The following is a 72,089-nucleotide window of genomic DNA, read 5'->3' on the forward strand; positions in this document are numbered from 1 at the left end:
AACTATCTTCTAATATCTATCAAACTTATACCGATTTCTTGACCCCTTATAGCCTAGTGGTCAGTGCAATGACTTTTAAGAGCTGATGATTTTTAGGAGACACAAGTTCAAGTCCCGGCTAGGGCTCTTTTTTTGTTTTTTGATCCCATATTTTCCTATCATAATAAAAGGCAACAACTCCAAAATATATTTCTTTGAACTGGTGCCAGGTAACTACATCCAAACACAAAATAGAATCAGCATTTTTTAAGCCACTACATCAATATCTCTCATAATGGGAGAGGGGGAACGGATTCCGACAGCTGATTTTTTGCCGTCGGATTCCGTTCCCCCTGTTTTTCTTAAACAAAGAGGATCTTCTAATATCTATCTCAATGATCTCGGTTTGTTGACACCTATAGCCTAGTGGTCAGTGCAATGACTTTTAAGAGCTGATGATTTTTAGGAGACACAAGTTCAAGTCCCGGCTAGGGCTCTTTTTTTGTTTTTTGATCCCATATTTTCCTATCATAATAAAAGGCAACAACTCCAAAATATATTTCTTTGAACTGGTGCCAGGTAACTACATCCAAACACAAAATAGAATCAGCATTTTTTAAGCCACTACATCAATATCTCTCATAATGGGAGAGGGGGAACGGATTCCGACAGCTGATTTTTTGCCGTCGGATTCCGTTCCCCCTGTTTTTCTTAAACAAAGAGGATCTTCTAATATCTATCTCAATGATCTCGGTTTGTTGACACCTATAGCCTAGTGGTCAGTGCAATGACTTTTAAGAGCAGATGATTTTTAGGAGACACAAGTTGAAGTCCCGGCTAGGGCTCTTTTTTTGTTTTTTGATCCCATATTTTCCTATCATAATAAAAGGCAACAACTCCAAAATATATTTCTTTGAACTGGTGCCAGGTAACTACATCCAAACACAAAATAGAATCAGCATTTTTTAAGCCACTACATCAATATCTCTCATAATGGGAGAGGGGGAACGGATTCCGACAGCTGATTTTTTGCCGTCGGATTCCGTTCCCCCTGTTTTTCTCAAACAAAGAGGATCTTCTAATATCTATCTCAATAGTTTTGATTTGATTTGATTACCCCTATAGCCTAGTGGTCAGTGCAATGACTTTTAAGAGCTGATGATTTTTAGGAGACACAAGTTCAAGTCCCGGCTAGGGCTCTTTTTTAGTTTTTTGATCCCATATTTTCCTATCATAATAAAAGGCAACAACTCCAAAATATATTTATTTGAACTGGTGCCAGGTAATTACATCCAAACACAAAATAGAATCAGCATTTTTTAAGCCACTACATCAATATCTCTCATAATGGGAGAGGGGGAACGGATTCCGACAGCTGATTTTTTGCCGTCGGATTCCGTTCCCCCTGTTTTTCTCAAACAAAGAGGATCTTCTAATATCTATCTCAATGGTTTTGGTTTGTTGACACCTATAGCCTAGTGGTCAGTGCAATGACTTTTAAGAGCTGATGATTTTTAGGAGACACAAGTTCAAGTCCCGGCTCTTGGACTTTTTTTTATACCAGATTTTCCTAATATAAAAAAGTCAAAAACCAGGAAATCACCATACATTTAATCTCTCTTTAACAAGCCTTCATGTAGCTCAAACAGTAGAGCATTGGCGCTTGCAACGCCAAGGTCAATGGTTCGATTCCCGGGGAAAGCAAGAAGGTGTATTCAAACTAATTTCAAATTCAAACGTCAGCCAAATGGTTCAATGTAATAATTCTCAAATAAAAACTATCTTCTAATATCTATCAAACTTATACCGATTTCTTGACCCCTTATAGCCTAGTGGTCAGTGCAATGACTTTTAAGAGCTGATGATTTTTAGGAGACACAAGTTCAAGTCCCGGCTAGGGCTCTTTTTTTGTTTTTTGATCCCATATTTTCCTATCATAATAAAAGGCAACAACTCCAAAATATATTTCTTTGAACTGGTGCCAGGTAACTACATCCAAACACAAAATAGAATCAGCATTTTTTAAGCCACTACATCAATATCTCTCATAATGGGAGAGGGGGAACGGATTCCGACAGCTGATTTTTTGCCGTCGGATTCCGTTCCCCCTGTTTTTCTTAAACAAAGAGGATCTTCTAATATCTATCTCAATGATCTCGGTTTGTTGACACCAATAGCCTAGTGGTCAGTGCAATGACTTTTAAGAGCTGATGATTTTTAGGAGACACAAGTTCAAGTCCCGGCTAGGGCTCTTTTTTTGTTTTTTGATCCCATATTTTCCTATCATAATAAAAGGCAACAACTCCAAAATATATTTCTTTGAACTGGTGCCAGGTAACTACATCCAAACACAAAATAGAATCAGCATTTTTTAAGCCACTACATCAATATCTCTCATAATGGGAGAGGGGGAACGGATTCCGACAGCTGATTTTTTGCCGTCGGATTCCGTTCCCCCTGTTTTTCTCAAACAAAGAGGATCTTCTAATATCTATCTCAATGGTTTTGGTTTGATGACCCCTATAGCCTAGTGGTCAGTGCAATGACTTTTAAGAGCTGATGATTTTTAGGAGACACAAGTTCAAGTCCCGGCTAGGGCTCTTTTTTTGTTTTTTGATCCCATATTTTCCTATCATAATAAAAGGCAACAACTCCAAAATATATTTATTTGAACTGGTGCCAGGTAACTACATCCAAACACAATATAGAATCAGCATTTTTTAAGCCACTACATCAATATCTCTCATAATGGGAGAGGGGGAACGGATTCCGACAGCTGATTTTTTGCCGTCGGATTCCGTTCCCCCTGTTTTTCTTAAACAAAGAGGATCTTCTAATATCAATCTCAATGATCTCAGTTTGTTGACACCTATAGCCTAGTGGTCAGTGCAATGACTTTTAAGAGCTGATGATTTTTAAGAGACACAAGTTCAAGTCCCGGCTAGGGCTCTTTTTTTGTTTTTTGATCCCATATTTTCCTATCATAATAAAAGGCAACAACTCCAAAATATATTTCTTTGAACTGGTGCCAGGTAACTACATCCAAACACAAAATAGAATCAGCATTTTTTAAGCCACTACATCAATATCTCTCATAATGGGAGAGGGGGAACGGATTCCGACAGCTGATTTTTTGCCGTCGGATTCCGTTCCCCCTGTTTTTCTTAAACAAAGAGGATCTTCTAATATCTATCTCAATGATCTCGGTTTGTTGACACCTATAGCCTAGTGGTCAGTGCAATGACTTTTAAGAGCTGATGATTTTTAGGAGACACAAGTTCAAGTCCCGGCTAGGGCTCTTTTTTTGTTTTTTGATCCCATATTTTCCTATCATAATAAAAGGCAACAACTCCAAAATATATTTCTTTGAACTGGTGCCAGGTAACTACATCCAAACACAAAATAGAATCAGCATTTTTTAAGCCACTACATCAATATCTCTCATAATGGGAGAGGGGGAACGGATTCCGACAGCTGATTTTTTGCCGTCGGATTCCGTTCCCCCTGTTTTTCTTAAACAAAGAGGATCTTCTAATATCTATCTCAATGATCTCGGTTTGTTGACACCTATAGCCTAGTGGTCAGTGCAATGACTTTTAAGAGCTGATGATTTTTAGGAGACACAAGTTCAAGTCCCGGCTAGGGCTCTTTTTTTGTTTTTTGATCCCATATTTTCCTATCATAATAAAAGGCAACAACTCCAAAATATATTTCTTTGAACTGGTGCCAGGTAACTACATCCAAACACAAAATAGAATCAGCATTTTTTAAGCCACTACATCAATATCTCTCATAATGGGAGAGGGGGAACGGATTCCGACAGCTGATTTTTTGCCGTCGGATTCCGTTCCCCCTGTTTTTCTCAAACAAAGAGGATCTTCTAATATCTATCTCAATAGTTTTGTTTTCATTACCCCTATAGCCTAGTGGTCAGTGCAATGACTTTTAAGAGCTGATGATTTTTAGGAGACACAAGTTCAAGTCCCGGCTAGGGCTCTTTTTTAGTTTTTTGATCCCATATTTTCCTATCATAATAAAAGGCAACAACTCCAAAATATATTTATTTGAACTGGTGCCAGGTAATTACATCCAAACACAAAATAGAATCAGCATTTTTTAAGCCACTACATCAATATCTCTCATAATGGGAGAGGGGGAACGGATTCCGACAGCTGATTTTTTGCCGTCGGATTCCGTTCCCCCTGTTTTTCTCAAACAAAGAGGATCTTCTAATATCTATCTCAATGGTTTTGGTTTGTTGACACCTATAGCCTAGTGGTCAGTGCAATGACTTTTAAGAGCTGATGATTTTTAGGAGACACAAGTTCAAGTCCCGGCTCTTGGACTTTTTTTTATACCAGATTTTCCTAATATAAAAAAGTCAAAAACCAGGAAATCACCATACATTTAATCTCTCTTTAACAAGCCTTCATTTAGCTTAAACAGTAGAGCATTGGCACTTGCAACGCCAAGGTCAATGGTTCGATTCCCGGGGAAAGCAAGAAGGTGTATTCAAACTAATTTCAAATTCAAACGTCAGCCAAATGGTTCAATGTAATAATTCTCAAATAAAAACTATCTTCTAATATCTATCAAACTTATACCGATTTCTTGACCCCTTATAGCCTAGTGGTCAGTGCAATGACTTTTAAGAGCTGATGATTTTTAGGAGACACAAGTTCAAGTCCCGGCTAGGGCTCTTTTTTTGTTTTTTGATCCCATATTTTCCTATCATAATAAAAGGCAACAACTCCAAAATATATTTCTTTGAACTGGTGCCAGGTAACTACATCCAAACACAAAATAGAATCAGCATTTTTTAAGCCACTACATCAATATCTCTCATAATGGGAGAGGGGGAACGGATTCCGACAGCTGATTTTTTGCCGTCGGATTCCGTTCCCCCTGTTTTTCTTAAACAAAGAGGATCTTCTAATATCTATCTCAATGATCTCGGTTTGTTGACACCTATAGCCTAGTGGTCAGTGCAATGACTTTTAAGAGCTGATGATTTTTAGGAGACACAAGTTCAAGTCCCGACTAGGGCTCTTTTTTTGTTTTTTGATCCCATATTTTCCTATCATAATAAAAGGCAACAACTCCAAAATATATTTCTTTGAACTGGTGCCAGGTAACTACATCCAAACACAAAATAGAATCAGCATTTTTTAAGCCACTACATCAATATCTCTCATAATGGGAGAGGGGGAACGGATTCCGACAGCTGATTTTTTGCCGTCGGATTCCGTTCCCCCTGTTTTTCTCAAACAAAGAGGATCTTCTAATATCTATCTCAATGGTTTTGGTTTGTTGACACCTATAGCCTAGTGGTCAGTGCAATGACTTTTAAGAGCTGATGATTTTTAGGAGACACAAGTTCAAGTCCCGGCTCTTGGACTTTTTTTTATACCAGATTTTCCTAATATAAAAAAGTCAAAAACCAGGAAATCACCATACATTTAATCTCTCTTTAACAAGCCTTCATGTAGCTCAAACAGTAGAGCATTGGCACTTGCAACGCCAAGGTCAATGGTTCGATTCCCGGGGAAAGCAAGAAGGTGTATTCAAACTAATTTCAAATTCAAACGTCAGCCAAATGGTTCAATGTAATAATTCTCAAATAAAAACTATCTTCTAATATCTATCAAACTTATACCGATTTCTTGACCCCTTATAGCCTAGTGGTCAGTGCAATGACTTTTAAGAGCTGATGATTTTTAGGAGACACAAGTTCAAGTCCCGGCTAGGGCTCTTTTTTTGTTTTTTGATCCCATATTTTCCTATCATAATAAAAGGCAACAACTCCAAAATATATTTCTTTGAACTGGTGCCAGGTAACTACATCCAAACACAAAATAGAATCAGCATTTTTTAAGCCACTACATCAATATCTCTCATAATGGGAGAGGGGGAACGGATTCCGACAGCTGATTTTTTGCCGTCGGATTCCGTTCCCCCTGTTTTTCTTAAACAAAGAGGATCTTCTAATATCTATCTCAATGATCTCGGTTTGTTGACACCTATAGCCTAGTGGTCAGTGCAATGACTTTTAAGAGCTGATGATTTTTAGGAGACACAAGTTCAAGTCCCGGCTAGGGCTCTTTTTTTGTTTTTTGATCCCATATTTTCCTATCATAATAAAAGGCAACAACTCCAAAATATATTTCTTTGAACTGGTGCCAGGTAACTACATCCAAACACAAAATAGAATCAGCATTTTTTAAGCCACTACATCAATATCTCTCATAATGGGAGAGGGGGAACGGATTCCGACAGCTGATTTTTTGCCGTCGGATTCCGTTCCCCCTGTTTTTCTTAAACAAAGAGGATCTTCTAATATCTATCTCAATGATCTCGGTTTGTTGACACCTATAGCCTAGTGGTCAGTGCAATGACTTTTAAGAGCTGATGATTTTTAGGAGACACAAGTTCAAGTCCCGGCTAGGGCTCTTTTTTTGTTTTTTGATCCCATATTTTCCTATCATAATAAAAGGCAACAACTCCAAAATATATTTCTTTGAACTGGTGCCAGGTAACTACATCCAAACACAAAATAGAATCAGCATTTTTTAAGCCACTACATCAATATCTCTCATAATGGGAGAGGGGGAACGGATTCCGACAGCTGATTTTTTGCCGTCGGATTCCGTTCCCCCTGGTTTTCTCAAACAAAGAGGATCTTCTAATATCTATCTCAATAGTTTTGATTTGATTACCCCTATAGCCTAGTGGTCAGTGCAATGACTTTTAAGAGCTGATGATTTTTAGGAGACACAAGTTCAAGTCCCGGCTAGGGCTCTTTTTTAGTTTTTTGATCCCATATTTTCCTATCATAATAAAAGGCAACAACTCCAAAATATATTTATTTGAACTGGTGCCAGGTAATTACATCCAAACACAAAATAGAATCAGCATTTTTTAAGCCACTACATCAATATCTCTCATAATGGGAGAGGGGGAACGGATTCCGACAGCTGATTTTTTGCCGTCGGATTCCGTTCCCCCTGTTTTTCTCAAACAAAGAGGATCTTCTAATATCTATCTCAATGGTTTTGGTTTGTTGACACCTATAGCCTAGTGGTCAGTGCAATGACTTTTAAGAGCTGATGATTTTTAGGAGACACAAGTTCAAGTCCCGGCTCTTGGACTTTTTTTTATACCAGATTTTCCTAATATAAAAAAGTCAAAAACCAGGAAATCACCATACATTTTTATCTCTCTTTAACAAGCCTTCATGTAGCTCAAACAGTAGAGCATTGGCACTTGCAACGCCAAGGTCAATGGTTCGATTCCCGGGGAAAGCAAGAAGGTGTATTCAAACTAATTTCAAATTCAAACGTCAGCCAAATGGTTCAATGTAATAATTCTCAAATAAAAACTATCTTCTAATATCTATCAAACTTATACCGATTTCTTGACCCCTTATAGCCTAGTGGTCAGTGCAATGACTTTTAAGAGCTGATGATTTTTAGGAGACACAAGTTCAAGTCCCGGCTAGGGCTCTTTTTTTGTTTTTTGATCCCATATTTTCCTATCATAATAAAAGGCAACAACTCCAAAATATATTTCTTTGAACTGGTGCCAGGTAACTACATCCAAACACAAAATAGAATCAGCATTTTTTAAGCCACTACATCAATATCTCTCATAATGGGAGAGGGGGAACGGATTCCGACAGCTGATTTTTTGCCGTCGGATTCCGTTCCCCCTGTTTTTCTTAAACAAAGAGGATCTTCTAATATCTATCTCAATGATCTCGGTTTGTTGACACCTATAGCCTAGTGGTCAGTGCAATGACTTTTAAGAGCTGATGATTTTTCGGAGACACAAGTTCAAGTCCCGGCTAGGGCTCTTTTTTTCTTTTTTGATCCCATATTTTCCTATCATAATAAAAGGCAACAACTCCAAAATATATTTATTTGAACTGGTGCCAGGTAACTACATCCAAACACAAAATTGAATCTGCATTTTTTAAGCCACTACATCAATATCTCTCATAATGGGAGAGGGGGAACGGATTCCGACAGCTGATTTTATGCCGTCGGATTCCGTTCCCCCTGTTTTTCTTAAACAAAGAGGATCTTCTAATATCTATCTCAATGATCTCGGTTTGTTGACACCTATAGCCTAGTGGTCAGTGCAATGACTTTTAAGAGCTGATGATTTTTAGGAGACACAAGTTCAAGTCCCGGCTAGGGCTCTTTTTTTGTTTTTTGATCCCATATTTTCCTATCATAATAAAAGGCAACAACTCCAAAATATATTTCTTTGAACTGGTGCCAGGTAACTACATCCAAACACAAAATAGAATCAGCATTTTTTAAGCCACTACATCAATATCTCTCATAATGGGAGAGGGGGAACGGATTCCGACAGCTGATTTTTTGCCGTCGGATTCCGTTCCCCCTGTTTTTCTCAAACAAAGAGGATCTTCTAATATCTATCTCAATAGTTTTGTTTTCATTACCCCTATAGCCTAGTGGTCAGTGCAATGACTTTTAAGAGCTGATGATTTTTAGGAGACACAAGTTCAAGTCCCGGCTAGGGCTCTTTTTTAGTTTTTTGATCCCATATTTTCCTATCATAATAAAAGGCAACAACTCCAAAATATATTTATTTGAACTGGTGCCAGGTAATTACATCCAAACACAAAATAGAATCAGCATTTTTTAAGCCACTACATCAATATCTCTCATAATGGGAGAGGGGGAACGGATTCCGACAGCTGATTTTTTGCCGTCGGATTCCGTTCCCCCTGTTTTTCTCAAACAAAGAGGATCTTCTAATATCTATCTCAATGGTTTTGGTTTGTTGACACCTATAGCCTAGTGGTCAGTGCAATGACTTTTAAGAGCTGATGATTTTTAGGAGACACAAGTTCAAGTCCCGGCTCTTGGACTTTTTTTTATACCAGATTTTCCTAATATAAAAAAGTCAAAAACCAGGAAATCACCATACATTTAATCTCTCTTTAACAAGCCTTCATTTAGCTTAAACAGTAGAGCATTGGCACTTGCAACGCCAAGGTCAATGGTTCGATTCCCGGGGAAAGCAAGAAGGTGTATTCAAACTAATTTCAAATTCAAACGTCAGCCAAATGGTTCAATGTAATAATTCTCAAATAAAAACTATCTTCTAATATCTATCAAACTTATACCGATATCTTGACCCCTTATAGCCTAGTGGTCAGTGCAATGACTTTTAAGAGCTGATGATTTTTAGGAGACACAAGTTCAAGTCCCGGCTAGGGCTCTTTTTTTGTTTTTTGATCCCATATTTTCCTATCATAATAAAAGGCAACAACTCCAAAATATATTTCTTTGAACTGGTGCCAGGTAACTACATCCAAACACAAAATAGAATCAGCATTTTTTAAGCCACTACATCAATATCTCTCATAATGGGAGAGGGGGAACGGATTCCGACAGCTGATTTTTTGCCGTCGGATTCCGTTCCCCCTGTTTTTCTTAAACAAAGAGGATCTTCTAATATCTATCTCAATGATCTCGGTTTGTTGACACCTATAGCCTAGTGGTCAGTGCAATGACTTTTAAGAGCTGATGATTTTTAGGAGACACAAGTTCAAGTCCCGGCTAGGGCTCTTTTTTTGTTTTTTGATCCCATATTTTCCTATCATAATAAAAGGCAACAACTCCAAAATATATTTCTTTGAACTGGTGCCAGGTAACTACATCCAAACACAAAATAGAATCAGCATTTTTTAAGCCACTACATCAATATCTCTCATAATGGGAGAGGGGGAACGGATTCCGACAGCTGATTTTTTGCCGTCGGATTCCGTTCCCCCTGTTTTTCTCAAACAAAGAGGATCTTCTAATATCTATCTCAATGGTTTTGGTTTGTTGACACCTATAGCCTAGTGGTCAGTGCAATGACTTTTAAGAGCTGATGATTTTTAGGAGACACAAGTTCAAGTCCCGGCTCTTGGACTTTTTTTTATACCAGATTTTCCTAATATAAAAAAGTCAAAAACCAGGAAATCACCATACATTTAATCTCTCTTTAACAAGCCTTCATGTAGCTCAAACAGTAGAGCATTGGCACTTGCAACGCCAAGGTCAATGGTTCGATTCCCGGGGAAAGCAAGAAGGTGTATTCAAACTAATTTCAAATTCAAACGTCAGCCAAATGGTTCAATGTAATAATTCTCAAATAAAAACTATCTTCTAATATCTATCAAACTTATACCGATTTCTTGACCCCTTATAGCCTAGTGGTCAGTGCAATGACTTTTAAGAGCTGATGATTTTTAGGAGACACAAGTTCAAGTCCCGGCTAGGGCTCTTTTTTTGTTTTTTGATCCCATATTTTCCTATCATAATAAAAGGCAACAACTCCAAAATATATTTCTTTGAACTGGTGCCAGGTAACTACATCCAAACACAAAATAGAATCAGCATTTTTTAAGCCACTACATCAATATCTCTCATAATGGGAGAGGGGGAACGGATTCCGACAGCTGATTTTTTGCCGTCGGATTCCGTTCCCCCTGTTTTTCTTAAACAAAGAGGATCTTCTAATATCTATCTCAATGATCTCGGTTTGTTGACACCTATAGCCTAGTGGTCAGTGCAATGACTTTTAAGAGCTGATGATTTTTAGGAGACACAAGTTCAAGTCCCGGCTAGGGCTCTTTTTTTGTTTTTTGATCCCATATTTTCCTATCATAATAAAAGGCAACAACTCCAAAATATATTTCTTTGAACTGGTGCCAGGTAACTACATCCAAACACAAAATAGAATCAGCATTTTTTAAGCCACTACATCAATATCTCTCATAATGGGAGAGGGGGAACGGATTCCGACAGCTGATTTTTTGCCGTCGGATTCCGTTCCCCCTGTTTTTCTTAAACAAAGAGGATCTTCTAATATCTATCTCAATGATCTCGGTTTGTTGACACCTATAGCCTAGTGGTCAGTGCAATGACTTTTAAGAGCTGATGATTTTTAGGAGACACAAGTTCAAGTCCCGGCTAGGGCTCTTTTTTTGTTTTTTGATCCCATATTTTCCTATCATAATAAAAGGCAACAACTCCAAAATATATTTCTTTGAACTGGTGCCAGGTAACTACATCCAAACACAAAATAGAATCAGCATTTTTTAAGCCACTACATCAATATCTCTCATAATGGGAGAGGGGGAACGGATTCCGACAGCTGATTTTTTGCCGTCGGATTCCGTTCCCCCTGTTTTTCTCAAACAAAGAGGATCTTCTAATATCTATCTCAATAGTTTTGATTTGATTTGATTACCCCTATAGCCTAGTGGTCAGTGCAATGACTTTTAAGAGCTGATGATTTTTAGGAGACACAAGTTCAAGTCCCGGCTAGGGCTCTTTTTTAGTTTTTTGATCCCATATTTTCCTATCATAATAAAAGGCAACAACTCCAAAATATATTTATTTGAACTGGTGCCAGGTAATTACATCCAAACACAAAATAGAATCAGCATTTTTTAAGCCACTACATCAATATCTCTCATAATGGGAGAGGGGGAACGGATTCCGACAGCTGATTTTTTGCCGTCGGATTCCGTTCCCCCTGTTTTTCTCAAACAAAGAGGATCTTCTAATATCTATCTCAATGGTTTTGGTTTGTTGACACCTATAGCCTAGTGGTCAGTGCAATGACTTTTAAGAGCTGATGATTTTTAGGAGACACAAGTTCAAGTCCCGGCTCTTGGACTTTTTTTTATACCAGATTTTCCTAATATAAAAAAGTCAAAAACCAGGAAATCACCATACATTTAATCTCTCTTTAACAAGCCTTCATGTAGCTCAAACAGTAGAGCATTGGCGCTTGCAACGCCAAGGTCAATGGTTCGATTCCCGGGGAAAGCAAGAAGGTGTATTCAAACTAATTTCAAATTCAAACGTCAGCCAAATGGTTCAATGTAATAATTCTCAAATAAAAACTATCTTCTAATATCTATCAAACTTATACCGATTTCTTGACCCCTTATAGCCTAGTGGTCAGTGCAATGACTTTTAAGAGCTGATGATTTTTAGGAGACACAAGTTCAAGTCCCGGCTAGGGCTCTTTTTTTGTTTTTTGATCCCATATTTTCCTATCATAATAAAAGGCAACAACTCCAAAATATATTTCTTTGAACTGGTGCCAGGTAACTACATCCAAACACAAAATAGAATCAGCATTTTTTAAGCCACTACATCAATATCTCTCATAATGGGAGAGGGGGAACGGATTCCGACAGCTGATTTTTTGCCGTCGGATTCCGTTCCCCCTGTTTTTCTTAAACAAAGAGGATCTTCTAATATCTATCTCAATGATCTCGGTTTGTTGACACCTATAGCCTAGTGGTCAGTGCAATGACTTTTAAGAGCTGATGATTTTTAGGAGACACAAGTTCAAGTCCCGGCTAGGGCTCTTTTTTTGTTTTTTGATCCCATATTTTCCTATCATAATAAAAGGCAACAACTCCAAAATATATTTCTTTGAACTGGTGCCAGGTAACTACATCCAAACACAAAATAGAATCAGCATTTTTTAAGCCACTACATCAATATCTCTCATAATGGGAGAGGGGGAACGGATTCCGACAGCTGATTTTTTGCCGTCGGATTCCGTTCCCCCTGTTTTTCTCAAACAAAGAGGATCTTCTAATATCTATCTCAATGGTTTTGGTTTGATGACCCCTATAGCCTAGTGGTCAGTGCAATGACTTTTAAGAGCTGATGATTTTTAGGAGACACAAGTTCAAGTCCCGGCTAGGGCTCTTTTTTTGTTTTTTGATCCCATATTTTCCTATCATAATAAAAGGCAACAACTCCAAAATATATTTATTTGAACTGGTGCCAGGTAACTACATCCAAACACAATATAGAATCAGCATTTTTTAAGCCACTACATCAATATCTCTCATAATGGGAGAGGGGGAACGGATTCCGACAGCTGATTTTTTGCCGTCGGATTCCGTTCCCCCTGTTTTTCTTAAACAAAGAGGATCTTCTAATATCTATCTCAATGATCTCAGTTTGTTGACACCTATAGCCTAGTGGTCAGTGCAATGACTTTTAAGAGCTGATGATTTTTAGGAGACACAAGTTCAAGTCCCGGCTAGGGCTCTTTTTTTGTTTTTTGATCCCATATTTTCCTATCATAATAAAAGGCAACAACTCCAAAATATATTTCTTTGAACTGGTGCCAGGTAACTACATCCAAACACAAAATAGAATCAGCATTTTTTAAGCCACTACATCAATATCTCTCATAATGGGAGAGGGGGAACGGATTCCGACAGCTGATTTTTTGCCGTCGGATTCCGTTCCCCCTGTTTTTCTTAAACAAAGAGGATCTTCTAATATCAATCTCAATGATCTCAGTTTGTTGACACCTATAGCCTAGTGGTCAGTGCAATGACTTTTAAGAGCTGATGATTTTTAGGAGACACAAGTTCAAGTCCCGGCTAGGGCTCTTTTTTTGTTTTTTGATCCCATATTTTCCTATCATAATAAAAGGCAACAACTCCAAAATATATTTCTTTGAACTGGTGCCAGGTAACTACATCCAAACACAAAATAGAATCAGCATTTTTTAAGCCACTACATCAATATCTCTCATAATGGGAGAGGGGGAACGGATTCCGACAGCTGATTTTTTGCCGTCGGATTCCGTTCCCCCTGTTTTTCTTAAACAAAGAGGATCTTCTAATATCTATCTCAATGATCTCGGTTTGTTGACACCTATAGCCTAGTGGTCAGTGCAATGACTTTTAAGAGCTGATGATTTTTAGGAGACACAAGTTCAAGTCCCGGCTAGGGCTCTTTTTTTGTTTTTTGATCCCATATTTTCCTATCATAATAAAAGGCAACAACTCCAAAATATATTTCTTTGAACTGGTGCCAGGTAACTACATCCAAACACAAAATAGAATCAGCATTTTTTAAGCCACTACATCAATATCTCTCATAATGGGAGAGGGGGAACGGATTCCGACAGCTGATTTTTTGCCGTCGGATTCCGTTCCCCCTGTTTTTCTTAAACAAAGAGGATCTTCTAATATCTATCTCAATGATCTCGGTTTGTTGACACCTATAGCCTAGTGGTCAGTGCAATGACTTTTAAGAGCTGATGATTTTTAGGAGACACAAGTTCAAGTCCCGGCTAGGGCTCTTTTTTTGTTTTTTGATCCCATATTTTCCTATCATAATAAAAGGCAACAACTCCAAAATATATTTCTTTGAACTGGTGCCAGGTAACTACATCCAAACACAAAATAGAATCAGCATTTTTTAAGCCACTACATCAATATCTCTCATAATGGGAGAGGGGGAACGGAATCCGACAGCTGATTTTTTGCCGTCGGATTCCGTTCCCCCTGTTTTTCTCAAACAAAGAGGATCTTCTAATATCTATCTCAATAGTTTTGTTTTCATTACCCCTATAGCCTAGTGGTCAGTGCAATGACTTTTAAGAGCTGATGATTTTTAGGAGACACAAGTTCAAGTCCCGGCTAGGGCTCTTTTTTAGTTTTTTGATCCCATATTTTCCTATCATAATAAAAGGCAACAACTCCAAAATATATTTATTTGAACTGGTGCCAGGTAATTACATCCAAACACAAAATAGAATCAGCATTTTTTAAGCCACTACATCAATATCTCTCATAATGGGAGAGGGGGAACGGATTCCGACAGCTGATTTTTTGCCGTCGGATTCCGTTCCCCCTGTTTTTCTCAAACAAAGAGGATCTTCTAATATCTATCTCAATGGTTTTGGTTTGTTGACACCTATAGCCTAGTGGTCAGTGCAATGACTTTTAAGAGCTGATGATTTTTAGGAGACACAAGTTCAAGTCCCGGCTCTTGGACTTTTTTTTATACCAGATTTTCCTAATATAAAAAAGTCAAAAACCAGGAAATCACCATACATTTAATCTCTCTTTAACAAGCCTTCATTTAGCTTAAACAGTAGAGCATTGGCACTTGCAACGCCAAGGTCAATGGTTCGATTCCCGGGGAAAGCAAGAAGGTGTATTCAAACTAATTTCAAATTCAAACGTCAGCCAAATGGTTCAATGTAATAATTCTCAAATAAAAACTATCTTCTAATATCTATCAAACTTATACCGATTTCTTGACCCCTTATAGCCTAGTGGTCAGTGCAATGACTTTTAAGAGCTGATGATTTTTAGGAGACACAAGTTCAAGTCCCGGCTAGGGCTCTTTTTTTGTTTTTTGATCCCATATTTTCCTATCATAATAAAAGGCAACAACTCCAAAATATATTTCTTTGAACTGGTGCCAGGTAACTACATCCAAACACAAAATAGAATCAGCATTTTTTAAGCCACTACATCAATATCTCTCATAATGGGAGAGGGGGAACGGATTCCGACAGCTGATTTTTTGCCGTCGGATTCCGTTCCCCCTGTTTTTCTTAAACAAAGAGGATCTTCTAATATCTATCTCAATGATCTCGGTTTGTTGACACCTATAGCCTAGTGGTCAGTGCAATGACTTTTAAGAGCTGATGATTTTTAGGAGACACAAGTTCAAGTCCCGACTAGGGCTCTTTTTTTGTTTTTTGATCCCATATTTTCCTATCATAATAAAAGGCAACAACTCCAAAATATATTTCTTTGAACTGGTGCCAGGTAACTACATCCAAACACAAAATAGAATCAGCATTTTTTAAGCCACTACATCAATATCTCTCATAATGGGAGAGGGGGAACGGATTCCGACAGCTGATTTTTTGCCGTCGGATTCCGTTCCCCCTGTTTTTCTCAAACAAAGAGGATCTTCTAATATCTATCTCAATGGTTTTGGTTTGTTGACACCTATAGCCTAGTGGTCAGTGCAATGACTTTTAAGAGCTGATGATTTTTAGGAGACACAAGTTCAAGTCCCGGCTCTTGGACTTTTTTTTATACCAGATTTTCCTAATATAAAAAAGTCAAAAACCAGGAAATCACCATACATTTAATCTCTCTTTAACAAGCCTTCATGTAGCTCAAACAGTAGAGCATTGGCACTTGCAACGCCAAGGTCAATGGTTCGATTCCCGGGGAAAGCAAGAAGGTGTATTCAAACTAATTTCAAATTCAAACGTCAGCCAAATGGTTCAATGTAATAATTCTCAAATAAAAACTATCTTCTAATATCTATCAAACTTATACCGATTTCTTGACCCCTTATAGCCTAGTGGTCAGTGCAATGACTTTTAAGAGCTGATGATTTTTAGGAGACACAAGTTCAAGTCCCGGCTAGGGCTCTTTTTTTGTTTTTTGATCCCATATTTTCCTATCATAATAAAAGGCAACAACTCCAAAATATATTTCTTTGAACTGGTGCCAGGTAACTACATCCAAACACAAAATAGAATCAGCATTTTTTAAGCCACTACATCAATATCTCTCATAATGGGAGAGGGGGAACGGATTCCGACAGCTGATTTTTTGCCGTCGGATTCCGTTCCCCCTGTTTTTCTTAAACAAAGAGGATCTTCTAATATCTATCTCAATGATCTCGGTTTGTTGACACCTATAGCCTAGTGGTCAGTGCAATGACTTTTAAGAGCTGATGATTTTTAGGAGACACAAGTTCAAGTCCCGGCTAGGGCTCTTTTTTTGTTTTTTGATCCCATATTTTCCTATCATAATAAAAGGCAACAACTCCAAAATATATTTCTTTGAACTGGTGCCAGGTAACTACATCCAAACACAAAATAGAATCAGCATTTTTTAAGCCACTACATCAATATCTCTCATAATGGGAGAGGGGGAACGGATTCCGACAGCTGATTTTTTGCCGTCGGATTCCGTTCCCCCTGTTTTTCTTAAACAAAGAGGATCTTCTAATATCTATCTCAATGATCTCGGTTTGTTGACACCTATAGCCTAGTGGTCAGTGCAATGACTTTTAAGAGCTGATGATTTTTAGGAGACACAAGTTCAAGTCCCGGCTAGGGCTCTTTTTTTGTTTTTTGATCCCATATTTTCCTATCATAATAAAAGGCAACAACTCCAAAATATATTTCTTTGAACTGGTGCCAGGTAACTACATCCAAACACAAAATAGAATCAGCATTTTTTAAGCCACTACATCAATATCTCTCATAATGGGAGAGGGGGAACGGATTCCGACAGCTGATTTTTTGCCGTCGGATTCCGTTCCCCCTGTTTTTCTTAAACAAAGAGGATCTTCTAATATCTATCTCAATGATCTCGGTTTGTTGACACCTATAGCCTAGTGGTCAGTGCAATGACTTTTAAGAGCTGATGATTTTTAGGAGACACAAGTTCAAGTCCCGGCTAGGGCTCTTTTTTTGTTTTTTGATCCCATATTTTCCTATCATAATAAAAGGCAACAACTCCAAAATATATTTCTTTGAACTGGTGCCAGGTAACTACATCCAAACACAAAATAGAATCAGCATTTTTTAAGCCACTACATCAATATCTCTCATAATGGGAGAGGGGGAACGGATTCCGACAGCTGATTTTTTGCCGTCGGATTCCGTTCCCCCTGTTTTTCTCAAACAAAGAGGATCTTCTAATATCTATCTCGATGGTTTTGGTTTGTTGACACCTATAGCCTAGTGGTCAGTGCAATGACTTTTAAGAGCTGATGATTTTTAGGAGACACAAGTTCAAGTCCCGGCTCTTGGACTTTTTTTTATACCAGATTTTCCTAATATAAAAAAGTCAAAAACCAGGAAATCACCATACATTTAATCTCTCTTTAACAAGCCTTCATGTAGCTCAAACAGTAGAGCATTGGCACTTGCAACGCCAAGGTCAATGGTTCGATTCCCGGGGAAAGCAAGAAGGTGTATTCAAACTAATTTCAAATTCAAACGTCAGCCAAATGGTTCAATGTAATAATTCTCAAATAAAAACTATCTTCTAATATCTATCAAACTTATACCGATTTCTTGACCCCTTATAGCCTAGTGGTCAGTGCAATGACTTTTAAGAGCTGATGATTTTTAGGAGACACAAGTTCAAGTCCCGGCTAGGGCTCTTTTTTTGTTTTTTGATCCCATATTTTCCTATCATAATAAAAGGCAACAACTCCAAAATATATTTCTTTGAACTGGCGCCAGGTAACTACATCCAAACACAAAATAGAATCAGCATTTTTTAAGCCACTACATCAATATCTCTCATAATGGGAGAGGGGGAACGGATTCCGACAGCTGATTTTTTGCCGTCGGATTCCGTTCCCCCTGTTTTTCTTAAACAAAGAGGATCTTCTAATATCTATCTCAATGATCTCGGTTTGTTGACACCTATAGCCTAGTGGTCAGTGCAATGACTTTTAAGAGCTGATGATTTTTAGGAGACACAAGTTCAAGTCCCGGCTAGGGCTCTTTTTTTGTTTTTTGATCCCATATTTTCCTATCATAATAAAAGGCAACAACTCCAAAATATATTTCTTTGAACTGGTGCCAGGTAACTACATCCAAACACAAAATAGAATCAGCATTTTTTAAGCCACTACATCAATATCTCTCATAATGGGAGAGGGGGAACGGATTCCGACAGCTGATTTTTTGCCGTCGGATTCCGTTCCCCCTGTTTTTCTCAAACAAAGAGGATCTTCTAATATCTATCTCAATGGTTTTGGTTTGTTGACACCTATAGCCTAGTGGTCAGTGCAATGACTTTTAAGAGCTGATGATTTTTAGGAGACACAAGTTCAAGTCCCGGCTCTTGGACTTTTTTTTATACCAGATTTTCCTAATATAAAAAAGTCAAAAACCAGGAAATCACCATACATTTAATCTCTCTTTAACAAGCCTTCATGTAGCTCAAACAGTAGAGCATTGGCACTTGCAACGCCAAGGTCAATGGTTCGATTCCCGGGGAAAGCAAGAAGGTGTATTCAAACTAATTTCAAATTCAAACGTCAGCCAAATGGTTCAATGTAATAATTCTCAAATAAAAACTATCTTCTAATATCTATCAAACTTATACCGATTTCTTGACCCCTTATAGCCTAGTGGTCAGTGCAATGACTTTTAAGAGCTGATGATTTTTAGGAGACACAAGTTCAAGTCCCGGCTAGGGCTCTTTTTTTGTTTTTTGATCCCATATTTTCCTATCATAATAAAAGGCAACAACTCCAAAATATATTTCTTTGAACTGGTGCCAGGTAACTACATCCAAACACAAAATAGAATCAGCATTTTTTAAGCCACTACATCAATATCTCTCATAATGGGAGAGGGGGAACGGATTCCGACAGCTGATTTTTTGCCGTCGGATTCCGTTCCCCCTGTTTTTCTTAAACAAAGAGGATCTTCTAATATCTATCTCAATGATCTCGGTTTGTTGACACCTATAGCCTAGTGGTCAGTGCAATGACTTTTAAGAGCTGATGATTTTTAGGAGACACAAGTTCAAGTCCCGGCTAGGGCTCTTTTTTTGTTTTTTGATCCCATATTTTCCTATCATAATAAAAGGCAACAACTCCAAAATATATTTCTTTGAACTGGTGCCAGGTAACTACATCCAAACACAAAATAGAATCAGCATTTTTTAAGCCACTACATCAATATCTCTCATAATGGGAGAGGGGGAACGGATTCCGACAGCTGATTTTTTGCCGTCGGATTCCGTTCCCCCTGTTTTTCTTAAACAAAGAGGATCTTCTAATATCTATCTCAATGATCTCTGTTTGTTGACACCTATAGCCTAGTGGTCAGTGCAATGACTTTTAAGAGCTGATGATTTTTAGGAGACACAAGTTCAAGTCCCGGCTAGGGCTCTTTTTTTGTTTTTTGATCCCATATTTTCCTATCATAATAAAAGGCAACAACTCCAAAATATATTTCTTTGAACTGGTGCCAGGTAACTACATCCAAACACAAAATAGAATCAGCATTTTTTAAGCCACTACATCAATATCTCTCATAATGGGAGAGGGGGAACGGATTCCGACAGCTGATTTTTTGCCGTCGGATTCCGTTCCCCCTGTTTTTCTCAAACAAAGAGGATCTTCTAATATCTATCTCAATAGTTTTGATTTGATTTGATTACCCCTATAGCCTAGTGGTCAGTGCAATGACTTTTAAGAGCTGATGATTTTTAGGAGACACAAGTTCAAGTCCCGGCTAGGGCTCTTTTTTAGTTTTTTGATCCCATATTTTCCTATCATAATAAAAGGCAACAACTCCAAAATATATTTATTTGAACTGGTGCCAGGTAATTACATCCAAACACAAAATAGAATCAGCATTTTTTAAGCCACTACATCAATATCTCTCATAATGGGAGAGGGGGAACGGATTCCGACAGCTGATTTTTTGCCGTCGGATTCCGTTCCCCCTGTTTTTCTCAAACAAAGAGGATCTTCTAATATCTATCTCAATGGTTTTGGTTTGTTGACACCTATAGCCTAGTGGTCAGTGCAATGACTTTTAAGAGCTGATGATTTTTAGGAGACACAAGTTCAAGTCCCGGCTCTTGGACTTTTTTTTATACCAGATTTTCCTAATATAAAAAAGTCAAAAACCAGGAAATCACCATACATTTAATCTCTCTTTAACAAGCCTTCATGTAGCTCAAACAGTAGAGCATTGGCACTTGCAACGCCAAGGTCAATGGTTCGATTCCCGGGGAAAGCAAGAAGGTGTATTCAAACTAATTTCAAATTCAAACGTCAGCCAAATGGTTCAATGTAATAATTCTCAAATAAAAACTATCTTCTAATATCTATCAAACTTATACCGATTTCTTGACCCCTTATAGCCTAGTGGTCAGTGCAATGACTTTTAAGAGCTGATGATTTTTAGGAGACACAAGTTCAAGTCCCGGCTAGGGCTCTTTTTTTGTTTTTTGATCCCATATTTTCCTATCATAATAAAAGGCAACAACTCCAAAATATATTTCTTTGAACTGGTGCCAGGTAACTACATCCAAACACAAAATAGAATCAGCATTTTTTAAGCCACTACATCAATATCTCTCATAATAGGAGAGGGGGAACGGATTCCGACAGCTGATTTTTTGCCGTCGGATTCCGTTCCCCCTGTTTTTCTTAAACAAAGAGGATCTTCTAATATCTATCTCAATGATCTCGGTTTGTTGACACCTATAGCCTAGTGGTCAGTGCAATGACTTTTAAGAGCTGATGATTTTTAGGAGACACAAGTTCAAGTCCCGGCTAGGGCTCTTTTTTTGTTTTTTGATCCCATATTTTCCTATCATAATAAAAGGCAACAACTCCAAAATATATTTCTTTGAACTGGTGCCAGGTAACTACATCCAAACACAAAATAGAATCAGCATTTTTTAAGCCACTACATCAATATCTCTCATAATGGGAGAGGGGGAACGGATTCCGACAGCTGATTTTTTGCCGTCGGATTCCGTTCCCCCTGTTTTTCTTAAACAAAGAGGATCTTCTAATATCTATCTCAATGATCTCGGTTTGTTGACACCTATAGCCTAGTGGTCAGTGCAATGACTTTTAAGAGCTGATGATTTTTAGGAGACACAAGTTCAAGTCCCGGCTAGGGCTCTTTTTTTGTTTTTTGATCCCATATTTTCCTATCATAATAAAAGGCAACAACTCCAAAATATATTTCTTTGAACTGGTGCCAGGTAACTACATCCAAACACAAAATAGAATCAGCATTTTTTAAGCCACTACATCAATATCTCTCATAATGGGAGAGGGGGAACGGATTCCGACAGCTGATTTTTTGCCGTCGGATTCCGTTCCCCCTGGTTTTCTCAAACAAAGAGGATCTTCTAATATCTATCTCAATAGTTTTGATTTGATTACCCCTATAGCCTAGTGGTCAGTGCAATGACTTTTAAGAGCTGATGATTTTTAGGAGACACAAGTTCAAGTCCCGGCTAGGGCTCTTTTTTAGTTTTTTGATCCCATATTTTCCTATCATAATAAAAGGCAACAACTCCAAAATATATTTATTTGAACTGGTGCCAGGTAATTACATCCAAACACAAAATAGAATCAGCATTTTTTAAGCCACTACATCAATATCTCTCATAATGGGAGAGGGGGAACGGATTCCGACAGCTGATTTTTTGCCGTCGGATTCCGTTCCCCCTGTTTTTCTCAAACAAAGAGGATCTTCTAATATCTATCTCAATGGTTTTGGTTTGTTGACACCTATAGCCTAGTGGTCAGTGCAATGACTTTTAAGAGCTGATGATTTTTAGGAGACACAAGTTCAAGTCCCGGCTCTTGGACTTTTTTTTATACCAGATTTTCCTAATATAAAAAAGTCAAAAACCAGGAAATCACCATACATTTTTATCTCTCTTTAACAAGCCTTCATGTAGCTCAAACAGTAGAGCATTGGCACTTGCAACGCCAAGGTCAATGGTTCGATTCCCGGGGAAAGCAAGAAGGTGTATTCAAACTAATTTCAAATTCAAACGTCAGCCAAATGGTTCAATGTAATAATTCTCAAATAAAAACTATCTTCTAATATCTATCAAACTTATACCGATTTCTTGACCCCTTATAGCCTAGTGGTCAGTGCAATGACTTTTAAGAGCTGATGATTTTTAGGAGACACAAGTTCAAGTCCCGGCTAGGGCTCTTTTTTTGTTTTTTGATCCCATATTTTCCTATCATAATAAAAGGCAACAACTCCAAAATATATTTCTTTGAACTGGTGCCAGGTAACTACATCCAAACACAAAATAGAATCAGCATTTTTTAAGCCACTACATCAATATCTCTCATAATGGGAGAGGGGGAACGGATTCCGACAGCTGATTTTTTGCCGTCGGATTCCGTTCCCCCTGTTTTTCTTAAACAAAGAGGATCTTCTAATATCTATCTCAATGATCTCGGTTTGTTGACACCTATAGCCTAGTGGTCAGTGCAATGACTTTTAAGAGCTGATGATTTTTCGGAGACACAAGTTCAAGTCCCGGCTAGGGCTCTTTTTTTCTTTTTTGATCCCATATTTTCCTATCATAATAAAAGGCAACAACTCCAAAATATATTTATTTGAACTGGTGCCAGGTAACTACATCCAAACACAAAATTGAATCTGCATTTTTTAAGCCACTACATCAATATCTCTCATAATGGGAGAGGGGGAACGGATTCCGACAGCTGATTTTATGCCGTCGGATTCCGTTCCCCCTGTTTTTCTTAAACAAAGAGGATCTTCTAATATCTATCTCAATGATCTCGGTTTGTTGACACCTATAGCCTAGTGGTCAGTGCAATGACTTTTAAGAGCTGATGATTTTTAGGAGACACAAGTTCAAGTCCCGGCTAGGGCTCTTTTTTTGTTTTTTGATCCCATATTTTCCTATCATAATAAAAGGCAACAACTCCAAAATATATTTCTTTGAACTGGTGCCAGGTAACTACATCCAAACACAAAATAGAATCAGCATTTTTTAAGCCACTACATCAATATCTCTCATAATGGGAGAGGGGGAACGGATTCCGACAGCTGATTTTTTGCCGTCGGATTCCGTTCCCCCTGTTTTTCTCAAACAAAGAGGATCTTCTAATATCTATCTCAATAGTTTTGTTTTCATTACCCCTATAGCCTAGTGGTCAGTGCAATGACTTTTAAGAGCTGATGATTTTTAGGAGACACAAGTTCAAGTCCCGGCTAGGGCTCTTTTTTAGTTTTTTGATCCCATATTTTCCTATCATAATAAAAGGCAACAACTCCAAAATATATTTATTTGAACTGGTGCCAGGTAATTACATCCAAACACAAAATAGAATCAGCATTTTTTAAGCCACTACATCAATATCTCTCATAATGGGAGAGGGGGAACGGATTCCGACAGCTGATTTTTTGCCGTCGGATTCCGTTCCCCCTGTTTTTCTCAAACAAAGAGGATCTTCTAATATCTATCTCAATGGTTTTGGTTTGTTGACACCTATAGCCTAGTGGTCAGTGCAATGACTTTTAAGAGCTGATGATTTTTAGGAGACACAAGTTCAAGTCCCGGCTAGGGCTCTTTTTTTGTTTTTTGATCCCATATTTTCCTATCATAATAAAAGGCAACAACTCCAAAATATATTTCTTTGAACTGGTGCCAGGTAACTACATCCAAACACAAAATAGAATCAGCATTTTTTAAGCCACTACATCAATATCTCTCATAATGGGAGAGGGGGAACGGATTCCGACAGCTGATTTTTTGCCGTCGGATTCCGTTCCCCCTGTTTTTCTTAAACAAAGAGGATCTTCTAATATCTATCTCAATGATCTCGGTTTGTTGACACCTATAGCCTAGTGGTCAGTGCAATGACTTTTAAGAGCTGATGATTTTTAGGAGACACAAGTTCAAGTCCCGGCTAGGGCTCTTTTTTTGTTTTTTGATCCCATATTTTCCTATCATAATAAAAGGCAACAACTCCAAAATATATTTCTTTGAACTGGTGCCAGGTAACTACATCCAAACACAAAATAGAATCAGCATTTTTTAAGCCACTACATCAATATCTCTCATAATGGGAGAGGGGGAACGGATTCCGACAGCTGATTTTTTGCCGTCGGATTCCGTTCCCCCTGGTTTTCTCAAACAAAGAGGATCTTCTAATATCTATCTCAATAGTTTTGATTTGATTACCCCTATAGCCTAGTGGTCAGTGCAATGACTTTTAAGAGCTGATGATTTTTAGGAGACACAAGTTCAAGTCCCGGCTAGGGCTCTTTTTTAGTTTTTTGATCCCATATTTTCCTATCATAATAAAAGGCAACAACTCCAAAATATATTTATTTGAACTGGTGCCAGGTAATTACATCCAAACACAAAATAGAATCAGCATTTTTTAAGCCACTACATCAATATCTCTCATAATGGGAGAGGGGGAACGGATTCCGACAGCTGATTTTTTGCCGTCGGATTCCGTTCCCCCTGTTTTTCTCAAACAAAGAGGATCTTCTAATATCTATCTCAATGGTTTTGGTTTGTTGACACCTATAGCCTAGTGGTCAGTGCAATGACTTTTAAGAGCTGATGATTTTTAGGAGACACAAGTTCAAGTCCCGGCTCTTGGACTTTTTTTTATACCAGATTTTCCTAATATAAAAAAGTCAAAAACCAGGAAATCACCATACATTTTTATCTCTCTTTAACAAGCCTTCATGTAGCTCAAACAGTAGAGCATTGGCACTTGCAACGCCAAGGTCAATGGTTCGATTCCCGGGGAAAGCAAGAAGGTGTATTCAAACTAATTTCAAATTCAAACGTCAGCCAAATGGTTCAATGTAATAATTCTCAAATAAAAACTATCTTCTAATATCTATCAAACTTATACCGATTTCTTGACCCCTTATAGCCTAGTGGTCAGTGCAATGACTTTTAAGAGCTGATGATTTTTAGGAGACACAAGTTCAAGTCCCGGCTAGGGCTCTTTTTTTGTTTTTTGATCCCATATTTTCCTATCATAATAAAAGGCAACAACTCCAAAATATATTTCTTTGAACTGGTGCCAGGTAACTACATCCAAACACAAAATAGAATCAGCATTTTTTAAGCCACTACATCAATATCTCTCATAATGGGAGAGGGGGAACGGATTCCGACAGCTGATTTTTTGCCGTCGGATTCCGTTCCCCCTGTTTTTCTTAAACAAAGAGGATCTTCTAATATCTATCTCAATGATCTCGGTTTGTTGACACCTATAGCCTAGTGGTCAGTGCAATGACTTTTAAGAGCTGATGATTTTTCGGAGACACAAGTTCAAGTCCCGGCTAGGGCTCTTTTTTTCTTTTTTGATCCCATATTTTCCTATCATAATAAAAGGCAACAACTCCAAAATATATTTATTTGAACTGGTGCCAGGTAACTACATCCAAACACAAAATTGAATCTGCATTTTTTAAGCCACTACATCAATATCTCTCATAATGGGAGAGGGGGAACGGATTCCGACAGCTGATTTTATGCCGTCGGATTCCGTTCCCCCTGTTTTTCTTAAACAAAGAGGATCTTCTAATATCTATCTCAATGATCTCGGTTTGTTGACACCTATAGCCTAGTGGTCAGTGCAATGACTTTTAAGAGCTGATGATTTTTAGGAGACACAAGTTCAAGTCCCGGCTAGGGCTCTTTTTTTGTTTTTTGATCCCATATTTTCCTATCATAATAAAAGGCAACAACTCCAAAATATATTTCTTTGAACTGGTGCCAGGTAACTACATCCAAACACAAAATAGAATCAGCATTTTTTAAGCCACTACATCAATATCTCTCATAATGGGAGAGGGGGAACGGATTCCGACAGCTGATTTTTTGCCGTCGGATTCCGTTCCCCCTGTTTTTCTCAAACAAAGAGGATCTTCTAATATCTATCTCAATAGTTTTGTTTTCATTACCCCTATAGCCTAGTGGTCAGTGCAATGACTTTTAAGAGCTGATGATTTTTAGGAGACACAAGTTCAAGTCCCGGCTAGGGCTCTTTTTTAGTTTTTTGATCCCATATTTTCCTATCATAATAAAAGGCAACAACTCCAAAATATATTTATTTGAACTGGTGCCAGGTAATTACATCCAAACACAAAATAGAATCAGCATTTTTTAAGCCACTACATCAATATCTCTCATAATGGGAGAGGGGGAACGGATTCCGACAGCTGATTTTTTGCCGTCGGATTCCGTTCCCCCTGTTTTTCTCAAACAAAGAGGATCTTCTAATATCTATCTCAATGGTTTTGGTTTGTTGACACCTATAGCCTAGTGGTCAGTGCAATGACTTTTAAGAGCTGATGATTTTTAGGAGACACAAGTTCAAGTCCCGGCTCTTGGACTTTTTTTTATACCAGATTTTCCTAATATAAAAAAGTCAAAAACCAGGAAATCACCATACATTTAATCTCTCTTTAACAAGCCTTCATTTAGCTTAAACAGTAGAGCATTGGCACTTGCAACGCCAAGGTCAATGGTTCGATTCCCGGGGAAAGCAAGAAGGTGTATTCAAACTAATTTCAAATTCAAACGTCAGCCAAATGGTTCAATGTAATAATTCTCAAATAAAAACTATCTTCTAATATCTATCAAACTTATACCGATATCTTGACCCCTTATAGCCTAGTGGTCAGTGCAATGACTTTTAAGAGCTGATGATTTTTAGGAGACACAAGTTCAAGTCCCGGCTAGGGCTCTTTTTTTGTTTTTTGATCCCATATTTTCCTATCATAATAAAAGGCAACAACTCCAAAATATATTTCTTTGAACTGGTGCCAGGTAACTACATCCAAACACAAAATAGAATCAGCATTTTTTAAGCCACTACATCAATATCTCTCATAATGGGAGAGGGGGAACGGATTCCGACAGCTGATTTTTTGCCGTCGGATTCCGTTCCCCCTGTTTTTCTTAAACAAAGAGGATCTTCTAATATCTATCTCAATGATCTCGGTTTGTTGACACCTATAGCCTAGTGGTCAGTGCAATGACTTTTAAGAGCTGATGATTTTTAGGAGACACAAGTTCAAGTCCCGGCTAGGGCTCTTTTTTTGTTTTTTGATCCCATATTTTCCTATCATAATAAAAGGCAACAACTCCAAAATATATTTCTTTGAACTGGTGCCAGGTAACTACATCCAAACACAAAATAGAATCAGCATTTTTTAAGCCACTACATCAATATCTCTCATAATGGGAGAGGGGGAACGGATTCCGACAGCTGATTTTTTGCCGTCGGATTCCGTTCCCCCTGTTTTTCTCAAACAAAGAGGATCTTCTAATATCTATCTCAATGGTTTTGGTTTGTTGACACCTATAGCCTAGTGGTCAGTGCAATGACTTTTAAGAGCTGATGATTTTTAGGAGACACAAGTTCAAGTCCCGGCTCTTGGACTTTTTTTTATACCAGATTTTCCTAATATAAAAAAGTCAAAAACCAGGAAATCACCATACATTTAATCTCTCTTTAACAAGCCTTCATGTAGCTCAAACAGTAGAGCATTGGCACTTGCAACGCCAAGGTCAATGGTTCGATTCCCGGGGAAAGCAAGAAGGTGTATTCAAACTAATTTCAAATTCAAACGTCAGCCAAATGGTTCAATGTAATAATTCTCAAATAAAAACTATCTTCTAATATCTATCAAACTTATACCGATTTCTTGACCCCTTATAGCCTAGTGGTCAGTGCAATGACTTTTAAGAGCTGATGATTTTTAGGAGACACAAGTTCAAGTCCCGGCTAGGGCTCTTTTTTTGTTTTTTGATCCCATATTTTCCTATCATAATAAAAGGCAACAACTCCAAAATATATTTCTTTGAACTGGTGCCAGGTAACTACATCCAAACACAAAATAGAATCAGCATTTTTTAAGCCACTACATCAATATCTCTCATAATGGGAGAGGGGGAACGGATTCCGACAGCTGATTTTTTGCCGTCGGATTCCGTTCCCCCTGTTTTTCTTAAACAAAGAGGATCTTCTAATATCTATCTCAATGATCTCGGTTTGTTGACACCTATAGCCTAGTGGTCAGTGCAATGACTTTTAAGAGCTGATGATTTTTAGGAGACACAAGTTCAAGTCCCGGCTAGGGCTCTTTTTTTGTTTTTTGATCCCATATTTTCCTATCATAATAAAAGGCAACAACTCCAAAATATATTTCTTTGAACTGGTGCCAGGTAACTACATCCAAACACAAAATAGAATCAGCATTTTTTAAGCCACTACATCAATATCTCTCATAATGGGAGAGGGGGAACGGATTCCGACAGCTGATTTTTTGCCGTCGGATTCCGTTCCCCCTGTTTTTCTTAAACAAAGAGGATCTTCTAATATCTATCTCAATGATCTCGGTTTGTTGACACCTATAGCCTAGTGGTCAGTGCAATGACTTTTAAGAGCTGATGATTTTTAGGAGACACAAGTTCAAGTCCCGGCTAGGGCTCTTTTTTTGTTTTTTGATCCCATATTTTCCTATCATAATAAAAGGCAACAACTCCAAAATATATTTCTTTGAACTGGTGCCAGGTAACTACATCCAAACACAAAATAGAATCAGCATTTTTTAAGCCACTACATCAATATCTCTCATAATGGGAGAGGGGGAACGGATTCCGACAGCTGATTTTTTGCCGTCGGATTCCGTTCCCCCTGTTTTTCTCAAACAAAGAGGATCTTCTAATATCTATCTCAATAGTTTTGATTTGATTTGATTACCCCTATAGCCTAGTGGTCAGTGCAATGACTTTTAAGAGCTGATGATTTTTAGGAGACACAAGTTCAAGTCCCGGCTAGGGCTCTTTTTTAGTTTTTTGATCCCATATTTTCCTATCATAATAAAAGGCAACAACTCCAAAATATATTTATTTGAACTGGTGCCAGGTAATTACATCCAAACACAAAATAGAATCAGCATTTTTTAAGCCACTACATCAATATCTCTCATAATGGGAGAGGGGGAACGGATTCCGACAGCTGATTTTTTGCCGTCGGATTCCGTTCCCCCTGTTTTTCTCAAACAAAGAGGATCTTCTAATATCTATCTCAATGGTTTTGGTTTGTTGACACCTATAGCCTAGTGGTCAGTGCAATGACTTTTAAGAGCTGATGATTTTTAGGAGACACAAGTTCAAGTCCCGGCTCTTGGACTTTTTTTTATACCAGATTTTCCTAATATAAAAAAGTCAAAAACCAGGAAATCACCATACATTTAATCTCTCTTTAACAAGCCTTCATGTAGCTCAAACAGTAGAGCATTGGCGCTTGCAACGCCAAGGTCAATGGTTCGATTCCCGGGGAAAGCAAGAAGGTGTATTCAAACTAATTTCAAATTCAAACGTCAGCCAAATGGTTCAATGTAATAATTCTCAAATAAAAACTATCTTCTAATATCTATCAAACTTATACCGATTTCTTGACCCCTTATAGCCTAGTGGTCAGTGCAATGACTTTTAAGAGCTGATGATTTTTAGGAGACACAAGTTCAAGTCCCGGCTAGGGCTCTTTTTTTGTTTTTTGATCCCATATTTTCCTATCATAATAAAAGGCAACAACTCCAAAATATATTTCTTTGAACTGGTGCCAGGTAACTACATCCAAACACAAAATAGAATCAGCATTTTTTAAGCCACTACATCAATATCTCTCATAATGGGAGAGGGGGAACGGATTCCGACAGCTGATTTTTTGCCGTCGGATTCCGTTCCCCCTGTTTTTCTTAAACAAAGAGGATCTTCTAATATCTATCTCAATGATCTCGGTTTGTTGACACCTATAGCCTAGTGGTCAGTGCAATGACTTTTAAGAGCTGATGATTTTTAGGAGACACAAGTTCAAGTCCCGGCTAGGGCTCTTTTTTTGTTTTTTGATCCCATATTTTCCTATCATAATAAAAGGCAACAACTCCAAAATATATTTCTTTGAACTGGTGCCAGGTAACTACATCCAAACACAAAATAGAATCAGCATTTTTTAAGCCACTACATCAATATCTCTCATAATGGGAGAGGGGGAACGGATTCCGACAGCTGATTTTTTGCCGTCGGATTCCGTTCCCCCTGTTTTTCTCAAACAAAGAGGATCTTCTAATATCTATCTCAATGGTTTTGGTTTGATGACCCCTATAGCCTAGTGGTCAGTGCAATGACTTTTAAGAGCTGATGATTTTTAGGAGACACAAGTTCAAGTCCCGGCTAGGGCTCTTTTTTTGTTTTTTGATCCCATATTTTCCTATCATAATAAAAGGCAACAACTCCAAAATATATTTATTTGAACTGGTGCCAGGTAACTACATCCAAACACAATATAGAATCAGCATTTTTTAAGCCACTACATCAATATCTCTCATAATGGGAGAGGGGGAACGGATTCCGACAGCTGATTTTTTGCCGTCGGATTCCGTTCCCCCTGTTTTTCTTAAACAAAGAGGATCTTCTAATATCTATCTCAATGATCTCAGTTTGTTGACACCTATAGCCTAGTGGTCAGTGCAATGACTTTTAAGAGCTGATGATTTTTAGGAGACACAAGTTCAAGTCCCGGCTAGGGCTCTTTTTTTGTTTTTTGATCCCATATTTTCCTATCATAATAAAAGGCAACAACTCCAAAATATATTTCTTTGAACTGGTGCCAGGTAACTACATCCAAACACAAAATAGAATCAGCATTTTTTAAGCCACTACATCAATATCTCTCATAATGGGAGAGGGGGAACGGATTCCGACAGCTGATTTTTTGCCGTCGGATTCCGTTCCCCCTGTTTTTCTTAAACAAAGAGGATCTTCTAATATCTATCTCAATGATCTCGGTTTGTTGACACCTATAGCCTAGTGGTCAGTGCAATGACTTTTAAGAGCTGATGATTTTTAGGAGACACAAGTTCAAGTCCCGGCTAGGGCTCTTTTTTTGTTTTTTGATCCCATATTTTCCTATCATAATAAAAGGCAACAACTCCAAAATATATTTCTTTGAACTGGTGCCAGGTAACTACATCCAAACACAAAATAGAATCAGCATTTTTTAAGCCACTACATCAATATCTCTCATAATGGGAGAGGGGGAACGGAATCCGACAGCTGATTTTTTGCCGTCGGATTCCGTTCCCCCTGTTTTTCTCAAACAAAGAGGATCTTCTAATATCTATCTCAATAGTTTTGTTTTCATTACCCCTATAGCCTAGTGGTCAGTGCAATGACTTTTAAGAGCTGATGATTTTTAGGAGACACAAGTTCAAGTCCCGGCTAGGGCTCTTTTTTAGTTTTTTGATCCCATATTTTCCTATCATAATAAAAGGCAACAACTCCAAAATATATTTATTTGAACTGGTGCCAGGTAATTACATCCAAACACAAAATAGAATCAGCATTTTTTAAGCCACTACATCAATATCTCTCATAATGGGAGAGGGGGAACGGATTCCGACAGCTGATTTTTTGCCGTCGGATTCCGTTCCCCCTGTTTTTCTCAAACAAAGAGGATCTTCTAATATCTATCTCAATGGTTTTGGTTTGTTGACACCTATAGCCTAGTGGTCAGTGCAATGACTTTTAAGAGCTGATGATTTTTAGGAGACACAAGTTCAAGTCCCGGCTCTTGGACTTTTTTTTATACCAGATTTTCCTAATATAAAAAAGTCAAAAACCAGGAAATCACCATACATTTAATCTCTCTTTAACAAGCCTTCATTTAGCTTAAACAGTAGAGCATTGGCACTTGCAACGCCAAGGTCAATGGTTCGATTCCCGGGGAAAGCAAGAAGGTGTATTCAAACTAATTTCAAATTCAAACGTCAGCCAAATGGTTCAATGTAATAATTCTCAAATAAAAACTATCTTCTAATATCTATCAAACTTATACCGATTTCTTGACCCCTTATAGCCTAGTGGTCAGTGCAATGACTTTTAAGAGCTGATGATTTTTAGGAGACACAAGTTCAAGTCCCGGCTAGGGCTCTTTTTTTGTTTTTTGATCCCATATTTTCCTATCATAATAAAAGGCAACAACTCCAAAATATATTTCTTTGAACTGGTGCCAGGTAACTACATCCAAACACAAAATAGAATCAGCATTTTTTAAGCCACTACATCAATATCTCTCATAATGGGAGAGGGGGAACGGATTCCGACAGCTGATTTTTTGCCGTCGGATTCCGTTCCCCCTGTTTTTCTTAAACAAAGAGGATCTTCTAATATCTATCTCAATGATCTCGGTTTGTTGACACCTATAGCCTAGTGGTCAGTGCAATGACTTTTAAGAGCTGATGATTTTTAGGAGACACAAGTTCAAGTCCCGACTAGGGCTCTTTTTTTGTTTTTTGATCCCATATTTTCCTATCATAATAAAAGGCAACAACTCCAAAATATATTTCTTTGAACTGGTGCCAGGTAACTACATCCAAACACAAAATAGAATCAGCATTTTTTAAGCCACTACATCAATATCTCTCATAATGGGAGAGGGGGAACGGATTCCGACAGCTGATTTTTTGCCGTCGGATTCCGTTCCCCCTGTTTTTCTCAAACAAAGAGGATCTTCTAATATCTATCTCAATGGTTTTGGTTTGTTGACACCTATAGCCTAGTGGTCAGTGCAATGACTTTTAAGAGCTGATGATTTTTAGGAGACACAAGTTCAAGTCCCGGCTCTTGGACTTTTTTTTATACCAGATTTTCCTAATATAAAAAAGTCAAAAACCAGGAAATCACCATACATTTAATCTCTCTTTAACAAGCCTTCATGTAGCTCAAACAGTAGAGCATTGGCACTTGCAACGCCAAGGTCAATGGTTCGATTCCCGGGGAAAGCAAGAAGGTGTATTCAAACTAATTTCAAATTCAAACGTCAGCCAAATGGTTCAATGTAATAATTCTCAAATAAAAACTATCTTCTAATATCTATCAAACTTATACCGATTTCTTGACCCCTTATAGCCTAGTGGTCAGTGCAATGACTTTTAAGAGCTGATGATTTTTAGGAGACACAAGTTCAAGTCCCGGCTAGGGCTCTTTTTTTGTTTTTTGATCCCATATTTTCCTATCATAATAAAAGGCAACAACTCCAAAATATATTTCTTTGAACTGGTGCCAGGTAACTACATCCAAACACAAAATAGAATCAGCATTTTTTAAGCCACTACATCAATATCTCTCATAATGGGAGAGGGGGAACGGATTCCGACAGCTGATTTTTTGCCGTCGGATTCCGTTCCCCCTGTTTTTCTTAAACAAAGAGGATCTTCTAATATCTATCTCAATGATCTCGGTTTGTTGACACCTATAGCCTAGTGGTCAGTGCAATGACTTTTAAGAGCTGATGATTTTTAGGAGACACAAGTTCAAGTCCCGGCTAGGGCTCTTTTTTTGTTTTTTGATCCCATATTTTCCTATCATAATAAAAGGCAACAACTCCAAAATATATTTCTTTGAACTGGTGCCAGGTAACTACATCCAAACACAAAATAGAATCAGCATTTTTTAAGCCACTACATCAATATCTCTCATAATGGGAGAGGGGGAACGGATTCCGACAGCTGATTTTTTGCCGTCGGATTCCGTTCCCCCTGTTTTTCTTAAACAAAGAGGATCTTCTAATATCTATCTCAATGATCTCGGTTTGTTGACACCTATAGCCTAGTGGTCAGTGCAATGACTTTTAAGAGCTGATGATTTTTAGGAGACACAAGTTCAAGTCCCGGCTAGGGCTCTTTTTTTGTTTTTTGATCCCATATTTTCCTATCATAATAAAAGGCAACAACTCCAAAATATATTTCTTTGAACTGGTGCCAGGTAACTACATCCAAACACAAAATAGAATCAGCATTTTTTAAGCCACTACATCAATATCTCTCATAATGGGAGAGGGGGAACGGATTCCGACAGCTGATTTTTTGCCGTCGGATTCCGTTCCCCCTGTTTTTCTTAAACAAAGAGGATCTTCTAATATCTATCTCAATGATCTCGGTTTGTTGACACCTATAGCCTAGTGGTCAGTGCAATGACTTTTAAGAGCTGATGATTTTTAGGAGACACAAGTTCAAGTCCCGGCTAGGGCTCTTTTTTTGTTTTTTGATCCCATATTTTCCTATCATAATAAAAGGCAACAACTCCAAAATATATTTCTTTGAACTGGTGCCAGGTAACTACATCCAAACACAAAATAGAATCAGCATTTTTTAAGCCACTACATCAATATCTCTCATAATGGGAGAGGGGGAACGGATTCCGACAGCTGATTTTTTGCCGTCGGATTCCGTTCCCCCTGTTTTTCTCAAACAAAGAGGATCTTCTAATATCTATCTCGATGGTTTTGGTTTGTTGACACCTATAGCCTAGTGGTCAGTGCAATGACTTTTAAGAGCTGATGATTTTTAGGAGACACAAGTTCAAGTCCCGGCTCTTGGACTTTTTTTTATACCAGATTTTCCTAATATAAAAAAGTCAAAAACCAGGAAATCACCATACATTTAATCTCTCTTTAACAAGCCTTCATGTAGCTCAAACAGTAGAGCATTGGCACTTGCAACGCCAAGGTCAATGGTTCGATTCCCGGGGAAAGCAAGAAGGTGTATTCAAACTAATTTCAAATTCAAACGTCAGCCAAATGGTTCAATGTAATAATTCTCAAATAAAAACTATCTTCTAATATCTATCAAACTTATACCGATTTCTTGACCCCTTATAGCCTAGTGGTCAGTGCAATGACTTTTAAGAGCTGATGATTTTTAGGAGACACAAGTTCAAGTCCCGGCTAGGGCTCTTTTTTTGTTTTTTGATCCCATATTTTCCTATCATAATAAAAGGCAACAACTCCAAAATATATTTCTTTGAACTGGCGCCAGGTAACTACATCCAAACACAAAATAGAATCAGCATTTTTTAAGCCACTACATCAATATCTCTCATAATGGGAGAGGGGGAACGGATTCCGACAGCTGATTTTTTGCCGTCGGATTCCGTTCCCCCTGTTTTTCTTAAACAAAGAGGATCTTCTAATATCTATCTCAATGATCTCGGTTTGTTGACACCTATAGCCTAGTGGTCAGTGCAATGACTTTTAAGAGCTGATGATTTTTAGGAGACACAAGTTCAAGTCCCGGCTAGGGCTCTTTTTTTGTTTTTTGATCCCATATTTTCCTATCATAATAAAAGGCAACAACTCCAAAATATATTTCTTTGAACTGGTGCCAGGTAACTACATCCAAACACAAAATAGAATCAGCATTTTTTAAGCCACTACATCAATATCTCTCATAATGGGAGAGGGGGAACGGATTCCGACAGCTGATTTTTTGCCGTCGGATTCCGTTCCCCCTGTTTTTCTCAAACAAAGAGGATCTTCTAATATCTATCTCAATGGTTTTGGTTTGTTGACACCTATAGCCTAGTGGTCAGTGCAATGACTTTTAAGAGCTGATGATTTTTAGGAGACACAAGTTCAAGTCCCGGCTCTTGGACTTTTTTTTATACCAGATTTTCCTAATATAAAAAAGTCAAAAACCAGGAAATCACCATACATTTAATCTCTCTTTAACAAGCCTTCATGTAGCTCAAACAGTAGAGCATTGGCACTTGCAACGCCAAGGTCAATGGTTCGATTCCCGGGGAAAGCAAGAAGGTGTATTCAAACTAATTTCAAATTCAAACGTCAGCCAAATGGTTCAATGTAATAATTCTCAAATAAAAACTATCTTCTAATATCTATCAAACTTATACCGATTTCTTGACCCCTTATAGCCTAGTGGTCAGTGCAATGACTTTTAAGAGCTGATGATTTTTAGGAGACACAAGTTCAAGTCCCGGCTAGGGCTCTTTTTTTGTTTTTTGATCCCATATTTTCCTATCATAATAAAAGGCAACAACTCCAAAATATATTTCTTTGAACTGGTGCCAGGTAACTACATCCAAACACAAAATAGAATCAGCATTTTTTAAGCCACTACATCAATATCTCTCATAATGGGAGAGGGGGAACGGATTCCGACAGCTGATTTTTTGCCGTCGGATTCCGTTCCCCCTGTTTTTCTTAAACAAAGAGGATCTTCTAATATCTATCTCAATGATCTCGGTTTGTTGACACCTATAGCCTAGTGGTCAGTGCAATGACTTTTAAGAGCTGATGATTTTTAGGAGACACAAGTTCAAGTCCCGGCTAGGGCTCTTTTTTTGTTTTTTGATCCCATATTTTCCTATCATAATAAAAGGCAACAACTCCAAAATATATTTCTTTGAACTGGTGCCAGGTAACTACATCCAAACACAAAATAGAATCAGCATTTTTTAAGCCACTACATCAATATCTCTCATAATGGGAGAGGGGGAACGGATTCCGACAGCTGATTTTTTGCCGTCGGATTCCGTTCCCCCTGTTTTTCTTAAACAAAGAGGATCTTCTAATATCTATCTCAATGATCTCTGTTTGTTGACACCTATAGCCTAGTGGTCAGTGCAATGACTTTTAAGAGCTGATGATTTTTAGGAGACACAAGTTCAAGTCCCGGCTAGGGCTCTTTTTTTGTTTTTTGATCCCATATTTTCCTATCATAATAAAAGGCAACAACTCCAAAATATATTTCTTTGAACTGGTGCCAGGTAACTACATCCAAACACAAAATAGAATCAGCATTTTTTAAGCCACTACATCAATATCTCTCATAATGGGAGAGGGGGAACGGATTCCGACAGCTGATTTTTTGCCGTCGGATTCCGTTCCCCCTGTTTTTCTCAAACAAAGAGGATCTTCTAATATCTATCTCAATAGTTTTGATTTGATTTGATTACCCCTATAGCCTAGTGGTCAGTGCAATGACTTTTAAGAGCTGATGATTTTTAGGAGACACAAGTTCAAGTCCCGGCTAGGGCTCTTTTTTAGTTTTTTGATCCCATATTTTCCTATCATAATAAAAGGCAACAACTCCAAAATATATTTATTTGAACTGGTGCCAGGTAATTACATCCAAACACAAAATAGAATCAGCATTTTTTAAGCCACTACATCAATATCTCTCATAATGGGAGAGGGGGAACGGATTCCGACAGCTGATTTTTTGCCGTCGGATTCCGTTCCCCCTGTTTTTCTCAAACAAAGAGGATCTTCTAATATCTATCTCAATGGTTTTGGTTTGTTGACACCTATAGCCTAGTGGTCAGTGCAATGACTTTTAAGAGCTGATGATTTTTAGGAGACACAAGTTCAAGTCCCGGCTCTTGGACTTTTTTTTATACCAGATTTTCCTAATATAAAAAAGTCAAAAACCAGGAAATCACCATACATTTAATCTCTCTTTAACAAGCCTTCATGTAGCTCAAACAGTAGAGCATTGGCGCTTGCAACGCCAAGGTCAATGGTTCGATTCCCGGGGAAAGCAAGAAGGTGTATTCAAACTAATTTCAAATTCAAACGTCAGCCAAATGGTTCAATGTAATAATTCTCAAATAAAAACTATCTTCTAATATCTATCAAACTTATACCGATTTCTTGACCCCTTATAGCCTAGTGGTCAGTGCAATGACTTTTAAGAGCTGATGATTTTTAGGAGACACAAGTTCAAGTCCCGGCTAGGGCTCTTTTTTTGTTTTTTGATCCCATATTTTCCTATCATAATAAAAGGCAACAACTCCAAAATATATTTCTTTGAACTGGTGCCAGGTAACTACATCCAAACACAAAATAGAATCAGCATTTTTTAAGCCACTACATCAATATCTCTCATAATGGGAGAGGGGGAACGGATTCCGACAGCTGATTTTTTGCCGTCGGATTCCGTTCCCCCTGTTTTTCTTAAACAAAGAGGATCTTCTAATATCTATCTCAATGATCTCGGTTTGTTGACACCAATAGCCTAGTGGTCAGTGCAATGACTTTTAAGAGCTGATGATTTTTAGGAGACACAAGTTCAAGTCCCGGCTAGGGCTCTTTTTTTGTTTTTTGATCCCATATTTTCCTATCATAATAAAAGGCAACAACTCCAAAATATATTTCTTTGAACTGGTGCCAGGTAACTACATCCAAACACAAAATAGAATCAGCATTTTTTAAGCCACTACATCAATATCTCTCATAATGGGAGAGGGGGAACGGATTCCGACAGCTGATTTTTTGCCGTCGGATTCCGTTCCCCCTGTTTTTCTCAAACAAAGAGGATCTTCTAATATCTATCTCAATGGTTTTGGTTTGATGACCCCTATAGCCTAGTGGTCAGTGCAATGACTTTTAAGAGCTGATGATTTTTAGGAGACACAAGTTCAAGTCCCGGCTAGGGCTCTTTTTTTGTTTTTTGATCCCATATTTTCCTATCATAATAAAAGGCAACAACTCCAAAATATATTTATTTGAACTGGTGCCAGGTAACTACATCCAAACACAATATAGAATCAGCATTTTTTAAGCCACTACATCAATATCTCTCATAATGGGAGAGGGGGAACGGATTCCGACAGCTGATTTTTTGCCGTCGGATTCCGTTCCCCCTGTTTTTCTTAAACAAAGAGGATCTTCTAATATCTATCTCAATGATCTCAGTTTGTTGACACCTATAGCCTAGTGGTCAGTGCAATGACTTTTAAGAGCTGATGATTTTTAGGAGACACAAGTTCAAGTCCCGGCTAGGGCTCTTTTTTTGTTTTTTGATCCCATATTTTCCTATCATAATAAAAGGCAACAACTCCAAAATATATTTCTTTGAACTGGTGCCAGGTAACTACATCCAAACACAAAATAGAATCAGCATTTTTTAAGCCACTACATCAATATCTCTCATAATGGGAGAGGGGGAACGGATTCCGACAGCTGATTTTTTGCCGTCGGATTCCGTTCCCCCTGTTTTTCTTAAACAAAGAGGATCTTCTAATATCTATCTCAATGATCTCGGTTTGTTGACACCTATAGCCTAGTGGTCAGTGCAATGACTTTTAAGAGCTGATGATTTTTAGGAGACACAAGTTCAAGTCCCGGCTAGGGCTCTTTTTTTGTTTTTTGATCCCATATTTTCCTATCATAATAAAAGGCAACAACTCCAAAATATATTTCTTTGAACTGGTGCCAGGTAACTACATCCAAACACAAAATAGAATCAGCATTTTTTAAGCCACTACATCAATATCTCTCATAATGGGAGAGGGGGAACGGATTCCGACAGCTGATTTTTTGCCGTCGGATTCCGTTCCCCCTGTTTTTCTTAAACAAAGAGGATCTTCTAATATCTATCTCAATGATCTCGGTTTGTTGACACCTATAGCCTAGTGGTCAGTGCAATGACTTTTAAGAGCTGATGATTTTTAGGAGACACAAGTTCAAGTCCCGGCTAGGGCTCTTTTTTTGTTTTTTGATCCCATATTTTCCTATCATAATAAAAGGCAACAACTCCAAAATATATTTCTTTGAACTGGTGCCAGGTAACTACATCCAAACACAAAATAGAATCAGCATTTTTTAAGCCACTACATCAATATCTCTCATAATGGGAGAGGGGGAACGGATTCCGACAGCTGATTTTTTGCCGTCGGATTCCGTTCCCCCTGTTTTTCTTAAACAAAGAGGATCTTCTAATATCTATCTCAATGATCTCGGTTTGTTGACACCTATAGCCTAGTGGTCAGTGCAATGACTTTTAAGAGCTGATGATTTTTAGGAGACACAAGTTCAAGTCCCGGCTAGGGCTCTTTTTTTGTTTTTTGATCCCATATTTTCCTATCATAATAAAAGGCAACAACTCCAAAATATATTTCTTTGAACTGGTGCCAGGTAACTACATCCAAACACAAAATAGAATCAGCATTTTTTAAGCCACTACATCAATATCTCTCATAATGGGAGAGGGGGAACGGATTCCGACAGCTGATTTTTTGCCGTCGGATTCCGTTCCCCCTGGTTTTCTCAAACAAAGAGGATCTTCTAATATCTATCTCAATAGTTTAGATTTGATTACCCCTATAGCCTAGTGGTAAGTGCAATGACTTTTAAGAGCTGATGATTTTTAGGAGACACAAGTTCAAGTCCCGGCTAGGGCTCTTTTTTAGTTTTTTGATCCCATATTTTCCTATCATAATAAAAGGCAACAACTCCAAAATATATTTATTTGAACTGGTGCCAGGTAATTACATCCAAACACAAAATAGAATCAGCATTTTTTAAGCCACTACATCAATATCTCTCATAATGGGAGAGGGGGAACGGATTCCGACAGCTGATTTTTTGCCGTCGGATTCCGTTCCCCCTGTTTTTCTCAAACAAAGAGGATCTTCTAATATCTATCTCAATGGTTTTGGTTTGTTGACACCTATAGCCTAGTGGTCAGTGCAATGACTTTTAAGAGCTGATGATTTTTAGGAGACACAAGTTCAAGTCCCGGCTCTTGGACTTTTTTTTATACCAGATTTTCCTAATATAAAAAAGTAAAAAACCAGGAAATCACCATACATTTAATCTCTCTTTAACAAGCCTTCATGTAGCTCAAACAGTAGAGCATTGGCACTTGCAACGCCAAGGTCAATGGTTCGATTCCCGGGGAAAGCAAGAAGGTGTATTCAAACTAATTTCAAATTCAAACGTCAGCCAAATGGTTCAATGTAATAATTCTCAAATAAAAACTATCTTCTAATATCTATCAAACTTATACCGATTTCTTGACCCCTTATAGCCTAGTGGTCAGTGCAATGACTTTTAAGAGCTGATGATTTTTAGGAGACACAAGTTCAAGTCCCGGCTAGGGCTCTTTTTTTGTTTTTTGATCCCATATTTTCCTATCATAATAAAAGGCAACAACTCCAAAATATATTTCTTTGAACTGGTGCCAGGTAACTACATCCAAACACAAAATAGAATCAGCATTTTTTAAGCCACTACATCAATATCTCTCATAATGGGAGAGGGGGAACGGATTCTGACAGCTGATTTTTTGCCGTCCGATTCCGTTCCCCCTGTTTTTCTTAAACAAAGAGGATCTTCTAATATCTATCTCAATGATCTCGGTTTGTTGACACCTATAGCCTAGTGGTCAGTGCAATGACTTTTAAGAGCTGATGATTTTTAGGAGACACAAGTTCAAGTCCCGGCTAGGGCTCTTTTTTTGTTTTTTGATCCCATATTTTCCTATCATAATAAAAGGCAACAACTCCAAAATATATTTCTTTGAACTGGTGCCAGGTAACTACATCCAAACACAATATAGAATCAGCATTTTTTTAAGCCACTACATCAATATCTCTCATAATGGGAGAGGGGGAACGGATTCCGACAGCTGATTTTTTGCCGTCGGATTCCGTTCCCCCTGTTTTTCTTAAACAAAGAGGATCTTCTAATATCTATCTCAATGATCTCAGTTTGTTGACACCTATAGCCTAGTGGTCAGTGCAATGACTTTTAAGAGCTGATGATTTTTAGGAGACACAAGTTCAAGTCCCGGCTAGGGCTCTTTTTTTGTTTTTTGATCCCATATTTTCCTATCATAATAAAAGGCAACAACTCCAAAATATATTTCTTTGAACTGGTGCCAGGTAACTACATCCAAACATAAAATAGAATCAGCATTTTTTAAGCCACTACATCAATATCTCTCATAATGGGAGAGGGGGAACGGATTCCGACAGCTGATTTTTTGCCGTCGGATTCCGTTCCCCCTGTTTTTCTTAAACAAAGAGGATCTTCTAATATCTATCTCAATGATCTCGGTTTGTTGACACCTATAGCCTAGTGGTCAGTGCAATGACTTTTAAGAGCTGATGATTTTTCGGAGACACAAGTTCAAGTCCCGGCTAGGGCTCTTTTTTTCTTTTTTGATCCCATATTTTCCTATCATAATAAAAGGCAACAACTCCAAAATATATTTATTTGAACTGGTGCCAGGTAACTACATCCAAACACAAAATTGAATCGGCATTTTTTAAGCCACTACATCAATATCTCTCATAATGGGAGAGGGGGAACGGATTCCGACAGCTGATTTTATGCCGTCGGATTCCGTTCCCCCTGTTTTTCTTAAACAAAGAGGATCTTCTAATATATATCTCAATGATCTCGGTTTGTTGACACCTATAGCCTAGTGGTCAGTGCAATGACTTTTAAGAGCTGATGATTTTTAGGAGACACAAGTTCAAGTCCCGGCTAGGGCTCTTTTTTTGTTTTTTGATCCCATATTTTCCTATCATAATAAAAGGCAACAACTCCAAAATATATTTCTTTGAACTGGTGCCAGGTAACTACATCCAAACACAAAATAGAATCAGCATTTTTTAAGCCACTACATCAATATCTCTCATAATGGGAGAGGGGGAACGGATTCCGACAGCTGATTTTTTGCCGTCGGATTCCGTTCCCCCTGTTTTTCTCAAACAAAGAGGATCTTCTAATATCTATCTCAATAGTTTTGTTTTCATTACCCCTATAGCCTAGTGGTCAGTGCAATGACTTTTAAGAGCTGATGATTTTTAGGAGACACAAGTTCAAGTCCCGGCTAGGGCTCTTTTTTAGTTTTTTGATCCCATATTTTCCTATCATAATAAAAGGCAACAACTCCAAAATATATTTATTTGAACTGGTGCCAGGTAATTACATCCAAACACAAAATAGAATCAGCATTTTTTAAGCCACTACATCAATATCTCTCATAATGGGAGAGGGGGAACGGATTCCGACAGCTGATTTTTTGCCGTCGGATTCCGTTCCCCCTGTTTTTCTCAAACAAAGAGGATCTTCTAATATCTATCTCAATGGTTTTGGTTTGTTGACACCTATAGCCTAGTGGTCAGTGCAATGACTTTTAAGAGCTGATGATTTTTAGGAGACACAAGTTCAAGTCCCGGCTCTTGGACTTTTTTTTATACCAGATTTTCCTAATATAAAAAAGTCAAAAACCAGGAAATCACCATACATTTAATCTCTCTTTAACAAGCCTTCATTTAGCTTAAACAGTAGAGCATTGGCACTTGCAACGCCAAGGTCAATGGTTCGATTCCCGGGGAAAGCAAGAAGGTGTATTCAAACTAATTTCAAATTCAAACGTCAGCCAAATGGTTCAATGTAATAATTCTCAAATAAAAACTATCTTCTAATATCTATCAAACTTATACCGATTTCTTGACCCCTTATAGCCTAGTGGTCAGTGCAATGACTTTTAAGAGCTGATGATTTTTAGGAGACACAAGTTCAAGTCCCGGCTAGGGCTCTTTTTTTGTTTTTTGATCCCATATTTTCCTATCATAATAAAAGGCAACAACTCCAAAATATATTTCTTTGAACTGGTGCCAGGTAACTACATCCAAACACAAAATAGAATCAGCATTTTTTAAGCCACTACATCAATATCTCTCATAATGGGAGAGGGGGAACGGATTCCGACAGCTGATTTTTTGCCGTCGGATTCCGTTCCCCCTGTTTTTCTTAAACAAAGAGGATCTTCTAATATCTATCTCAATGATCTCGGTTTGTTGACACCTATAGCCTAGTGGTCAGTGCAATGACTTTTAAGAGCTGATGATTTTTAGGAGACACAAGTTCAAGTCCCGGCTAGGGCTCTTTTTTTGTTTTTTGATCCCATATTTTCCTATCATAATAAAAGGCAACAACTCCAAAATATATTTCTTTGAACTGGTGCCAGGTAACTACATCCAAACACAAAATAGAATCAGCATTTTTTAAGCCACTACATCAATATCTCTCATAATGGGAGAGGGGGAACGGATTCCGACAGCTGATTTTTTGCCGTCGGATTCCGTTCCCCCTGTTTTTCTTAAACAAAGAGGATCTTCTAATATCTATCTCAATGATCTCGGTTTGTTGACACCTATAGCCTAGTGGTCAGTGCAATGACTTTTAAGAGCTGATAATTTTTAGGAGACACAAGTTCAAGTCCCGGCTAGGGCTCTTTTTTTGTTTTTTGATCCCATATTTTCCTATCATAATAAAAGGCAACAACTCCAAAATATATTTCTTTGAACTGGTGCCAGGTAACTACATCCAAACACAAAATAGAATCAGCATTTTTTAAGCCACTACATCAATATCTCTCATAATGGGAGAGGGGGAACGGATTCCGACAGCTGATTTTTTGAAGTCGGATTCCGTTCCCCCTGTTTTTCTTAAACAAAGAGGATCTTCTAATATCTATCTCAATGATCTCGGTTTGTTGACACCTATAGCCTAGTGGACAGTGCAATGACTTTTAAGAGCTGATGATTTTTAGGAGACACAAGTTCAAGTCCCGGCTAGGGCTCTTTTTTTGTTTTTTGATCCCATATTTTCCTATCATAATAAAAGGCAACAACTCCAAAATATATTTCTTTGAACTGGTGCCAGGTAACTACATCCAAACACAATATAGAATCAGCATTTTTTTAAGCCACTACATCAATATCTCTCATAATGGGAGAGGGGGAACGGATTCCGACAGCTGATTTTTTGCCGTCGGATTCCGTTCCCCCTGTTTTTCTTAAACAAAGAGGATCTTCTAATATCTATCTCAATGATCTCAGTTTGTTGACACCTATAGCCTAGTGGTCAGTGCAATGACTTTTAAGAGCTGATGATTTTTAGGAGACACAAGTTCAAGTCCCGGCTAGGGCTCTTTTTTTGTTTTTTGATCCCATATTTTCCTATCATAATAAAAGGCAACAACTCCAAAATATATTTCTTTGAACTGGTGCCAGGTAACTACATCCAAACATAAAATAGAATCAGCATTTTTTAAGCCACTACATCAATATCTCTCATAATGGGAGAGGGGGAACGGATTCCGACAGCTGATTTTTTGCCGTCGGATTCCGTTCCCCCTGTTTTTCTTAAACAAAGAGGATCTTCTAATATCTATCTCAATGATCTCGGTTTGTTGACACCTATAGCCTAGTGGTCAGTGCAATGACTTTTAAGAGCTGATGATTTTTCGGAGACACAAGTTCAAGTCCCGGCTAGGGCTCTTTTTTTCTTTTTTGATCCCATATTTTCCTATCATAATAAAAGGCAACAACTCCAAAATATATTTATTTGAACTGGTGCCAGGTAACTACATCCAAACACAAAATTGAATCGGCATTTTTTAAGCCACTACATCAATATCTCTCATAATGGGAGAGGGGGAACGGATTCCGACAGCTGATTTTATGCCGTCGGATTCCGTTCCCCCTGTTTTTCTTAAACAAAGAGGATCTTCTAATATATATCTCAATGATCTCGGTTTGTTGACACCTATAGCCTAGTGGTCAGTGCAATGACTTTTAAGAGCTGATGATTTTTAGGAGACACAAGTTCAAGTCCCGGCTAGGGCTCTTTTTTTGTTTTTTGATCCCATATTTTCCTATCATAATAAAAGGCAACAACTCCAAAATATATTTCTTTGAACTGGTGCCAGGTAACTACATCCAAACACAAAATAGAATCAGCATTTTTTAAGCCACTACATCAATATCTCTCATAATGGGAGAGGGGGAACGGATTCCGACAGCTGATTTTTTGCCGTCGGATTCCGTTCCCCCTGTTTTTCTCAAACAAAGAGGATCTTCTAATATCTATCTCAATAGTTTTGTTTTCATTACCCCTATAGCCTAGTGGTCAGTGCAATGACTTTTAAGAGCTGATGATTTTTAGGAGACACAAGTTCAAGTCCCGGCTAGGGCTCTTTTTTAGTTTTTTGATCCCATATTTTCCTATCATAATAAAAGGCAATAACTCCAAAATATATTTATTTGAACTGGTGCCAGGTAATTACATCCAAACACAAAATAGAATCAGCATTTTTTAAGCCACTACATCAATATCTCTCATAATGGGAGAGGGGGAACGGATTCCGACAGCTGATTTTTTGCCGTCGGATTCCGTTCCCCCTGTTTTTCTCAAACAAAGAGGATCTTCTAATATCTATCTCAATGGTTTTGGTTTGTTGACACCTATAGCCTAGTGGTCAGTGCAATGACTTTTAAGAGCTGATGATTTTTAGGAGACACAAGTTCAAGTCCCGGCTCTTGGACTTTTTTTTATACCAGATTTTCCTAATATAAAAAAGTCAAAAACCAGGAAATCACCATACATTTAATCTCTCTTTAACAAGCCTTCATTTAGCTTAAACAGTAGAGCATTGGCACTTGCAACGCCAAGGTCAATGGTTCGATTCCCGGGGAAAGCAAGAAGGTGTATTCAAACTAATTTCAAATTCAAACGTCAGCCAAATGGTTCAATGTAATAATTCTCAAATAAAAACTATCTTCTAATATCTATCAAACTTATACCGATTTCTTGACCCCTTATAGCCTAGTGGTCAGTGCAATGACTTTTAAGAGCTGATGATTTTTAGGAGACACAAGTTCAAGTCCCGGCTAGGGCTCTTTTTTTGTTTTTTGATCCCATATTTTCCTATCATAATAAAAGGCAACAACTCCAAAATATATTTCTTTGAACTGGTGCCAGGTAACTACATCCAAACACAAAATAGAATCAGCATTTTTTAAGCCACTACATCAATATCTCTCATAATGGGAGAGGGGGAACGGATTCCGACAGCTGATTTTTTGCCGTCGGATTCCGTTCCCCCTGTTTTTCTTAAACAAAGAGGATCTTCTAATATCTATCTCAATGATCTCGGTTTGTTGACACCTATAGCCTAGTGGTCAGTGCAATGACTTTTAAGAGCTGATGATTTTTAGGAGACACAAGTTCAAGTCCCGGCTAGGGCTCTTTTTTTGTTTTTTGATCCCATATTTTCCTATCATAATAAAAGGCAACAACTCCAAAATATATTTCTTTGAACTGGTGCCAGGTAACTACATCCAAACATAAAATAGAATCAGCATTTTTTAAGCCACTACATCAATATCTCTCATAATGGGAGAGGGGGAACGGATTCCGACAGCTGATTTTTTGCCGTCGGATTCCGTTCCCCCTGTTTTTCTCAAACAAAGAGGATCTTCTAATATCTATCTCAATGGTTTTGGTTTGATGACCCCTATAGCCTAGTGGTCAGTGCAATGACTTTTAAGAGCTGATGATTTTTAGGAGACACAAGTTCAAGTCCCGGCTAGGGCTCTTTTTTTGTTTTTTGATCCCATATTTTCCTATCATAATAAAAGGCAACAACTCCAAAATATATTTCTTTGAACTGGTGCCAGGTAACTACATCCAAACACAAAATAGAATCAGCATTTTTTAAGCCACTACATCAATATCTCTCATAATGGGAGAGGGGGAACGGATTCCGACAGCTGATTTTTTGCCGTCGGATTCCGTTCCCCCTGTTTTTCTTAAACAAAGAGGATCTTCTAATATCTATCTCAATGATCTCGGTTTGTTGACACCCATAGCCTAGTGGTCAGTGCAATGACTTTTAAGAGCTGATGATTTTTAGGAGACACAAGTTCAAGTCCCGGCTAGGGCTCTTTTTTTGTTTTTTGATCCCATATTTTCCTATCATAATAAAAGGCAACAACTCCAAAATATATTTCCTTCGAACTGGTGCCAGGTAACTACATCCAAACACAAAATAGAATCAGCATTTTTTAAGCCACTACATCAATATCTCTCATAATGGGAGAGGGGGAACGGATTCCGACAGCTGATTTTTTGCCGTCGGATTCCGTTCCCCCTGTTTTTCTTAAACAAAGAGGATCTTCTAATATCTATCTCAATGATCTCGGTTTGTTGACACCTATAGCCTAGTGGTCAGTGCAATGACTTTTAAGAGCTGATGATTTTTAGGAGACACAAGTTCAAGTCCCGGCTAGGGCTCTTTTTTTGTTTTTTGATCCCATATTTTCCTATCATAATAAAAGGCAACAACTCCAAAATATATTTCTTTGAACTGGTGCCAGGTAACTACATCCAAACACAAAATAGAATCAGCATTTTTTAAGCCACTACATCAATATCTCTCATAATGGGAGAGGGGGAACGGATTCCGACAGCTGATTTTTTGCCGTCGGATTCCGTTCCCCCTGTTTTTCTCAAACAAAGAGGATCTTCTAATATCTATCTCAATAGTTTTGATTTGATTACCCCTATAGCCTAGTGGTCAGTGCAATGACTTTTAAGAGCTGATGATTTTTAGGAGACACAAGTTCAAGTCCCGGCTAGGGCTCTTTTTTAGTTTTTTGATCCCATATTTTCCTATCATAATAAAAGGCAACAACTCCAAAATATATTTATTTGAACTAGTGCCTGGTAATTACATCCAAACACAAAATAGAATCAGCATTTTTTAAGCCACTACATCAATATCTCTCATAATGGGAGAGGGGGAACGGATTCCGACAGCTGATTTTTTGCCGTCGGATTCCGTTCCCCCTGTTTTTCTCAAACAAAGAGGATCTTCTAATATCTATCTCAATGGTTTTGGTTTGTTGACACCTATAGCCTAGTGGTCAGTGCAATGACTTTTAAGAGCTGATGATTTTTAGGAGACACAAGTTCAAGTCCCGGCTCTTGGACTTTTTTTTATACCAGATTTTCCTAATATAAAAAAGTCAAAAACCAGGAAATCACCATACATTTAATCTCTCTTTAACAAGCCTTCATGTAGCTCAAACAGTAGAGCATTGGCACTTGCAACGCCAAGGTCAATGGTTCGATTCCCGGGGAAAGCAAGAAGGTGTATTCAAACTAATTTCAAATTCAAACGTCAGCCAAATGGTTCAATGTAATAATTCTCAAATAAAAACTATCTTCTAATATCTATCAAACTTATACCGATTTCTTGACCCCTTATAGCCTAGTGGTCAGTGCAATGACTTTTAAGAGCTGATGATTTTTAGGAGACACAAGTTCAAGTCCCGGCTAGGGCTCTTTTTTTGTTTTTTGATCCCATATTTTCCTATCATAATAAAAGGCAACAACTCCAAAATATATTTCTTTGAACTGGTGCCAGGTAACTACATCCAAACACAAAATAGAATCAGCATTTTTTAAGCCACTACATCAATATCTCTCATAATGGGAGAGGGGGAACGGATTCCGACAGCTGATTTTTTGCCGTCGGATTCCGTTCCCCCTGTTTTTCTTAAACAAAGAGGATCTTCTAATATCTATCTCAATGATCTCGGTTTGTTGACACCTATAGCCTAGTGGTCAGTGCAATGACTTTTAAGAGCTGATGATTTTTAGGAGACACAAGTTCAAGTCCCGGCTAGGGCTCTTTTTTTGTTTTTTGATCCCATATTTTCCTATCATAATAAAAGGCAACAACTCCAAAATATATTTCTTTGAACTGGTGCCAGGTAACTACATCCAAACACAAAATAGAATCAGCATTTTTTAAGCCACTACATCAATATCTCTCATAATGGGAGAGGGGGAACGGATTCCGACAGCTGATTTTTTGCCGTCGGATTCCGTTCCCCCTGTTTTTCTCAAACAAAGAGGATCTTCTAATATCTATCTCAATAGTTATGATTTGATTACCCCTATAGCCTAGTGGTCAGTGCAATGACTTTTAAGAGCTGATGATTTTTAGGAGACACAAGTTCAAGTCCCGGCTAGGGCTCTTTTTTAGTTTTTTGATCCCATATTTTCCTATCATAATAAAAGGCAACAACTCCAAAATATATTTATTTGAACTGGTGCCTGGTAATTACATCCAAACACAAAATAGAATCAGCATTTTTTAAGCCACTACATCAATATCTCTCATAATGGGAGAGGGGGAACGGATTCCGACAGCTGATTTTTTGCCGTCGGATTCCGTTCCCCCTGTTTTTCTCAAACAAAGAGGATCTTCTAATATCTATCTCAATGGTTTTGGTTTGTTGACACCTATAGCCTAGTGGTCAGTGCAATGACTTTTAAGAGCTGATGATTTTTAGGAGACACAAGTTCAAGTCCCGGCTCTTGGACTTTTTTTTATACCAGATTTTCCTAATATAAAAAAGTCAAAAACCAGGAAATCACCATACATTTAATCTCTCTTTAACAAGCCTTCATGTAGCTCAAACAGTAGAGCATTGGCACTTGCAACGCCAAGGTCAATGGTTCGATTCCCGGGGAAAGCAAGAAGGTGTATTCAAACTAATTTCAAATTCAAACGTCAGCCAAATGGTTCAATGTAATAATTCTCAAATAAAAACTATCTTCTAATATCTATCAAACTTATACCGATTTCTTGACCCCTTATAGCCTAGTGGTCAGTGCAATGACTTTTAAGAGCTGATGATTTTTAGGAGACACAAGTTCAAGTCCCGGCTAGGGCTCTTTTTTTGTTTTTTGATCCCATATTTTCCTATCATAATAAAAGACAACAACTCCAAAATATATTTCTTTGAACTGGTGCCAGGTAACTACATCCAAACACAAAATAGAATCAGCATTTTTTAAGCCACTACATCAATATCTCTCATAATGGGAGAGGGGGAACGGATTCCGACAGCTGATTTTTTGCCGTCGGATTCCGTTCCCCCTGTTTTTCTTAAACAAAGAGGATCTTCTAATATCTATCTCAATGATCTCGGTTTGTTGACACCTATAGCCTAGTGGTCAGTGCAATGACTTTTAAGAGCTGATGATTTTTAGGAGACACAAGTTCAAGTCCCGGCTAGGGCTCTTTTTTTGTTTTTTGATCCCATATTTTCCTATCATAATAAAAGGCAACAACTCCAAAATATATTTCTTTGAACTGGTGCCAGGTAACTACATCCAAACACAAAATAGAATCAGCATTTTTTAAGCCACTACATCAATATCTCTCATAATGGGAGAGGGGGAACGGATTCCGACAGCTGATTTTTTGCCGTCGGATTCCGTTCCCCCTGTTTTTCTTAAACAAAGAGGATCTTCTAATATCTATCTCAATGATCTCGGTTTGTTGACACCTATAGCCTAGTGGACAGTGCAATGACTTTTAAGAGCTGATGATTTTTAGGAGACACAAGTTCAAGTCCCGGCTAGGGCTCTTTTTTTGTTTTTTGATCCCATATTTTCCTATCATAATAAAAGACAACAACTCCAAAATATATTTCTTTGAACTGGTGCCAGGTAACTACATCCAAACACAAAATAGAATCAGCATTTTTTAAGCCACTACATCAATATCTCTCATAATGGGAGAGGGGGAACGGATTCCGACAGCTGATTTTTTGCCGTCGGATTCCGTTCCCCCTGTTTTTCTTAAACAAAGAGGATCTTCTAATATCTATCTCAATGATCTCGGTTTGTTGACACCTATAGCCTAGTGGTCAGTGCAATGACTTTTAAGAGCTGATGATTTTTAGGAGACACAAGTTCAAGTCCCGGCTAGGGCTCTTTTTTTGTTTTTTGATCCCATATTTTCCTATCATAATAAAAGGCAACAACTCCAAAATATATTTCTTTGAACTGGTGCCAGGTAACTACATCCAAACACAAAATAGAATCAGCATTTTTTAAGCCACTACATCAATATCTCTCATAATGGGAGAGGGGGAACGGATTCCGACAGCTGATTTTTTGCCGTCGGATTCCGTTCCCCCTGTTTTTCTTAAACAAAGAGGATCTTCTAATATCTATCTCAATGATCTCGGTTTGTTGACACCTATAGCCTAGTGGACAGTGCAATGACTTTTAAGAGCTGATGATTTTTAGGAGACACAAGTTCAAGTCCCGGCTAGGGCTCTTTTTTTGTTTTTTGATCCCATATTTTCCTATCATAATAAAAGGCAACAACTCCAAAATATATTTCTTTGAACTGGTGCCAGGTAACTACATCCAAACACAATATAGAATCAGCATTTTTTTAAGCCACTACATCAATATCTCTCATAATGGGAGAGGGGGAACGGATTCCGACAGCTGATTTTTTGCCGTCGGATTCCGTTCCCCCTGTTTTTCTTAAACAAAGAGGATCTTCTAATATCTATCTCAATGATCTCAGTTTGTTGACACCTATAGCCTAGTGGTCAGTGCAATGACTTTTAAGAGCTGATGATTTTTAGGAGACACAAGTTCAAGTCCCGGCTAGGGCTCTTTTTTTGTTTTTTGATCCCATATTTTCCTATCATAATAAAAGGCAACAACTCCAAAATATATTTCTTTGAACTGGTGCCAGGTAACTACATCCAAACATAAAATAGAATCAGCATTTTTTAAGCCACTACATCAATATCTCTCATAATGGGAGAGGGGGAACGGATTCCGACAGCTGATTTTTTGCCGTCGGATTCCGTTCCCCCTGTTTTTCTTAAACAAAGAGGATCTTCTAATATCTATCTCAATGATCTCGGTTTGTTGACACCTATAGCCTAGTGGTCAGTGCAATGACTTTTAAGAGCTGATGATTTTTAGGAGACACAAGTTCAAGTCCCGGCTAGGGCTCTTTTTTTGTTTTTTGATCCCATATTTTCCTATCATAATAAAAGGCAACAACTCCAAAATATATTTATTTGAACTGGTGCCAGGTAACTACATCCAAACACAAAATTGAATCGGCATTTTTTAAGCCACTACATCAATATCTCTCATAATGGGAGAGGGGGAACGGATTCCGACAGCTGATTTTTTGCCGTCGGATTCCGTTCCCCCTGTTTTTCTTAAACAAAGAGGATCTTCTAATATCTATCTCAATGATCTCGGTTTGTTGACACCTATAGCCTAGTGGTCAGTGCAATGACTTTTAAGAGCTGATGATTTTTAGGAGACACAAGTTCAAGTCCCGGCTAGGGCTCTTTTTTTGTTTTTTGATCCCATACTTTCCTATCATAATAAAAGGCAACAACTCCAAAATATATTTCTTTGAACTGGTGCCAGGTAACTACATCCAAACACAAAATAGAATCAGCATTTTTTAAGCCACTACATCAATATCTCTCATAATGGGAGAGGGGGAACGGATTCCGACAGCTGATTTTTTGCCGTCGGATTCCGTTCCCCCTGTTTTTCTCAAACAAAGAGGATCTTCTAATATCTATCTCAATAGTTTTGATTTGATTACCCCTATAGCCTAGTGGTCAGTGCAATGACTTTTAAGAGCTGATGATTTTTAGGAGACACAAGTTCAAGTCCCGGCTAGGGCTCTTTTTTAGTTTTTTGATCCCATATTTTCCTATCATAATAAAAGGCAACAACTCCAAAATATATTTATTTGAACTGGTGCCAGGTAATTACATCCAAACACAAAATAGAATCAGCATTTTTTAAGCCACTACATCAATATCTCTCATAATGGGAGAGGGGGAACGGATTCCGACAGCTGATTTTTTGCCGTCGGATTCCGTTCCCCCTGTTTTTCTTAAACAAAGAGGATCTTCTAATATCTATCTCAATTATCTCGGTTTGTTGACACCTATAGCCTAGTGGTCAGTGCAATGACTTTTAAGAGCTGATGATTTTTAGGAGACACAAGTTCAAGTCCCGGCTAGGGCTCTTTTTTTGTTTTTTGATCCCATATTTTCCTATCATAATAAAAGGCAACAACTCCAAAATATATTTCTTTGAACTGGTGCCAGGTAACTACATCCAAACACAAAATAGAATCAGCATTTTTTAAGCCACTACATCAATATCTCTCATAATGGGAGAGGGGGAACGGATTCCGACAGCTGATTTTTTGCCGTCGGATTCCGTTCCCCCTGTTTTTCTCAAACAAAGAGGATCTTCTAATATCTATCTCAATGGTTTTGGTTTGATGACCCCTATAGCCTAGTGGTCAGTGCAATGACTTTTAAGAGCTGATGATTTTTAGGAGACACAAGTTCAAGTCCCGGCTAGGGCTCTTTTTTTGTTTTTTGATCCCATATTTTCCTATCATAATAAAAGGCAACAACTCCAAAATATATTTCTTTGAACTGGAGCCAGGTAACTACATCCAAACACAAAATAGAATCAGCATTTTTTAAGCCACTACATCAATATCTCTCATAATGGGAGAGGGGGAACGGATTCCGACAGCTGATTTTATGCCGTCGGATTCCGTTCCCCCTGTTTTTCTCAAACAAAGAGTATCTTCTAATATCTATCTCAATGGTTTTGGTTTGTTGACCCCTATAGCCTAGTGGTCAGTGCAATGACTTTTAAGAGCAGATGATTTTTAGGAGACACAAGTTGAAGTCCCGGCTAGGGCTCTTTTTTTGTTTTTTGATCCCATATTTTCCTATCATAATAAAAGGCAACAATTTCAAAATATATTTCTTTGAACTGGTGCCAGGTAACTACATCCAAACACAAAATAGAATCAGCATTTTTTAAGCCACTACATCAATATCTCTCATAATGGGAGAGGGGGAACGGATTCTGACAGCTGATTTTTTGCCGTCGGATTCCGTTCCCCCTGTTTTTCTCAAACAAAGAGGATCTTCTAATATCTATCTCAATAATTTTGGTTTGTTGACCCCTATAGCCTAGTGGTCAGTGCAATGACTTTTAAGAGCTGATGATTTTTAGGAGACACAAGTTCAAGTCCCGGCTAGGGCTCTTTTTTTGTTTTTTGATCCCATATTTTCCTATCATAATAAAAGGCAACAACTCCAAAATATATTTCTTTGAACTGGTGCCAGGTAACTACATCCAAACACAAAATAGAATCAGCATTTTTTAAGCCACTACATCAATATCTCTCATAATGGGAGAGGGGGAACGGATTCCGACAGCTGATTTTTTGCCGTCGGATTCCGTTCCCCCTGTTTTTCTCAAACAAAGAGGATCTTCTAATATCTATCTCAATGGTTTTGGTTTGATGACCCCTATAGCCTAGTGGTCAGTGCAATGACTTTTAAGAGCTGATGATTTTTAGGAGACACAAGTTCAAGTCCCGGCTAGGGCTCTTTTTTTGTTTTTTGATCCCATATTTTCCTATCATAATAAAAGGCAACAACTCCAAAATATATTTCTTTGAACTGGTGCCAGGTATCTACATCCAAACACAAAATAGAATCAGCATTTTTTAAGCCACTACATCAATATCTCTCATAATGGGAGAGGGGGAACGGATTCCGACAGCTGATTTCTTGCCGTCGGATTCCGTTCCCCCTGTTTTTCTTAAACATAGAGGATCTTCTAATATCTATCTCAATGATCTCGGTTTGTTGACACCTATAGCCTAGTGGTCAGTGCAATGACTTTTAAGAGCTGATGATTTTTAGGAGACACAAGTTCAAGTCCCGGCTAGGGCTCTTTTTTAGTTTTTTGATCCCATATTTTCCTATCATAATAAAAGGCAACAACTCCAAAATATATTTATTTGAACTGGTGCCAGGTAATTACATCCAAACACAAAATAGAATCAGCATTTTTTAAGCCACTACATCAATATCTCTCATAATGGGAGAGGGGGAACGGATTCCGACAGCTGATTTTTTGCCGTCGGATTCCGTTCCCCCTGTTTTTCTTAAACAAAGAGGATCTTCTAATATCTATCTCAATTATCTCGGTTTGTTGACACCTATAGCCTAGTGGTCAGTGCAATGACTTTTAAGAGCTGATGATTTTTAGGAGACACAAGTTCAAGTCCCGGCTAGGGCTCTTTTTTTGTTTTTTGATCCCATATTTTCCTATCATAATAAAAGGCAACAACTCCAAAATATATTTCTTTGAACTGGTGCCAGGTAACTACATCCAAACACAAAATAGAATCAGCATTTTTTAAGCCACTACATCAATATCTCTCATAATGGGAGAGGGGGAACGGATTCCGACAGCTGATTTTTTGCCGTCGGATTCCGTTCCCCCTGTTTTTCTCAAACAAAGAGGATCTTCTAATATCTATCTCAATGGTTTTGGTTTGATGACCCCTATAGCCTAGTGGTCAGTGCAATGACTTTTAAGAGCTGATGATTTTTAGGAGACACAAGTTCAAGTCCCGGCTAGGGCTCTTTTTTTGTTTTTTGATCCCATATTTTCCTATCATAATAAAAGGCAACAACTCCAAAATATATTTCTTTGAACTGGAGCCAGGTAACTACATCCAAACACAAAATAGAATCAGCATTTTTTAAGCCACTACATCAATATCTCTCATAATGGGAGAGGGGGAACGGATTCCGACAGCTGATTTTATGCCGTCGGATTCCGTTCCCCCTGTTTTTCTCAAACAAAGAGTATCTTCTAATATCTATCTCAATGGTTTTGGTTTGTTGACCCCTATAGCCTAGTGGTCAGTGCAATGACTTTTAAGAGCAGATGATTTTTAGGAGACACAAGTTGAAGTCCCGGCTAGGGCTCTTTTTTTGTTTTTTGATCCCATATTTTCCTATCATAATAAAAGGCAACAACTCCAAAATATATTTCTTTGAACTGGTGCCAGGTAACTACATCCAAACACAAAATAGAATCAGCATTTTTTAAGCCACTACATCAATATCTCTCATAATGGGAGAGGGGGAACGGATTCTGACAGCTGATTTTTTGCCGTCGGATTCCGTTCCCCCTGTTTTTCTCAAACAAAGAGGATCTTCTAATATCTATCTCAATAATTTTGGTTTGTTGACCCCTATAGCCTAGTGGTCAGTGCAATGACTTTTAAGAGCTGATGATTTTTAGGAGACACAAGTTCAAGTCCCGGCTAGGGCTCTTTTTTTGTTTTTTGATCCCATATTTTCCTATCATAATAAAAGGCAACAACTCCAAAATATATTTCTTTGAACTGGTGCCAGGTAACTACATCCAAACACAAAATAGAATCAGCATTTTTTAAGTCACTACATCAATATCTCTCATAATGGGAGAGGGGGAACGGATTCCGACAGCTGATTTTTTGCCGTCGGATTCCGTTCCCCCTGTTTTTCTCAAACAAAGAGGATCTTCTAATATCTATCTCAATGGTTTTGGTTTGATGACCCCTATAGCCTAGTGGTCAGTGCAATGACTTTTAAGAGCTGATGATTTTTAGGAGACACAAGTTCAAGTCCCGGCTAGGGCTCTTTTTTTGTTTTTTGATCCCATATTTTCCTATCATAATAAAAGGCAACAACTCCAAAATATATTTCTTTGAACTGGTGCCAGGTATCTACATCCAAACACAAAATAGAATCAGCATTTTTTAAGCCACTACATCAATATCTCTCATAATGGGAGAGGGGGAACGGATTCCGACAGCTGATTTCTTGCCGTCGGATTCCGTTCCCCCTGTTTTTCTTAAACAAAGAGGATCTTCTAATATCTATCTCAATGATCTCGGTTTGTTGACACCTATAGCCTAGTGGTCAGTGCAATGACTTTTAAGAGCTGATGATTTTTAGGAGACACAAGTTCAAGTCCCGGCTAGGGCTCTTTTTTTGTTTTTTGATCCCATATTTTCCTATCATAATAAAAGGCAACAACTCCAAAATATATTTCTTTGAACTGGTGCCAGGTAACTACATCCAAACACAAAATAGAATCAGCATTTTTTTAAGCCACTACATCAATATCTCTCATAATGGGAGAGGGGGAATGGATTCCGACAGCTGATTTTTTGCCGTCGGATTCCGTTCCCCCTGTTTTTCTCAAACAAAGAGGATCTTCTAATATCTATCTCAATGGTTTTGGTTTGATGACCCCTATAGCCTAGTGGTCAGTGCAATGACTTTTAAGAGCTGATGATTTTTAGGAGACACAAGTTCAAGTCCCGGCTAGGGCTCTTTTTTTGTTTTTTGATCCCATATTTTCCTATCATAATAAAAGGCAACAACTCCAAAATATATTTCTTTGAACTGGTGCCAGGTAACTACATCCAAACATAAAATAGAATCAGCATTTTTTAAGCCACTACATCAATATCTCTCATAATGGGAGAGGGGGAACGGATTCCGACAGCTGATTTTTTGCCGTCGGATTCCGTTCCCCCTGTTTTTCTCAAACAAAGAGGATCTTCTAATATCTATCTCAATGGTTTTGGTTTGATGACCCCTATAGCCTAGTGGTCAGTGCAATGACTTTTAAGAGCTGATGATTTTTAGGAGACACAAGTTCAAGTCCCGGCTAGGGCTCTTTTTTTGTTTTTTGATCCCATATTTTCCTATCATAATAAAAGGCAACAACTCCAAAATATATTTATTTGAACTAGTGCCTGGTAATTACATCCAAACACAAAATAGAATCAGCATTTTTTAAGCCACTACATCAATATCTCTCATAATGGGAGAGGGGGAACGGATTCCGACAGCTGATTTTTTGCCGTCGGATTCCGTTCCCCCTGTTTTTCTCAAACAAAGAGGATCTTCTAATATCTATCTCAATGGTTTTGGTTTGTTGACACCTATAGCCTAGTGGTCAGTGCAATGACTTTTAAGAGCTGATGATTTTTAGGAGACACAAGTTCAAGTCCCGGCTCTTGGACTTTTTTTTATACCAGATTTTCCTAATATAAAAAAGTAAAAAACCAGGAAATCACCATACATTTAATCTCTCTTTAACAAGCCTTCATGTAGCTCAAACAGTAGAGCATTGGCACTTGCAACGCCAAGGTCAATGGTTCGATTCCCGGGGAAAGCAAGAAGGTGTATTCAAACTAATTTCAAATTCAAACGTCAGCCAAATGGTTCAATGTAATAATTCTCAAATAAAAACTATCTTCTAATATCTATCAAACTTATACCGATTTCTTGACCCCTTATAGCCTAGTGGTCAGTGCAATGACTTTTAAGAGCTGATGATTTTTAGGAGACACAAGTTCAAGTCCCGGCTAGGGCTCTTTTTTTGTTTTTTGATCCCATATTTTCCTATCATAATAAAAGGCAACAACTCCAAAATATATTTCTTTGAACTGGTGCCAGGTAACTACATCCAAACACAAAATAGAATCAGCATTTTTTAAGCCACTACATCAATATCTCTCATAATGGGAGAGGGGGAACGGATTCCGACAGCTGATTTTTTGCCGTCGGATTCCGTTCCCCCTGTTTTTCTTAAACAAAGAGGATCTTCTAATATCTATCTCAATGATCTCGGTTTGTTGACACCTGTAGCCTAGTGGTCAGTGCAATGACTTTTAAGAGCTGATGATTTTTAGGAGACACAAGTTCAAGTCCCGGCTAGGGCTCTTTTTTTGTTTTTTGATCCCATATTTTCCTATCATAATAAAAGGCAACAACTCCAAAATATATTTCTTTGAACTGGTGCCAGGTAACTACATCCAAACACAAAATAGAATCAGCATTTTTTAAGCCACTACATCAATATCTCTCATAATGGGAGAGGGGGAACGGATTCCGACAGCTGATTTTTTGCCGTCGGATTCCGTTCCCCCTGTTTTTCTCAAACAAAGAGGATCTTCTAATATCTATCTCAATAGTTATGATTTGATTACCCCTATAGCCTAGTGGTCAGTGCAATGACTTTTAAGAGCTGATGATTTTTAGGAGACACAAGTTCAAGTCCCGGCTAGGGCTCTTTTTTAGTTTTTTGATCCCATATTTTCCTATCATAATAAAAGGCAACAACTCCAAAATATATTTATTTGAACTGGTGCCTGGTAATTACATCCAAACACAAAATAGAATCAGCATTTTTTAAGCCACTACATCAATATCTCTCATAATGGGAGAGGGGGAACGGATTCCGACAGCTGATTTTTTGCCGTCGGATTCCGTTCCCCCTGTTTTTCTCAAACAAAGAGGATCTTCTAATATCTATCTCAATGGTTTTGGTTTGTTGACACCTATAGCCTAGTGGTCAGTGCAATGACTTTTAAGAGCTGATGATTTTTAGGAGACACAAGTTCAAGTCCCGGCTCTTGGACTTTTTTTTATACCAGATTTTCCTAATATAAAAAAGTCAAAAACCAGGAAATCACCATACATTTAATCTCTCTTTAACAAGCCTTCATGTAGCTCAAACAGTAGAGCATTGGCACTTGCAACGCCAAGGTCAATGGTTCGATTCCCGGGGAAAGCAAGAAGGTGTATTCAAACTAATTTCAAATTCAAACATCAGCCAAATGGTTCAATGTAATAATTCTCAAATAAAAACTATCTTCTAATATCTATCAAACTTATACCGATTTCTTGACCCCTTATAGCCTAGTGGTCAGTGCAATGACTTTTAAGAGCTGATGATTTTTAGGAGACACAAGTTCAAGTCCCGGCTAGGGCTCTTTTTTTGTTTTTTGATCCCATATTTTCCTATCATAATAAAAGGCAACAACTCCAAAATATATTTCTTTGAACTGGTGCCAGGTAACTACATCCAAACACAAAATAGAATCAGCATTTTTTAAGCCACTACATCAATATCTCTCATAATGGGAGAGGGGGAACGGATTCCGACAGCTGATTTTTTGCCGTCGGATTCCGTTCCCCCTGTTTTTCTTAAACAAAGAGGATCTTCTAATATCTATCTCAATGATCTCGGTTTGTTGACACCTATAGCCTAGTGGTCAGTGCAATGACTTTTAAGAGCTGATGATTTTTAGGAGACACAAGTTCAAGTCCCGGCTAGGGCTCTTTTTTTGTTTTTTGATCCCATATTTTCCTATCATAATAAAAGGCAACAACTCCAAAATATATTTCTTTGAACTGGTGCCAGGTAACTACATCCAAACACAAAATAGAATCAGCATTTTTTAAGCCACTACATCAATATCTCTCATAATGGGAGAGGGGGAACGGATTCCGACAGCTGATTTTTTGCCGTCGGATTCCGTTCCCCCTGTTTTTCTTAAACAAAGAGGATCTTCTAATATCTATCTCAATGATCTCGGTTTGTTGACACCTATAGCCTAGTGGACAGTGCAATGACTTTTAAGAGCTGATGATTTTTAGGAGACACAAGTTCAAGTCCCGGCTAGGGCTCTTTTTTTGTTTTTTGATCCCATATTTTCCTATCATAATAAAAGGCAACAACTCCAAAATATATTTCTTTGAACTGGTGCCAGGTAACTACATCCAAACACAATATAGAATCAGCATTTTTTTAAGCCACTACATCAATATCTCTCATAATGGGAGAGGGGGAACGGATTCCGACAGCTGATTTTTTGCCGTCGGATTCCGTTCCCCCTGTTTTTCTTAAACAAAGAGGATCTTCTAATATCTATCTCAATGATCTCAGTTTGTTGACACCTATAGCCTAGTGGTCAGTGCAATGACTTTTAAGAGCTGATGATTTTTAGGAGACACAAGTTCAAGTCCCGGCTAGGGCTCTTTTTTTGTTTTTTGATCCCATATTTTCCTATCATAATAAAAGGCAACAACTCCAAAATATATTTCTTTGAACTGGTGCCAGGTAACTACATCCAAACACAAAATAGAATCAGCATTTTTTAAGCCACTACATCAATATCTCTCATAATGGGAGAGGGGGAACGGATTCCGACAGCTGATTTTTTGCCGTCGGATTCCGTTCCCCCTGTTTTTCTTAAACAAAGAGGATCTTCTAATATCTATCTCAATGATCTCGGTTTGTTGACACCTATAGCCTAGTGGTCAGTGCAATGACTTTTAAGAGCTGATGATTTTTAGGAGACACAAGTTCAAGTCCCGGCTAGGGCTCTTTTTTTGTTTTTTGATCCCATATTTTCCTATCATAATAAAAGGCAACAACTCCAAAATATATTTATTTGAACTGGTGCCAGGTAACTACATCCAAACACAAAATTGAATCGGCATTTTTTAAGCCACTACATCAATATCTCTCATAATGGGAGAGGGGGAACGGATTCCGACAGCTGATTTTTTGCCGTCGGATTCCGTTCCCCCTGTTTTTCTTAAACAAAGAGGATCTTCTAATATCTATCTCAATGATCTCGGTTTGTTGACACCTATAGCCTAGTGGTCAGTGCAATGACTTTTAAGAGCTGATGATTTTTAGGAGACACAAGTTCAAGTCCCGGCTAGGGCTCTTTTTTTGTTTTTTGATCCCATATTTTCCTATCATAATAAAAGGCAACAACTCCAAAATATATTTCTTTGAACTGGTGCCAGGTAACTACATCCAAACATAAAATAGAATCAGCATTTTTTAAGCCACTACATCAATATCTCTCATAATGGGAGAGGGGGAACGGATTCCGACAGCTGATTTTTTGCCGTCGGATTCCGTTCCCCCTGTTTTTCTCAAACAAAGAGGATCTTCTAATATCTATCTAAATGGTTTTGGTTTGATGACCCCTATAGCCTAGTGGTCAGTGCAATGACTTTTAAGAGCTGATGATTTTTAGGAGACACAAGTTCAAGTCCCGGCTAGGGCTCTTTTTTTGTTTTTTGATCCCATATTTTCCTATCATAATAAAAGGCAACAACTCCAAAATATATTTATTTGAACTGGTGCCAGGTAACTACATCCAAACACAATATAGAATCAGCATTTTTTAAGCCACTACATCAATATCTCTCATAATGGGAGAGGGGGAACGGATTCCGACAGCTGATTTTTTGCCGTCGGATTCCGTTCCCCCTGTTTTTCTTAAACAAAGAGGATCTTCTAATATCTATCTCAATGATCTAGGTTTGTTGACACCTATAGCCTAGTGGTCAGTGCAATGACTTTTAAGAGCTGATGATTTTTAGGAGACACAAGTTCAAGTCCCGGCTAGGGCTCTTTTTTTGTTTTTTGATCCCATATTTTCCTATCATAATAAAAGGCAACAACTCCAAAATATATTTCTTTGAACTGGTGCCAGGTAACTACATCCAAACACAAAATAGAATCAGCATTTTTTAAGCCACTACATCAATATCTCTCATAATGGGAGAGGGGGAACGGATTCCGACAGCTGATTTTTTGCCGTCGGATTCCGTTCCCCCTGTTTTTCTTAAACAAAGAGGATCTTCTAATATCTATCTCAATGATCTCGGTTTGTTGACACCTATAGCCTAGTGGTCAGTGCAATGACTTTTAAGAGCTGATGATTTTTAGGAGACACAAGTTCAAGTCCCGGCTAGGGCTCTTTTTTTGTTTTTTGATCCCATATTTTCCTATCATAATAAAAGGCAACAACTCCAAAATATATTTCTTTGAACTGGTGCCAGGTAACTACATCCAAACACAAAATAGAATCAGCATTTTTTAAGCCACTACATCAATATCTCTCATAATGGGAGAGGGGGAACGGATTCCGACAGCTGATTTTTTGCCGTCGGATTCCGTTCCCCCTGTTTTTCTCAAACAAAGAGGATCTTCTAATATCTATCTCAATAGTTTTGATTTGATTACCCCTAAAGCCTAGTGGTCAGTGCAATGACTTTTAAGAGCTGATGATTTTTAGGAGACACAAGTTCAAGTCCCGGCTAGGGCTCTTTTTTAGTTTTTTGATCCCATATTTTCCTATCATAATAAAAGGCAACAACTCCAAAATATATTTATTTGAACTGGTGCCAGGTAATTACATCCAAACACAAAATAGAATCAGCATTTTTTAAGCCACTACATCAATATCTCTCATAATGGGAGAGGGGGAACGGATTCCGACAGCTGATTTTTTGCCGTCGGATTCCGTTCCCCCTGTTTTTCTTAAACAAAGAGGATCTTCTAATATCTATCTCAATTATCTCGGTTTGTTGACACCTATAGCCTAGTGGTCAGTGCAATGACTTTTAAGAGCTGATGATTTTTAGGAGACACAAGTTCAAGTCCCGGCTAGGGCTCTTTTTTTGTTTTTTGATCCCATATTTTCCTATCATAATAAAAGGCAACAACTCCAAAATATATTTCTTTGAACTGGTGCCAGGTAACTACATCCAAACACAAAATAGAATCAGCATTTTTTAAGCCACTACATCAATATCTCTCATAATGGGAGAGGGGGAACGGATTCCGACAGCTGATTTTTTGCCGTCGGATTCCGTTCCCCCTGTTTTTCTCAAACAAAGAGGATCTTCTAATATCTATCTCAATGGTTTTGGTTTGATGACCCCTATAGCCTAGTGGTCAGTGCAATGACTTTTAAGAGCTGATGATTTTTAGGAGACACAAGTTCAAGTCCCGGCTAGGGCTCTTTTTTTGTTTTTTGATCCCATATTTTCCTATCATAATAAAAGGCAACAACTCCAAAATATATTTCTTTGAACTGGAGCCAGGTAACTACATCCAAACACAAAATAGAATCAGCATTTTTTAAGCCACTACATCAATATCTCTCATAATGGGAGAGGGGGAACGGATTCCGACAGCTGATTTTTTGCCGTCGGATTCCGTTCCCCCTGTTTTTCTTAAACAAAGAGGATCTTCTAATATCTATCTCAATTATCTCGGTTTGTTGACACCTATAGCCTAGTGGTCAGTGCAATGACTTTTAAGAGCTGATGATTTTTAGGAGACACAAGTTCAAGTCCCGGCTAGGGCTCTTTTTTTGTTTTTTGATCCCATATTTTCCTATCATAATAAAAGGCAACAACTCCAAAATATATTTCTTTGAACTGGTGCCAGGTAACTACATCCAAACACAAAATAGAATCAGCATTTTTTAAGCCACTACATCAATATCTCTCATAATGGGAGAGGGGGAACGGATTCCGACAGCTGATTTTTTGCCGTCGGATTCCGTTCCCCCTGTTTTTCTCAAACAAAGAGGATCTTCTAATATCTATCTCAATGGTTTTGGTTTGATGACCCCTATAGCCTAGTGGTCAGTGCAATGACTTTTAAGAGCTGATGATTTTTAGGAGACACAAGTTCAAGTCCCGGCTAGGGCTCTTTTTTTGTTTTTTGATCCCATATTTTCCTATCATAATAAAAGGCAACAACTCCAAAATATATTTCTTTGAACTGGAGCCAGGTAACTACATCCAAACACAAAATAGAATCAGCATTTTTTAAGCCACTACATCAATATCTCTCATAATGGGAGAGGGGGAACGGATTCCGACAGCTGATTTTATGCCGTCGGATTCCGTTCCCCCTGTTTTTCTCAAACAAAGAGTATCTTCTAATATCTATCTCAATGGTTTTGGTTTGTTGACCCCTATAGCCTAGTGGTCAGTGCAATGACTTTTAAGAGCAGATGATTTTTAGGAGACACAAGTTCAAGTCCCGGCTAGGGCTCTTTTTTTGTTTTTTGATCCCATATTTTCCTATCATAATAAAAGGCAACAACTCCAAAATATATTTCTTTGAACTGGTGCCAGGTAACTACATCCAAACACAAAATAGAATCAGCATTTTTTAAGCCACTACATCAATATCTCTCATAATGGGAGAGGGGGAACGGATTCCGACAGCTGATTTTTTGCCGTCGGATTCCGTTCCCCCTGTTTTTCTCAAACAAAGAGTATCTTCTAATATCTATCTCAATGGTTTTGGTTTGTTGACCCCTATAGCCTAGTGGTCAGTGCAATGACTTTTAAGAGCAGATGATTTTTAGGAGACACAAGTTCAAGTCCCGGCTAGGGCTCTTTTTTTGTTTTTTGATCCCATATTTTCCTATCATAATAAAAGGCAACAACTCCAAAATATATTTATTTGAACTGGTGCCAGGTAACTACATCCAAACACAAAATAGAATCAGCATTTTTTAAGCCACTACATCAATATCTCTCATAATGGGAGAGGGGGAACGGATTCCGACAGCTGATTTTTTGCCGTCGGATTCCGTTCCCCCTGTTTTTCTCAAACAAAGAGGATCTTCTAATATCTATCTCAATGGTTTTGGTTTGTTGACCCCTATAGCCTAATGGTCAGTGCAATGACTTTTAAGAGCTGATGATTTTTAGGAGACACAAGTTCAAGTCCCGGCTAGGGCTCTTTTTTTGTTTTTTGATCCCATATTTTCCTATCATAATAAAAGGCAACAACTCCAAAATATATTTCTTTGAACTGGTGCCAGGTAACTACATCCAAACACAAAATAGAATCAGCATTTTTTAAGCCACTACATCAATATCTCTCATAATGGGAGAGGGGGAACGGATTCCGACAGCTGATTTTTTGCCGTCGGATTCCGTTCCCCCTGTTTTTCTCAAACAAAGAGGATCTTCTAATATCTATCTCAATGGTTTTGGTTTGATGACCCCTATAGCCTAGTGGTCAGTGCAATGACTTTTAAGAGCTGATGATTTTTAGGAGACACAAGTTCAAGTCCCGGCTAGGGCTCTTTTTTTGTTTTTTGATCCCATATTTTCCTATCATAATAAAAGGCAACAACTCCAAAATATATTTCTTTGAACTGGTGCCAGGTATCTACATCCAAACACAAAATAGAATCAGCATTTTTTAAGCCACTACATCAATATCTCTCATAATGGGAGAGGGGGAACGGATTCCGACAGCTGATTTCTTGCCGTCGGATTCCGTTCCCCCTGTTTTTCTTAAACAAAGAGGATCTTCTAATATCTATCTCAATGATCTCGGTTTGTTGACACCTATAGCCTAGTGGTCAGTGCAATGACTTTTAAGAGCTGATGATTTTTAGGAGACACAAGTTCAAGTCCCGGCTAGGGCTCTTTTTTTGTTTTTTGATCCCATATTTTCCTATCATAATAAAAGGCAACAACTCCAAAATATATTTCTTTGAACTGGTGCCAGGTAACTACATCCAAACACAAAATAGAATCAGCATTTTTTTAAGCCACTACATCAATATCTCTCATAATGGGAGAGGGGGAACGGATTCCGACAGCTGATTTTTTGCCGTCGGATTCCGTTCCCCCTGTTTTTCTCAAACAAAGAGGATCTTCTAATATCTATCTCAATGGTTTTGGTTTGATGACCCCTATAGCCTAGTGGTCAGTGCAATGACTTTTAAGAGCTGATGATTTTTAGGAGACACAAGTTCAAGTCCCGGCTAGGGCTCTTTTTTTGTTTTTTGATCCCATATTTTCCTATCATAATAAAAGGCAACAACTCCAAAATATATTTCTTTGAACTGGTGCCAGGTAACTACATCCAAACATAAAATAGAATCAGCATTTTTTAAGCCACTACATCAATATCTCTCATAATGGGAGAGGGGGAACGGATTCCGACAGCTGATTTTTTGCCGTCGGATTCCGTTCCCCCTGTTTTTCTCAAACAAAGAGGATCTTCTAATATCTATCTCAATGGTTTTGGTTTGATGACCCCTATAGCCTAGTGGTCAGTGCAATGACTTTTAAGAGCTGATGATTTTTAGGAGACACAAGTTCAAGTCCCGGCTAGGGCTCTTTTTTTGTTTTTTGATCCCATATTTTCCTATCATAATAAAAGGCAACAACTCCAAAATATATTTCTTTGAACTGGAGCCAGGTAACTACATCCAAACACAAAATAGAATCAGCATTTTTTTAAGCCACTACATCAATATCTCTCATAATGGGAGAGGGGGAACGGATTCCGACAGCTGATTTTTTGCCGTCGGATTCCGTTCCCCCTGTTTTTCTCAAACAAAGAGGATCTTCTAATATCTATCTCAATGGTTTTGGTTTGATGACCCCTATAGCCTAGTGGTCAGTGCAATGACTTTTAAGAGCTGATGATTTTTAGGAGACACAAGTTCAAGTCCCGGCTAGGGCTCTTTTTTTGTTTTTTGATCCCATATTTTCCTATCATAATAAAAGGCAACAACTCCAAAATATATTTCTTTGAACTGGTGCCAGGTAACTACATCCAAACACAAAATAGAATCAGCATTTTTTAAGCCACTACATCAATATCTCTCATAATGGGAGAGGGGGAACGGATTCCGACAGCTGATTTTTTGCCGTCGGATTCCGTTCCCCCTGTTTTTCTCAAACAAAGAGGATCTTCTAATATTTATCTCAATGGTTTTGGTTTGTTGACCCCTATAGCCTAGTGGTCAGAACCCAGCTGATTAAGAGCTGATGATTTTTAGGAGACACAAGTTCAAGTCCCGGCTCTTGGACTTTTTTATATACCAGATTTTCCTAATATGAAAATGTCAAAAACCAGGAAATCACCATACATTTAATCTCATATTATCAAGCCTTCATGTAGCTCAAGCAGTAGAGCATTGGCACCTGCAACGCCAAGGTCAATGGTTCGATTCCCGGGGAAAGCAAGAAGGTGTATTCAAACTAATTTCAAATTCAAACGTCAACCAAATGGTTCAATGTAATAATTCTCAAATAAAAACTATCTTCTAATATATATCAAACTTATGCCGATTTCTTGACCCCTTATAGCCTAGTGGTCAGTGCAATGACTTTTAAGAGCTGATGATTTTTAGGAGACACAAGTTCAAGTCCCGGCTAGGGCTCTTTTTTTGTTTTTTGATCCCATATTTTCCTATCATAATAAAAGGCAACAACTCCAAAATATATTTCTTTGAACTGGTGCCAGGTAACTACATCCAAACACAAAATAGAATCAGCATTTTTTAAGCCACTACATCAATATATCTCATAATGGGAGAGGGGGAACGGATTCCGAAAGCTGATTTTTTGCCGTCGGATTCCGTTCCCCCTGTTTTTCTTAAACAAAGAGGATCTTCTAATATCTATCTCAATGATCTCAGTTTGTTGACACCTATAGCCTAGTGGTCAGTGCAATGACTTTTAAGAGCTGATGATTTTTAGGAGACACAAGTTCAAGTCCCGGCTAGGGCTCTTTTTTTGTTTTTTGATCCCATATTTTCCTATCATAATAAAAGGCAACAACTCCAAAATATATTTCTTTGAACTGGTGCCAGGTAACTACATCCAAACACAAAATAGAATCAGCATTTTTTAAGCCACTACATCAATATCTCTCATAATAGGAGAGGGGGAACAGATTCCGACAGCTGATTTTTTGCCGTCGGATTCCGTTCCCCCTGTTTTTCTTAAACAAAGAGGATCTTCTAATATCTTTCTCAATGGTTTTGGTTTGTTGACCCCTATAGCCTAGTGGTCAGTGCAATGACTTTTAAGAGCTGATGATTTTTAGGAGACACAAGTTCAAGTCCCGGCTAGGGCTCTTTTTTTGTTTTTTGATCCCATATTTTCCTATCATAATAAAAGGCAACAACTCCAAAATATATTTATTTGAACTGGTGCCAGGTAACTGCATCCAAACACAAAATAGAATCAGCATTTTTTAAGCCACTACATCAATATCTCTCATAATGGGAGAGGGGGAACGGATTCCGACAGCTGATTTTTTGCCGTCGGATTCCGTTCCCCCTGTTTTTCTTAAACAAAGAGGATCTTCTAATATCTATCTCAATGATCTTGGTTTGTTGACACCTATAGCCTAGTGGTCAGTGCAATGACTTTTAAGAGCTGATGATTTTTAGGAGACACAAGTTCAAGTCCCAGCTAGGGCTCTTTTTTTGTTTTTTGATCCCATATTTTCCTATCATAATAAAAGGCAACAACTCCAAAATATATTTCTTTGAACTGGTGCCAGGTAACTACATCCAAACACAAAATAGAATCAGCATTTTTTTAAGCCACTACATCAATATCTCTCATAATGGGAGAGGGGGAACGGATTCCGACAGCTGATTTTTTGCCGTCGGATTCCGTTACCCCTGTTTTTCTCAAACAAAGAGGATCTTCTAATATCTATCTCAATGGTTTTGGTTTGTTGACCCCTATAGCCTAGTGGTCAGTGCAATGACTTTTAAGAGCTGATGATTTTTAGGAGACACAAGTTCAAGTCCCGGCTAGGGCTCTTTTTTTGTTTTTTGATCCCATATTTTCCTATCATAATAAAAGGCAACAACTCCAAAATATATTTCTTTGAACTGGTGCCAGGTAACTACATCCAAACACAAAATAGAATCAGCATTTTTTAAGCCACTACATCAATATCTCTCATAATGGGAGAGGGGGAACGGATTCTGACAGCTGATTTTTTGCCGTCGGATTCCGTTCCCCCTGTTTTTCTCAAACAAAGAGGATCTTCTAATATCTATCTCAATAATTTTGGTTTGTTGACCCCTATAGCCTAGTGGTCAGTGCAATGACTTTTAAGAGCTGATGATTTTTAGGAGACACAAGTTCAAGTCCCGGCTAGGGCTCTTTTTTTGTTTTTTGATCCCATATTTTCCTATCATAATAAAAGGCAACAACTCCAAAATATATTTCTTTGAACTGGTGCCAGGTAACTACATCCAAACACAAAATAGAATCAGCATTTTTTAAGCCACTACATCAATATCTCTCATAATGGGAGAGGGGGAACGGATTCCGACAGCTGATTTTTTGCCGTCGGATTCCGTTGCCCCTGTTTTTCTCAAACAAAGAGGATCTTCTAATATCTATCTCAATGGTTTTGGTTTGATGACCCCTATAGCCTAGTGGTCAGTGCAATGACTTTTAAGAGCTGATGATTTTTAGGAGACACAAGTTCAAGTCCCGGCTAGGGCTCTTTTTTTGTTTTTTGATCCCATATTTTCCTATCATAATAAAAGGCAACAACTCCAAAATATATTTCTTTGAACTGGTGCCAGGTAACTACATCCAAACACAAAATAGAATCAGCATTTTTTAAGCCACTACATCAATATCTCTCATAATGGGAGAGGGGGAACGGATTCTGACAGCTGATTTTTTGCCGTCGGATTCCGTTCCCCCTGTTTTTCTCAAACAAAGAGGATCTTCTAATATCTATCTCAATAATTTTGGTTTGTTGACCCCTATAGCCTAGTGGTCAGTGCAATGACTTTTAAGAGCTGATGATTTTTAGGAGACACAAGTTCAAGTCCCGGCTAGGGCTCTTTTTTTGTTTTTTGATCCCATATTTTCCTATCATAATAAAAGGCAACAACTCCAAAATATATTTCTTTGAACTGGTGCCAGGTAACTACATCCAAACACAAAATAGAATCAGCATTTTTTAAGCCACTACATCAATATCTCTCATAATGGGAGAGGGGGAACGGATTCCGACAGCTGATTTTTTGCCGTCGGATTCCGTTCCCCCTGTTTTTCTCAAACAAAGAGGATCTTCTAATATCTATCTCAATGGTTTTGGTTTGATGACCCTTATAGCCTAGTGGTCAGTGCAATGACTTTTAAGAGCTGATGATTTTTAGGAGACACAAGTTCAAGTCCCGGCTAGGGCTCTTTTTTTGTTTTTTGATCCCATATTTTCCTATCATAATAAAAGGCAACAACTCCAAAATATATTTATTTGAACTGGTGCCAGGTATCTACATCCAAACACAAAATAGAATCAGCATTTTTTAAGCCACTACATCAATATCTCTCATAATGGGAGAGGGGGAACGGATTCCGACAGCTGATTTCTTGCCGTCGGATTCCGTTCCCCCTGTTTTTCTTAAACAAAGAGGATCTTCTAATATCTATCTCAATGATCTCGGTTTGTTGACACCTATAGCCTAGTGGTCAGTGCAATGACTTTTAAGAGCTGATGATTTTTAGGAGACACAAGTTCAAGTCCCGGCTAGGGCTCTTTTTTTGTTTTTTGATCCCATATTTTCCTATCATAATAAAAGGCAACAACTCCAAAATATATTTCTTTGAACTGGTGCCAGGTAACTACATCCAAACACAAAATAGAATCAGCATTTTTTTAAGCCACTACATCAATATCTCTCATAATGGGAGAGGGGGAACGGATTCCGACAGCTGATTTTTTGCCGTCGGATTCCGTTCCCCCTGTTTTTCTCAAACAAAGAGGATCTTCTAATATCTATCTCAATGGTTTTGGTTTGTTGACCCCTATAGCCTAGTGGTCAGTGCAATGACTTTTAAGAGCTGATGATTTTTAGGAGACACAAGTTCAAGTCCCGGCTAGGGCTCTTTTTTTGTTTTTTGATCCCATATTTTCCTATCATAATAAAAGGCAACAACTCCAAAGTATATTTCTTTGAACTGGTGCCAGGTAACTACATCCAAACATAAAAAGAGAATCAGCATTTTTTAAGCCACTACATCAATATCTCTCATAATGGGAGAGGGGGAACGGATTCCGACAGCTGATTTTTTGCCGTCGGATTCCGTTCCCCCTGTTTTTCTCAAACAAAGAGGA

The sequence above is a fragment of the Phoxinus phoxinus genome, assembly GCF_949152265.1.
Source record: "Phoxinus phoxinus genome assembly, chromosome: 7".
In the NCBI taxonomy this organism is placed as follows: domain Eukaryota; kingdom Metazoa; phylum Chordata; class Actinopteri; order Cypriniformes; family Leuciscidae; genus Phoxinus; species Phoxinus phoxinus.